The sequence below is a fragment of the Pleurodeles waltl genome, chromosome 5 (assembly GCF_031143425.1).
Source record: "Pleurodeles waltl isolate 20211129_DDA chromosome 5, aPleWal1.hap1.20221129, whole genome shotgun sequence".
In the NCBI taxonomy this organism is placed as follows: domain Eukaryota; kingdom Metazoa; phylum Chordata; class Amphibia; order Caudata; family Salamandridae; genus Pleurodeles; species Pleurodeles waltl.
Window position 1 is genome coordinate 796,401,657 of NC_090444.1, and position 72,089 is coordinate 796,473,745.

A 72,089-nucleotide genomic window follows, 5' to 3' on the forward strand; every position below is an offset into this window, starting at 1 on the left:
GTGGGGCTTAGGTGGCGAGTCGACAAGGAAATACTGGAAACAGTACTTACATACCCCAGGATGATGCAGAATACCAAGTTCAGTAGATCCTGCATAATATATTTCATATAGCTTACCTCACTCCTGCAACTCTGTCCTAAATGTTTGGGTCCTCCTCTGTTTGCCCGAGATGCCAACATGCAGGTGCTGACACGATGCACGTATTCTGGAGTTGCTCAGTCTGTAACCTTATGGGTGTCAGTGTCCAACTTGCTGAGAGGTGACTGGATGTGTTCACAATGGAAGTTGCACTGTTGGGATTGTTCAGGTGCTCAAAAACAGATAAAGCTGCGAACCGGTTTATAAACCAAACATTGCTGATAGCATGCAGACTAATTGCCATGCACTGGAAAGCCCAGGTATTGTTAGATATAGCCCACTGGTGTGCGGCAATACTGAAGTGGGGACAGGGAGAGGAGCTCAGGAGGCAAGAAATATGAGGACTACGCAAATACCCCAGAAATGTGGAATGGGAAGCACTATTACTTGACTTGCACACATTCAAGAGTTGGTGGCCCATACTTAAACCTACCCTGGCGGGGACATAACCCCCCCCCCATCCCCTTTTATCCACATTCCCACACCTCCATCATAACCCCTTCCAGCCTGTCCATGGGTGAGTGACAACATCCTTCTGTTACACCCTTTGATGTCCCTGAATAGCTTCCTAGTGGCCATTATAGCTTCATGGATGTCACTGTTGATTTTCAATGTTTGCAGTACCTGCTTGATATAGCAAGATTGAATAGCACTTATGGTAATGGCAGAATGTGAGTTAACATCGACACATGACTTGTTTTTACCAATGTTGCTGTTTAAGGACTGAACCAAGGGCTCCTGCTGATACTGATGTGAAACTATTTTATTAATGACGATGTAGCTGGATTGCGGATTTTACTAATGATAATGTAACTTTCATAGATGTAATTTATTCAAGATTGTGATATTGAAAATGCAATTTAAAACTGGTTAAAAAAAAAGTTATTGGAGATGCAGTTGGGTAGTTAGCTTTCACTAAAAAATACTAATGGTAGGTCAGCACTAATGAGGGACACATTAGCAAAGCACATTTACTTTTGATAATTATTGAAATTATGAACTATGATTCAATCTCAAGACCGGAGCCATGGATTATGCATTTCCTTTGTCCATTTTATTAATCAGCAGCCTTTACAATTAGAAAAAAAACCTTTATTTCACAGAAATCTTAGGGAAGGGGTATTCCACATAACCTATCAAACTCTAAATTCATAACATAGTCCATGTTTATGTCCCCTCTTTCTTCGTGAGATAAAAATGGTCAGTTCCTTCTTGTTCATTCCCGTTTGGAGCCGTCATTCCCTAGAAGAGAAAATACACCTTGTAACTATTCCATGCAGAACCAATATGACGTTCAAGTGGAGGGCACGCAAATAGCAATGTCACCTTAAATCTCAAATACAGTATTCAAAAGCATGATAATGGCAAAATAGTCATACTACTACCACCATAGGAAAGTCCCAAATGTATCATGCATCAACTTTGTCACTGGGTCAACAGAAACCTCTTGCTAAAGCGGGTGTTGTCTTCATGTCCTTAACCCCTTCGCTGCCATGGACATAATGCTATTAAAGAACGAGTTACTTACCTTCGGTAGCGACTTTTCTGGTGGATACATTAGCTTCCTGTGTATTCCTCACCTAATGAATACTCCCATTGCGCCAGGATTCGACGGAAATCTTCTTCCTAGGTTCTGCACGTTGACGAGGACGTCACAGTTGCCCATGCGATGCCGTCTGACGTCATACAGGCAATAAGAGGTCCTCGCCGACATCAGTACCAACATTTTTTACGTGCCTGAGAATATTAGGCCATTGAGATGAAAGAACAATAGTAATATTTAATGATATTCCAAACACATAATTCTGAGAATTCAACCTACCATTTGTTTTTTTTAAACAAGTAAATAAATATATGAACTATATAGATATATATATATATATATATATATATATATATATATCTATATATATATATATATATATATAGATATAAACATATATACATAATATATACAAATCCTCAAAACCAAGAGGAGCACACTCAAGAATTACTTGTTTAGACCAAACAGGCAACGGGGAGGCGGGTGGGACCGTGAGGAATCCACAGGTAGCTAATGTATCCACCAGAAAAGTCACTACCGAAGGTAAGTAACTCGTTCTTCTGATGGATACAACTACCTGTGGATTCCTCACCTAATGAATAGAGTCCCAAAGCAGTACCGCACTCTGTGGTGGGTGCCGTAATGGTCAAACCAAGAAATCCTGCAGCACTGACCGTGCAAAATGGCCATCCCTTCTGACCTCAGAGTCCAAGCAGTAATGCTTCGCAAAAGTATGAAGGGATGACCAAGTTGCGGCCTTGCAGATGTCGACCACAGGAACACCCCTAGCCAAGGCCGAAGAGGCCGACTTAGCTCTGGTGGAATGAGCTCTTATACCATCAGGAGGATCCTTCTTTGCTAAAGAGCAACACATTTTAATGCAAAGAGCAACCCTCCTGGAGAGTGTTCTCTTGTGGACTGCCTTTCCTCTCCTCTTTCCCACGTATCCGATGAAAAGCTGATCCTCCAGCCTGAAATCCTTTGTCCTGTCTATATAAAAGCTTAGTGCCCTCTTTGGGTCCAAGCGGTGTAGTCTCTCTTCTTCCTTTGATGGATGAGGCGGAGGATAAAACGTGGATAGAGTAATTGTCTGGGCCAAATGAAAGGGTGAAACAACCTTCGGAAGGAAAGCAGCCTTCGTCCTCAACACCACCTTATCCCCATAAAAAGATGTATAAGGGGGTTTTACCGATAGAGCCTGCAACTCACTCACTCTCCTTGCAGAGGTAATTGCAACCAGGAAAACCGTTTTAAGAACCAATAATCTTATGGGGCAAGAATGCATAGGCTCAAAAGGGGACCCCCATAAGGAAAGTTAGAACCAAGGTCAAATCCCATTGAGGCATAATGAAAGGAGTTGGAGGGATTTTATTCATAAGGCCCTTCAAGAATCTAAGTACTATTGGGGATTTAAATAAAGAAGGCTGGTCTGGAAGACAAAGAAAGGCTGACAAGGCAGACAAGTAACCCTTGCACAACCCCTCTGTGCTAAAGACAAAGCAAAAGATAAAACATCTGACAAATGAGCACGTAAGGGATCAATCTGCCTCTCTCCACACCAAACCACAAATTTAGACCACCTATTAGCGTAGATAGATTTAGTGGAGTGTCGCCTGGCCGATGAGATAACATCCATTACATCAGGCAGGAGAGAGAAAGAACTCAGGTTGCCCCGTTCAATCTCCAGGCATGAAGGTGCAGGTTCTGGACGTGGGGGTGTAAAACCTGCCCCTGCGACTGCGAGAGGAGGTCTGCCCTGAGAGGGAGACGGAGCGGAGGGCACAGTGAGAGTTGGAGAAGGTCCGAGTACCACACCCTCCTTGGCCAATCCGGAGCAATTAAGATGACTTGAGCCCAGTCTTGGCAAATTTTACTCAACACACAAGGAATCAAGGGTATGGGGGGGGGGAACGCGTAAAGCAACTGGTCGCACCAGGTCATCTGAAACGCATCCCCCAAAGCTCCTTGTACCGGATACTGGAGGCTGCAGAATAACGGGCAGTGTGAGTTCTCCCGGGTGGCAAACAGATCTATCCGAGGAAACCCCCACATCTGGAAGATTAACCGGACTTGATCTGGATGGAGACGCCACTCGTGATCGCCCGAGAAATGGCGACTGAGATTGTCCGCACGTACGTTCAAGACTCCGGCCAGATGATTTGCTACCAAGCAAATCTGATGGTCCTTTGCCCAGGACCATAGCCGTAGAGCTTCTCTGCAGAGAAGGTACGACCCTACCCCTCCCTGTTTGTTTATATACCACATCGCAGTAGTGTTGTCCGTCAGGACCTGAACCGACTGACCACGAAGGGATGGGAGGAAGGCCTTGAGAGCCAGACGTACAGCCCGTAACTCCAACAGATTTATATGAAACACCTGTTCTACTAGAGACCAAAGTCCCTTGATCTCCACGTCCCACAGATGAGCTCCCCACCCTAGAGTGGAAGCATCCGTTATTACTGTGGCCACAGGCGTAGCTTGCGACAACGGCCTTCCTCTGGAAAGATTGCCGTCCGCAATCCACCATTTCAAATCCATGGCAGCATCTCTGGAGATTCTCACCGAGCCTTCGAGATCCCCTTTGTGTTGAGACCACTGCCTTCGGAGGCACCACTGAAGAGCCCTCATGTGCCAGCGAGCATGCATGACCAACAGTATGCAAGAAGCAAACAGACCGAGCAGACGTAGGACCTTGAGGACTGGAATGACTGCTCCACTTTTAAACATTGGAATCAACGCCTGAATGTCCTGAATCCGCTGAGGCGGAGGAAAGGCTCGGTTCAATGTTGTATCCAGTACTGCCCCTATGAACAGGAGGCGCTGAGAGGGCTCTAGGTGAGATTTGGGCATGTTCACCCAAAAGCCCAGGTCGAACAACAACTGGGTTGTCGACTGCAGGTGATGCAACACGAGCTCCGGAGACCTGGCTTTGATCAACCAGTCGTCTAGATAAGGAAATACTGCTATCCCATTCCTTCTGAGCTCTGCCGCAACCACCGACATCACCTTCGTGAAGACTCGAGGTGCTGAAGTAAGACCAAACGGGAGGATCGCAAACTGATAGTGCTGCGACCCCACCACAAAACAGAGATACTTCCTGTGCAACCTGAGTATCGGGATATGAAAGTAAGCATCCTGCAAGTCGACAGACACCATCCAATCTCCATTGTTCAGCGCCAAAAGCACCTGAGCTAGGGTCAGCATCTTGAACTTTTCCTGTTTGAGGAACCAATTCAAGATCCTTAGGTCCAGGATTGGTCTCAACCGACCATCCTCCTTGGGAATCAGGAAGTACCTTGAATAACAACCTTGACCACTTTCCTGCTCTGGGACCAACTCCACCGAGCCCTTTGAAAGGAGGACTTGAACCTCCTGTTCCAACAACAGGAGGTGTTCTTCTGAACAATAAGATGGGCGGGGCGCGATGGGGGGCGGAAACTCCCAAAAGGGAAGGGTGTAGCCTTTTCTCACAATGCTGGTAACCCAGGAGTCTGAAGTTATGACCTCCCACTTGTGGAGAAAATTCAGTAACCTCCCCGCTACGAGAGTGGAGTGAGTGGGAATTGGTGAAAGCCTAAGGCTGCTTCCCCTGCTGCACCCCTCCAGAGGAAGAGGAAAAGGCAGAGTGCTGCTGAGAGGCTCCCCTGGTACGGACCCTACCCCTCCCTCTAAAAGATCTATAGGAGAGAGCAGAGGTAGGCTGCTGGAATTTCCCTCGAAAGGAGGAGCCACGACCAAATCCTCGAAACCTCCTAAAAAATCTGAAGGAGGCAGAAGAAGTGGCTTGCAAGCCCAGCGACTTGGCCGTGGCCTTGCTCTCCTTGAACCTCTCTAAGGCCGAATCCGCCTTGGCACCAAAGAGCTTGTCCCCATCAAAAGGAAGGTCCAGTAGGGTCGACTGCACATCAGAGGAAAATCATGAGTTACGAAGCCAAGCCTGCCTCCTCGTAACTACAGCAGTGCCCATTGCCCTAGCAATGGAGTCAGTTGTAGCCAACCCAGATTGGATAACCAGAGTTTCAGCTGCCTGAGCGTCCAATACTAGATTTAACAGCCCCTGAGGGACCTCCGTATGCGTTGATGCAATCTCGTCCATCAGGGCATAAATGTACCTTCCTAAAATACATGTAGCATTGGTGGACTTCAATGCCATGCTACACGAAGAGAACACCTTTTTGGATGCCATGTCCATCTTCTTGGAGTCTCTATCTGAGGGCACAGATGGAAAAGAGCCAGGAGCAGACCCTGCCGAGCAGGAAGCCTGGACCACCAAGCTTTCAGGTGTTGGATGTCTGGTAAGAAAACCAGGGTCAGCCGGTGCAGCCCGATACCTCCTAGCCACAGATCTATTGACAGCTGAAAAAGACCCCGGCTTCTTCCAGACTTCCAAAACAGGGTCCAGCAAAGCCTCATTGAACGGCAAAAGTGGTTCTGCCGATGTAGAGGCCGGGTGCAACACCTCTGTCAACAAATTCTGCTTGGCTTCAGTTACCGGCAAAGGAAGATCCAAGAAGCTAGCTGCCTTCCTGATAACAGAATGGAAAGTGGCCGCCTCTTCTGTATACTCCCCAGGAGATGACAAGTCCCACTCGGGGGAAGTATCTAGGCCACTAGCAGTGTCCAGCCCATGGAGACCCTCACGAGAGTCCTCAATCTCTCCTTCCTCCATGTTTTGTCTCTGGTACTCCTGCTCTTCAAGGAGGCGGAGAGCAAGCCTCCTCGAGTGCAGCCTCTCCTCTATCCTTGGCGTCAACATGGCGTCAGCGGATGATGAAGAACGACGCCGATCGAGGAGTCGCATGGAGAGAAGACTGCTTCGGAGTTGCAGGAGGTCTAGACGGCGCCACTGGTTGAAACATCGAAGCTGCCGGAGCCGAAGTCTCAGGAGCCACCGGAGCCGATACCGGCGCCGAGCCCACGTTCCCCAGGGGGAGAAAGGGCATAAAGGGTGCCGGTCGAAGCGGAGCCGGAGCACCCATGTTGAAGGCCAAAGGGCCCGAAGGACCAGCCGGTCCACCACCTGGAGCCATCTGCTGGAAGATGGAAAACATCGCATTTAAAAATGCGGTACTATCAGCTCCAGGGGCCGGGAAAGCCGGGTACTGGGGTGCCTGGTTCGAACGCGACACCGACCTCGACGTCTGCAACAACGGAGAAAATATTTGAGGCTGCGGAACCTCAAACACTGAAAGTGGTTGGCCCGATGACCCGGGCGAAGTCGGTGAGGCTGGAGAAGGCAACGGCGTCGACGGATGGGGAGTGATTGTGGGACTGACCTCCCAAGTCTTCCGACGTCGAGTTGATAGTGACCTCGACCTCTCTTTACTCGACCGGCGCCTTGATTCTCGATGACGCCGGGAGTCCCGATGACGCCGATGAGACTTCGGTGACGAGGATTTTCGATGAGGTCTCTTTTCCTTCCTTTTCGACTTCGCCAGAAAAAGCTTAGTCTCGCGCTCTTTCAGGGCCTTAGGATTCATATGTTGACAAGAATCGCACTTGTCAACATCATGATCGGAACTAAGACACCACAAACAGTCTTAGTTAGTTACCGACATTTTGCCCCCACACCTGACTTTCTTTGCGACATTGTAATCTCAAAGAAAAAAATAGATCCAAAAAACACACTGTAACTGTCGAACAGCAACAGTAGCTCCCTCGAAGATAACCGTTTCGAATGGCACAGAAAAAAGTGAACTGACGTCGGCGAGGACCTCTTATTGCCTGTATGACGTCAGACGGCGTCGCATGGGCAACTGTGACTTCCTCGTCGATGTGCAGAAGCTAGGAAGAAGATTTCCGTCGAACGCTGGCGCAATGGGAGTATTAATTAGGTGAGGAATCCACAGGTAGTTGTATCCATCAGAAATAGGCTGATCTGCCCCCAGGGAGGGCAGAAGCCATTAGGCACCAGGGATGCTTTTATTTATATTGAGAACAGGAGTGACCCCTTAGGCAAGGGTTGTTCCCCCCCTCAAGCAATTTTTTTAAAAGGTCATTTCTGCCCCCCCAGGGGGCAGATTAGCCTTTATTAATTAGGCCGATCTGCCCCTTTTGGCAGGGGGTGGGGTGCAGAAGCCACTAGAAACCAGGGTTTTTTTTTTTTTTTTTTTTTTTTAAACCTTTATACTGATAAGGGGTGCGACCCCTTATGCAAGCTCCCAAATGGCCTAAAGTACAAATTACTTACCTTCGGTAATGAAATATCTAGTAGAGACATATTCTAGTTGCAGATTCCTTACCTTAGAATTTCCCCCCAGGCGTTAGACTGTATCTGGAGATTTTTCCTCGAGCAATATCCTTGGGCATCTGTAGGTGGCGTTCGACTCCGCAGGCATCGACTGATGCCTTGGTGACGTCTGGAGTAGTACATTGACGCCGCCCTCGCGCAGTGATGTCAGTTTCTTTTAACGACTTTCCACGCCAGAGCGCAGAGCCGCTAAGAACACTGAGATTGGTGCGACAGAGCTAAGGACCTGAAAGGGTGGAACACCTGTCCCCAGAAATAATTTCGCAAAGAGGGGAGGATGGGTGGGCGGTAAGGAAGCTGCAACTAGAATGTGTCTCCCACCAGATATTTCAAATACCGAAGGTAACTAACCTGTACATCTGATAGAGACTTCTAGTTGCAGATTCCTTACCTTAGAATTGATACCCAAGCAATGCCATCCTATGTGGTGGGCTGCGAACAAAGATCATACTAGAAAGTCTTGCAGGACTGAACGACCAAAGTAGCCGCCTCGACGGACCTGACTATCCAGGCAGTAATGCTTATCAAACGTGTGCAGGGATGCCCATGTAGCTGCCCGACAGATATCCAGGACAGGAACTCCGCGTGCTAACGCAGTGGAAGCCGCAATTTCTCTGGTGGAATGAGCACGCAAGCCTTCAGGAGGTTGCTTTTTAGCCAAAGTGTAGCACATTTTGATGCAAAGAAGCACCCATCGAGAGATGATATGCTTTTGCACTGCCTTCCCTTTCTTAGCATCCACATAGCCAAAGAGTTGATTGTCCACCTGGAAATCTTTAGTACAATGGAGGTAGAACACCAACACTCTTTTTGGGTCCAGACAGTGGAGTCTCTCCCCTTCTCATGGGAAGGGTGTGGGAGTGTGTAGAAGGTAGGCAAAGTGATGGACTGGCCTACATAAAATGGTGTAAATACCTTAGGAAGGAATGAAGCTCTAATGCGTAACACCACTTTGTCAGGGTGTACAGACAAGTTTGGAGGCATTGAAGAAAGCACCTGGAGCTCACTCACCCTGCAAGCAGAGGTGATAGCGACAAAGAAAGACAGTTTGAATGCGAGGATCCGCAAGGGACAATTATGCATTGGCTCAAAGGGGGTACACATTAAATAAGTAAGTGCAAGATTAAGATCCCACTGAGGCATAATAAATGGAGTGGGAGATAATAAGTGGGTGAGCCCTTTTAAGAACCTACTGACAATAGGAGATTTAAAAGGGCTCACCCACTTATTATCTCCCACTCCATTTATTATGCCTGATCAGGGCTGATCAGGTAACCTTTAAGGGTGCCCAAAGCAGAGCCCTGCTGGGCTAAATAATGAACAGAAGAACCTCTGACAGAGGGGCACAAATGTGATCAACAGATTTGTTGGTACACCATGCCACAAGATTTATTCCAACGACAGGCATATACAGTTTTAGTTGATGGTTGCCTGGCTACCAAGAAACATTGCAGACTTTGGGTGGAAGGACAAATGCATTCAACTGTTGCAGCTCAATCTCCACGCATGAAGGTGGAGGTTGGACAGGTGCCGATGGAGAATCGTCCCCTGCTGCTGTGACAGAAGATTCGCCCAAAGAGGCAGTCTGAGTGGAGGATGGATGGACATGCTCAATAGCTCTGGATACCACACTCTTCAAGCCCAGTCCGGAGCCACCAAGATAACTTGGGCCCGGTCGTACTTGATTTTCTTGAGAACTCTGGGTAGAAGAGGGCTAGACGGGAAGGCGTACAGGAGGCTGGAGCTCCACTCGAGATGAAAAGCGTCTCCGAGCGAGTGCCGTCTTAGAAAATTCCAACGTGCAAAACAGCTGACATTGCGTGTTCTCTGCGGAGGCAAACAGATCTAACCAAGGCTCTCCCCACTTGAGACGTTGCGTCACCTCCAGATAGAGACGCCATTCGTGATCGACTGTGCGTCAGCGGCTGAGTTTGTCTGCTCTGGCGTTGAGAGCTTGCCAGATGTTCAACCATCAGCGTAATGCCCTGATATTCCAGCCATGTCCAGAGGCGTAGTGCTTCCTGACAAAGGGTCCAGGACCCTACCCCGCGTTGTCTGTTGGAGTACCACATGGCGGTAGTGTTGTCTGTGAACACCTGCACCACTTTCCCTTTGAGAGAGGGAAGGAATGTTTTTGACCTAAGCCTGATTGCCCGGAGCTCCAGCATTTTTATGTGGAGCCCGACTCCGCCGGAAACCAGAGGCCTCTGATCTCTGCTTCTCCCATGTGTCCACACCAACCCACAAGTGACACATCTGTCACTATAGAGAGATCTGGTTGGGGAATGGAGAGGGATCTGCTGTTGACACAATTTGGATTCTAAAGCCATCACTGCAGGTCTTTCGCAGTCCCCTCCGAGATCTGGACCATGTCTGAGCGATTTCCCTGATGCTGCGCCCACTGGAACTTTAGGTCCCACTGCAGAGTGTGCATATGCCATCTGGCATGTGTACTAGCAGGAGACAGGAGGCCATGAGGCCCAGCAGGCTCACACTCACCGAAACCCAAGACCGAGGCTGAAAGAAAGATCTGAATCATAGCCTGAAGGTCTTGGACTCGCTTGTCTGGAGAATAAGCGAGATATTGCACTGTATCCAGAACAGCTCCAATGAAAGTGAGCGTCTGAGAGGAAGTCAGGTGTGACTTCGGCACGCTTATAGTGAACCCCAGCTTGTGCAGGAGGTTCGCCATAGTCTGAAGGTGAGAGACGACTGTCTGGGGAGAAGGCGCCTTCAACAGCCAGTCATTGAGGTAGGGGAAAACTGAGACCCCTAACCTGCACAGATGAGCTGCAACCACCGCCATCATTTTTGTGAACACCAGAGGGGCGCTGGTAAGGCCGAAAAGGAGCATGGTAAACTGAAAGTGCTCGTGACCTACCATGAATCGTAGGTAACGTCTGTGGGCAGGCAGGATGGGGATGTGAAAATAAGCGTCCTGCAAGTCCAACGCTACCATCCAGTCTCATGGGTCTAAGGCAGAAAGAACATGAGCCAGGGTGACCATTTTTAATTTCTCCTTCTTGAAGAAGTAGTTCAGGACCCGAAAGTCTAGGATTAGATATAAGCCCTTGTCCTTCGTTGGTATAAGAAAGTAGCAGGAATAACAACCGCAACCCACTTCTGGCACAGGGACTCTTTCTATAGCTCCCTTGGCCAAGAGAGCCATGACTTCCTGGTGGAGAAGCACAAAATGATCCTCCGGAAGATGATGGAAGGATGGTGGCATGTGTGGTGCTGCAGATTCCAAAGGAGGGTGGGGAGGAGTAGCCCTTCCGAATGATCTGCAAAACCCACCCATCAGTGGTGATAAGTTCCCAGTGGGGCAGGTGATGGCGGATCCTGCCCCTAACTGGGTAGGAGTGACGGGACGGACTAGGAGGGTTTGGAGACTGCAGGGGGGGGCAGAGGTGGAATGGACAGACCTATGGTTCCCTGTCTCACAGCCACGTGGAATTCCGCGACCTCGGCCATGCATAGGCTGCCCAGCGTGCGTGGCACGATGGCTGGGTTGAGGACATGACAGGGTGCCCCTTCCGTGTTCCACGAAATGGATGAAAAGCTGAATGCGGTGGACGAGTGGCGGAGGAAAGACCAAGGGTCCGAGCCGTAGACTGGGAATCATTGAATCTCTCCAAGGCAGAGTCCGCTTTGTCTCCAAAGAGACGGGTGCCATCAAAGGGCATGTCCATGAGTGACTGTTTGACATCCCCCAAGAAGCCACAAGTGCGTAACCAGGCATGGCACCGTAAGACCACTGTTGTTGCAACCGATCTGCCCAGAAAGTCTCTCGTATCCCGCCCACAACGGATAGTGAACTTTTCTGCATCTCTCCCATCTTTCACTGCTTGGGAGACGATAGCACGGGCCTCCTCCGGTATCTGCGGCAGGACTTGCGCAACTGTAACCCACAGGGAGTGGGTATAACGTCACAAAAAACATGCAGTGTTCACAGACCGCAGTGCGAGGCTGCAGGAAGAAAACAACTTCTTGGCAAATTGTTCTAGCTTTTTGGATTCACTATCCTGGGGTACGGAAGGGAATGCGCCTGGATAACACGACTCTCAGGAGTGGGGTGTTGGGACAGGAATTTTGGGTCGGTCGGTGCAGGCCAAAGGCGGCTAGCAATAGTCCTGTTCACAGGAGCCCCTGTGTTGGGTTTGGACCATGTACCCAAAAGGACATCTGTGAGGGCCTCATTGAATGAGAGAAGGGGTTCTGAAGTAGAAGCCCCAGGCTGAAGCACCTCAGTCAGGAGATTAGACCTGACTTCCACAGTAGGTAGCTCAAGGCTGAGGACCTCAGCTGCCCTACTGACCACCATACTGTAAGTTGCTTCCTCCGCCGTAGCCACAGTAGGAGGAGACAGCATGCCAGCATCAGGAGAAGTATCCAGACCACTGGCTTCTCCCAAATCCTGTTCCCAGTCCACAGCATGGTCATCCTGGTATTCATAATGGTCCAGGGATCCATCCAATTCCTCCCCATAGGAAAAAGGTTCTGAATCAGACCTTGGGTGAATAGGCCCCACTGAAGCCGATGGTGCAGTCGACCAATGCCTCTCCGAGTCGTCTGGGATAAATTCTTGTTCTCCTCCAGGGGAACCCACAAACTATGGGTACCTCTCAAATCCCTATAAAGTTGGCAAAAATATAAATAAAAATAAATACGTATTTTTTTTAAAAAAACTTCTTAGCCAAAGCGTAGCACTTTTTGATGCAAAGAAGCACCCATCGTGAGATGTTACACTTCTGCACCGCCTTCCCTTTCTTCGTACCCCCCCCCCAAAAAAAAGAGTTCATCATCCAACCCGAAATCTTTGGTAAGATTGAGGTAGTATGCCTAGGCTCTTTTTGCATCCAGACGGTGGAGTCTCTCCTCTTCGTGAGAAGAATGTGGGAGTGAATAAAAAGGGAAAGTGATGGATTGGGCTTCATGAATGGGCGTGACCACTTTGTGAAGGAATGAGGCCCTCGTATGGAGCCCCACCTTGTCAGGGAAAACAGACAACAACGGGGGTTTAGAAGAAAGAGCCTGAAGCTCACTCACCCAGCGAGCACAGATCACGGCAACCAGAAGAGCAAGTTACTTACCTTTGGTAATGCTTTTTCTGGTGGATACATTAGCTGCCTGTGGATTCCCCACCTAATGAATTCTCCCCATGCGCAGCATTAGACGGAAACTTCTCTCTCTAGCTCTGCACGTCAGGCGAGGACATCACAATTGCCCGACTCCACGCGGCTCCGCTTGACGTTATCGTGGCAATAAGAGGTCCTCGCCGTCGTGCTGACGTCAGTTCATGCAATGTTTTAGGTGCCTTTGAAACATATAAAGAACATCGACAATCTACAACCTTTAAGATTAACAAGAATAAACTTTATAGAGAATCTTCATCTAAAAACTTTTGCACAGTTCTTTAAATAAGGGCACATACCAACATGAATGGTTTGCAAACTTGAAAATAACTTGAATGTGAACTATAAACATATATACATATGTAGAAACATTGAAACTGAAGTGCACACCCAAGCCGATCCTGGTATGACCAGACAGACAACGGGGAGGCAGGAGGGACCGTGAGGAATCCACAGGTAGCTAATATATCCACCAGAAAAAGCGTTACCGAAGGTAAGTAACTTGCTCTTCTGATGGATACAACTACCTTTGGATTCCTCACCTAATGAATAGAGTCCCAAAGCAGTACCACCTCGGAGGGTGTCCGTCTGGTCAAACTAGGAAATCCTGCAGCACCGACCGCGCAAAATTGCCATCCATTTGCACCTCTGCATCCAAACAATAATGCTTCACAAAGGTGTAGAGGGAAGACCAAGTCACAGTCTTGCAGATGTCCACCATCGGAACACCTCTGGCCAAAGCTGATGAGGTTGACTTGGCCCTGGTGGAATGAGCCCTGATCCCCTCAGGAGGATCCTTCTTTGCCAATGAGTAACATATTTTAATACAAAGAACGGCCCACCTGGAGATCGCTCTCTTGTGGACAGCCTTCCCCTTCCTCACGTATCCAATAAAGAGTTGTTCATCCAACCGGAACTCTCGTGTCCTGTCGACATAAAAACTGAGAGCCCTCTTAGGGTCCAGACGACGGAGTCTTTCCTCCTCCTTAGATGGATGCGGAGGAGGGTAGAACGTCAAGAGAGTTATTGATTGTCCCAAGTGAAATGGAGACACCACCTTGGGGAGGAAAGCCACCCTGGTCCTCAAAACCACCTAATCCTTATAAAAAGTGGTGAAAGGCGGGTGAGCAGAAAGAGCCTGCAGTTTGCTAACACGTCTAGCCGAAGTGATGGCCACCGTTTTGAAAAACAAATATCCTAATGGGCAGCAAGGAAGTCAACACCAAATTCAAGTCCCACTGCGGCATGATAAAAGGCCTGGGAGGAAATTTATTAGTAAGCCCCCTCAAAAATCGAACAACCAAAGGAGATCTAAATAGGGAGGGCTGATCTGGAAGATATAAAAAAAGTTGAAAGGGCCGAAAGATAGCCCTTAACCGTGGGCAAAGCACAACCACGCTGAGCCAATGACAACGCGAACAACAAAACATCAGAAAGATGGGCACTTAAGGGATACATGTTCTTCTCCCCACACAAACAAACAAAATTAGCCCACCTACTTGCATAGACCAACTTGGTGGAGTGTCGTCTGGCTGATAAAAGAACGTCCACCACCTTCGGTGGGAGAGAAAAGGAACTCCGGTTGCCCCGTTCGAGCGCCAGGCATGAAGCTGCAGGCTTTGGAGGTGGTGTGTCGAACCTGCCCCTGCGAAAGGAGGTCTGCCCTGAGAGGGAGACGGAGCGGCGGGTACAGTGAGTCGGAGAAGGTCTGCATACCACACCCTTCATGGCCAATCCAGAGCTTTCAGAATGACTTGGGCCCGGTCTTGCCGAATCTTCCTCAAAACCCAAGGAATCAAGGGTATGGGAGGAAACGCGTAAAGCAACTGGTCGCACCAGGACATCTGAAACGCGCCCGCCCAACGCTCCTTTCATCGGATACTGGAGGCTGCATAACGACCGACAGTGCGCATTCTCGAGTGGCAAAGAGGTCTATTCAGGGAAAAAACCCCATCCGAAAGATGTAAAGAACTAGATCCGGATGCAGACACCACTCGTGGTTGTCCGAGAAGAAGCGACTGAGCTTGTCCGCATGTACGTTTTAGACCCCGGCCAAATGGTTTGCCACTACACAAAGCTGATGGTCCCGCACCCGGGACCAGAGTCGCAGAGCCTCTCTGCAAAGAAGGTACGACCCTACACCCCCCCTGTTTGTTGATATACCAAATCGCAGTTGTGTTGTCCATCAGAATCTGAACTGACTGACCGCAAAGGGAAGGGATCTCCTCTGTGCTGAAGCCACTGCTTGCGGAGGCACCACTGAAGAGCCCTCATATGTCAGTGTGCATGCGTGACCAACAGAATGCAAGAAGCGAACAGACCGAGGAAACAAAGGACCTTGAGGACCGGAACTACTGCTCCTTCTTGAAACATTGGAACCAGCGCCTGAATGTCCCGTATCCGCTGTGGCGGAGGAAAGGCTCGATTCAATGTTGTGTCCAGTACTGCCCCTATGAACAGGAGACGTTGAGAGGGCTCTAGGTGAGACTTGGGCACATTTATTGAAAAACCCAGACTGAACAACAACTGGGTTGTCAGCTGCAGATGACGCAGCACAAGCCCCGGAGACTCAGCTTTGATCAACCAATCGTCCAGGTAAGGGAATACTGCTACTCCCTTTCTCCTGAGGTGTGCTGCAACAACTGCAATCACCTTCGTGAAGACCCGTGGTGCGGAAGTAAGACCAAAAGGAAGGACCGCAAACTGGTAGTGCTGCGATCCTACCACAAACCGGAGATACTTCCTGTGCGACTTGAGAATGTGAAAATAAGCATCCTGCAAGCCGACCAACACCATCCAATCCTCCTTGTCCAACACCAAAAGCACCTGTGATAGAGTCAGCATTTTTAATTTCTCCTGTTTGAGGAACCAATTCAAAATCCTCAGGTCCAAAATAGGCCTCAGATGACCATCCTTCTTGGGGATCAGGAAGTACCTGGAATAACACCCCTGGCCCCTTTCTTACTCTGGAACCAACTCCACTGCACCTTTCAATAATAGGGAGAGAACCTCCTGTTGTAACAGCAAGAGATGATCTTCAGAACAAAAAGGAAAGACGGGGAGGGAAGTGAGGCGGAATCTCCAGAAAGGGAAGGGCATAACCTCTTCTCACCAAACTGATGAAGTCTGTTGTTATGGACTCCCATATGGGAAAAAAGAGTGAAAGCCTCCCCCCTACCGGAGAGGTATAAGAAACAATGGTGAGAGGACTAGGGCTTATTTCCTTGAGGTAACCCTCCAGGCGGAAGAGGAAGGGTGCTGCTGCTGGGTGGCACCTCTTGTGCCGACCCTACCCCGCCCCCTGTATGAGCGATAAGGGAGGCTGGAGGACTGCTGCGATCTCCCACGAAAGGAAGAACCTCTTCCAAAAACATGTAGCCGTCTAAGAGATCGAAATGGGGTAGCAGCAGCCTGCAGACCCAAAGATCTAGCTGTGGCCCTACATTCTTTAAAGCGCTGTAGCGAAGAGTCCGCTTTTGAACCAAACAGTTTTGCCCCATCAAAGGGCAGATCCAGCAACATAGACTGGACGTCTGTCGAAAATCCGGAAGTGCGTAACCACACATGCCGTCTGGAGGCAACGGAAGTCCCCATGGCTCTTGCAATAGAGTCCGTGGTATCCAGCCCTGTCTGAATAACCTGTGTAGCCGCCACCCGAGCGTCCGAAAGAAGACTACACAAGTCCTGGCACATGTCCGGAAGTACAGTCTTCGTCGCATCCATTATGGCATGGATATACCTGCCCAGAATACATGTTGCATTGGCAATTTTAGAGTCATGCTGCAAAAAGAAAACACCTTCCTGGCCGATTGGTCCATCTATTTGGATTCCCGGTCCGAGGGTACTCCCGGAAACGAACCAGGGGCCGACCTCGAAGAGCAGGATGCTTGCACCACCAAGCTCTCTGGTGAAGGGTACACATAGGTGCCTATGGAGAACAGGGGTGCTCCGGTTCCAGTCTGCCAGCAATTTAGTACCTGCGTCCTTAGGGGCAGACTGGGGGGGGGGGTGGAGGGGGGGCAGGGAGGGAGGATTGGGCGCACAAGTAGGCATACAAAATACACCCTCTGCAGCACAGGGCCAGCCGGGTGCAGTGTGCAAATCAGGCGTCTGGTTTCAATGGAGGGACCTGGGGGTCACTCTAGTGGTGCAGGCAGGCACAGGGGGTGGTTCTTGGGACAACCACCACCTGGACAAGGCAGAGGGTCACCTGGGGGTCACTCCTGCGCTGAAGTTCGGTTCCTTCAGGTCCTGGGGGCTGAGGGTGCAGTGTTGGTTCCAGGCGCCGGACCCTTGTTGGAGGTCCTTCTTTGTCGACTTCTTTCTCTGACCTGAATGACACGAATATTATGATGAGTGATGGTGACTTCGAACAGTCTCAAGACACTCCCCATGAGTGACACCATGAACGATGCAGAGTCGAGCGTCGGGCCTTCATGAGCTTTATGGACCTCTCCCTCAAAGCCTTCTGGTGCATGGCCTGGCACTCAAAGCACAACTTCGGGTTGCACTACAAACACAAACGGACCGGATGCCGATCTGTCCCCAACATCATATGCTGACAGGCCTCGCAAGGCTTGAACCCGTTCTTCGGGGACATCATGATGCGCCAAGGGTCAACACAAAAAACCGACAAAAGGGTCCAATACACTTAAAAAATTAACAGGGTATCTCTTCTCCACATCAGCGTGTGGCACAGAAAAGAACGGACGTCACTACGCCGATTTCCTCAAGTAGTGGAACTAAAATGTTGTGGATGATTGCATGGCAAAGTAGTGGCTTATGGAAGGTAGGTATCCATACACAGACTTTTGAAAGGTTTCTCTAATGGAAGGTAAACCTCAGTCAATTTCGAAGTACTTAACTTTTGTATGATACAACAAGATACAAGTATGAAAATACAGGTCTGGTTGAGATGGGAACTGAGGGCAGCAAACAACACTCTACAGCCTTTTCCCCTGCTTAGGTCAGACTTTAGAATGCCAACATGGTTGAGCCTTTTTTGGGCATTTCAGGTATGAAATCAGAGTGTCCTTTTCACCCTTGCTATGTTCTCCAGAACATATGAAGTGGAGGCTGCCGCTTTTGTAACAGTAAGACTTTCAATGACAGGCAGAAGAAAGTGAAGGAAAAACACAAGACTTCATGTGGTTGTCTGATGAGGAACAAAATACGCAATGTACTTTACCCTCTGGATTTGGAGGATAAACAATTTCTAGTACCAAGAAGTTTTATGACTCACATTGTATGGATGAAAAAACTGGTTCTTATCCAGTCAGCCCAATGAAATCAGGTGATCAGAAGATGAGCTGGAATCCAAAGGCACCTAACAGTGAGCTGTAGCCTCGGAGTTCTGAGCAGTATCCACCAACTGATAGGGAGTAAGAACCGCAAGTCCTTAGGATTCACAAAACCTATCGGTCCTTGAGGTGGGCAGAAGACTTTAGTAGGAGTGTGAACCTCTGGGGCCATGTGTAGGAAGTTGGCTCTGTGTATACTATTTCAAAGTATGAAATAGTCTGCACAAATTCCAAGGTTTCCCCTTACAGGTAAGATGGTGGCAAAATCTGATAATACTAATGCACTATTTGTGGTAGTGTGGTGGAGCAGTAGGCTTATCAGAGAGTAGTGTTAAGCATTTGTTGTACACACACAGGCAATAAACGAGGAACAAAGACTTACTCCAGTACAATAGGTTTTTATATTGAAAAATATTTTCTTATTTTATTTTAAGAACCACAGGTTCAAGATTTACAGTTAACACTTTAAATGTAAGGTACTTCACTTAGATACTTTAGGAACTTTGAATAAAAGCACTATCATATACAGTGTTTGTAAAAATGGCAATAAGCTATTTTCAAAATGGACAGTGCAAAAATCAACAGTTCCTGGGGGAGGTAAGTAAAGGTTAGATTAGGAGGTAATTAAAACACTTTCAAGTCTCAGTTCTGGGGCATAGGCAGCCCACCGTTAGGGGTTCAAGACAACCCCAAAGTTACCACACCAGCAGCTCAGGGCCAGTCAGGTGCAGAGGTCAAAGTGGTGCCCAAAACACATAGGTGCCTATGGAGAACAGGGGTGCTCCGGTTCCAGTCTGCCAGCAATTTAGTACCTGCGTCCTTAGGGGCAGACTGGGGGGGGGGGGTGGAGGGGGGGCAGGGAGGGAGGATTGGGCGCACAAGTAGGCATACAAAATACACCCTCTGCAGCACAGGGCCAGCCGGGTGCAGTGTGCAAATCAGGCGTCTGGTTTCAATGGAGGGACCTGGGGGTCACTCTAGTGGTGCAGGCAGGCACAGGGGGTGGTTCTTGGGACAACCACCACCTGGACAAGGCAGAGGGTCACCTGGGGGTCACTCCTGCGCTGAAGTTCGGTTCCTTCAGGTCCTGGGGGCTGAGGGTGCAGTGTTGGTTCCAGGCGCCGGACCCTTGTTGGAGGTCACGGTCAGGGGGCCCTTCTGGATTCTCTGCAGGCATCGCTGTGGGGGCTCAGGGAGGGGTTGTCTCTTGTCACTCACTGGCTCGCAGACACCGGGTAGTCCTCCCTGTAGTGTTTGTTCTCTGGATCTTGAGCCGGGGGTGTCGGGTGCAGAGTGTGAAGTCTCACACTGCCGGCGGGAAACGTGAAGTCTTTGAAAGTTGCTTCTTTGTTGCAAAGAAGTAGCTGGTTTTGAACAGGGCCGTTGTTCAAGGGAGTTTCTTGGTCCTTTAGTCCAGGGCAGTCCTTTGAGGCTTCAGAGGTCGCTGGTCCCTGATGGATGCGCCGCTGGTTGTAGGTTTTCGAAGTTGGAGACAGGCCGGTAGGGCTGGGGATAAAGCAGTTGTGGTCGCCAGTCTTCTCTGCAGGCCTGTAGGTCAGCAGTCCTCCTCGTTTCTTCAGGTTGCAGGAATCTGATTCCTGGGATCTGGAGTGCCCCTAAATACTGAATTTAGGGGTGTGTTTAGGTCTGGGAGGGCAGTAGCCGATGGCTACTGTCCTGGAGGGTGGCTACACCCTCTTTGTGCCTCCTCCCTGTGGGGAGGAGGGCACATCCCTAATCCTATTGCCCCTAATGCCCATTGCTTCACAGCTTGTGTGCTGGTGGGGAGAAATGGCACTCCCCTCAGAGTGCCATGCCTACCTCCCACTGCCTGTGGCATAGGTAAGTCACCCCTCTAGCAGGCCTTACAGCCCTAAGGCAGGGTGCACTCTACCACAGGTGAGGGCATAAGTACTATGCCCATACAGTGGCCAAGCAAAACCTTAGACATTGTAAGTGCAGGGTAGCCATAAGAGTATATGGTCTGGGAGTTGGTCAAACATGAACTCCACAGTTCCATAATGGTTACACTGAAATCTGGGAAGTTTGGTATCAAACTTATCAGCACAATAAATGCACACTGATGCCAGTGTGCAATTTATTGTAACATACACCCAGAGGGCATCGTAGAGATGCCCCCTGAATGCCAACCAGAATTCTAGTGTAGGCGGACTAGTTTTTGCCAGCCTGCCACAGACCAGACATGTTGCTGGCCAGGAACAAAGCCTGTACTGGGTGGAAGTGCTTCTCACCTCCCCCTGCAGGAACTGTTAACACCTGGAGGTGAGCCTCAATGGCTCACCCCTTTTGTTACAGCACCACAGGGCATCCCAACTAGTGGAGATGCCCGCCCCTCCGGCCACTGTCCCTACTTTTGGCGGCAAGGCTGAAGGAGATAATTAGGAAAACAAGGAGGAGCCACCCACCAGTCAGGACAGCCCCTAAGGTGTCCTGAGCTGAGGTGACCCCTCCCTTTAGAAATCCTCCATCTTGAGTTTGGAGGATTCCCCAATAGGATTAGGGATGTGCCCTCCTCCCCACTGCGAGGAGGCACAAAGAGGGTGTAGCCACCCTCCAGGACAGTAGCCATTGGCTACTGCCCTCCCAGACCTAAACACACCCCTAAATTCAGTATTTAGGGGCTCCCCAGAACCTAGGAAACTAGAATCCGGCAACCTAAACCAAGAAGGACTGCTGACCTGAAGCCCTGCAGACAAGATGGAGACGACAACTGCGTTCGACCCAGCCCTACCGGCCTGTCGCCTGACTCAAAGAAAACTGCAACAGCGACGCATCCGACAGGGACCAGCGACCTCTGAAGCTTCAGAGGACTGCCCTGAACCTAAGGACCAAGAACCTCCTGTGAACAGGAGCCCTGTTCAAAACCAGCTACTTATTTGCAACAAAGAAACAATTTCCAAAGATTGCACATTTCCTGCCGGAAGCGTGAGACACTACACTCTGCACCAGACGTCCCCGGCTCGAGATGCAGAGAACCAACACCACAGAGAGGACTCCCCGGCGACTGCAAGCCTGTGAGTAGCCAGAGACGACCCCCCTGGGCCCCCACAGTGACCCCTGCAGAGAGAATACAGAGGCTCCCTCTGACCGCGACTGCATGTAACAAGGGACCAGACGCCTGGAACCAACACTGCACGCGCAGCCCCCAGGACCTGAAGGAATCGAACCTCAGTGCAGGAGCGACCCCCAGGTGACCCTCTGCCGAGCCCACCCAGGTGGTGGCTGTCCCGAGAAGCCCCCGCTGTGCCTGCCTGCAACGCTAGAGTGACACCCCCACCCCCCAGTTCCTCCATTGTTTTCAACCTAAAACCCGATGCCTGCTTTACTCACTGCACCCGGCCGCCCCTGTGCCGCTGAGGGTGTACCTTGTGTGCCTTCTCGTGTTCCCCCCCCCCGGTGCGCTACAAAACCCCTGTGGTCTGCCCCCCTAGAGGACGCAGGTACTTACCTGCTGGCAGACTGGAACCGGAGCACCCCTGTTCCCCATAGACGCCTATGTGTTTTGGATACCTATTTCCTGTGCACGTGACCAGCCCTGAGCTGCTGGTATGGTAACTTTGGGGTTGCCTTGAAACCCCAATGGTGGGCTGCCTATGCCCCAAACTTGAGACTTGTAAGTGTCTGTCTTATCTCCAAAACTAACCTTTACTTACCTCCCCCAGGAACTGTTGATTTTTGCACTGTGTCCACTTAAAATAGCTTATTGCCATTTCTACAAAGACTGTACATGATATTGTGTTTATTCAAAGTTCCTAAAGTATCTATGTGAAGTACCTTGCATTTAAAGTGTTTGATGTAAATCTTGAACCTGTGGTTCTTAAAATAAACTAAGAAAAGCTATTTTTCAATATAAAAACCTATTGGCCTGGAGTAAGTCTGAGTGTGTGTTCCTCATTTATTGCCTGTGTGTGTACAACAAATGCTTAACACTACCCTCTGATAAGCCTACTGCTCAACCACACTACTACAAAATAGAGCATTAGAATTATCTCTTTTTGCCACTATCTTACCTCTAAGGGGAACCCTTGCACTCTGTGCACACTACTTCTCAATTTGAAATAGTATATACAGAGTCAAGGTCCTACATATATGTACTCCCTTAAACATACACTGCAACCTGCCCATGAGGCTACCAAGGGCCTACCTTCGGGGTGCCTGACAAGTAGTAAAAAGTGAAGGTTTAGGCCTGGCAAGTGGGTAAGCTTGCCAAGTCGAATTGGCAGTTTAAAACTGCACACACTAACACTGTAGTGGCAGGTCCGAGCCATGGTTACAGGGCTACTAATGTGCTGCAGGCCCACTAGTATCATTTGATTTACAGTCCCTGGGCAACTCTAGTGCACTTTACTAGGGACTTACCAGTAAATCAAATATGACACTCATGGATAAACCAAACGGTACAAGCTCTATAGGGAGCACTTGCGCACTGATTAGAAGTGGTGAAGTGCACAGACAATAAACCATCAAAAACGGACCAGAAAAATATTGTAGTAAGGCAGCAAAACGTTTGGGGATAACCCTGCAAAAAGGGCCATTTCCAATATCACACCTGCAGGAGCTGATGGTGAGCCTCAAAGGCTGAAGCCTCTTGTTACAGTGCCATGGGGCACTCCAGCTAGTGGAGTTGTCCGCACACGGACAAAGCCCCACTTTTGGCAGCAAGGTGATCAGGAAAATTATGGAAAGCAGGGAGGAGTGACCCCCCTCAAAACTCAACCCTCCCCCTGCCATCTAAAGCTATGGCCATCCCTAGGGTGTCCAGAGCGGAGGATGCCCCCCCCCCTCCTGCAGAATCATCCATCTTAGTTTGGAGAACAGAAACCAATAGGGTTAGGTTTGCGTCCCCCTGCCCAAAGGGAGTGGACACAAGAACGGGGTGTAGCCACCCTCTGGGACAGTAGCCATTGGCTACTGCCCTCTGACCCCTGTAACCCTCCTAAATCCAGGATTTAAGGGCTTACCTGAACCCAGCTCATGAGATTCAGGCTGACCTGACAAGAAAGAAGAAGGACTGCTGAGCTGAACCCCCAGCAGAGAAGACAACGACAACTGACTGCCTCAAAAAACCTGCACAAAAACAGTGAGGCATCCAGCGGGGCCAGCCACCTCGACCAAGTTATAGAAGTCTGTCCTGCACCCAAAAGGACCAAGAACTGCAGTGGACAGTGGCCCTGTCCAAGAAGGAAACATCCAGGGACTCTGGCACACCTCCAGACACGCGAGTCCTGACCACCCTGCACCAGACACCCAACGGCCGGTGACCACGTGGCCCAACCAGCTAAAGAATCATCAGGTGATTGTGATCAATTGCCCACCCTGGGTTGACCTTTCGACCCCCCCACAAAGATGCCTGCAGAGGGAAGACAGAGGACCCCGACCCCTGAACGCGAAAGCACTGGATGAATATACCCGCACTGTGAGAGACTGGCACCTTATTGCAGTACACCCCCACATTTTTGCCTGGTTTCCGAATGCAACTTGGACTGGAGTGCACTGGGATCCTGCTAACTAGGTTCCCGGTACCAGTGTTCTTTACATAAAACATTTTAAAAGTGATTGGATACATGTTTAGCTATCACTACAAGTCCCTAGTAAAAAGGTACTTAGGTACCCAGGGCATGCAGTACTTTGGATAAGCCCCTGGTGGCAGTGGCACTGATTGTGACAACCTCAAGGGACATGCATCAAGATGTGCACAGCACTGCCATAGCAGACATTCTCCTGCTGCAAACCTAAAATACAAACTCTACTTGGCACACTACCTGTGTGCCCGGTCCACCGTACACTGCATTAACTATGGGTAAGACACCCCTGTAGCAGGCCTTACAGACCTAAGGCAGGATACTCCATACTATATGTGAGGGCACAGCTGAATGAGCAGTATGTTCCCACCGTGTCCCTGGCAAACCTGGGATATAGTGAGTGAATAGAGCTGCCATTTTAATGTATGTGCTGGACACTGGCCAACACGAGATTCCCAGCAAAATAATGGCTACTCTGAACCCTGGGTTGTTTGGTATCAAACCACTCCGAATGATAAATTCAAACTGGTACCAGTACTGGATTTATAATAAAATGTACCCAGGGATCACCTTAGAGGTGTCCCCTGCAAAAGCCAACTATCCTGGCATATTTTCTGACTGGTTTCATCCAGCCTGCCACACCCACACAGTCCATATACAAACCTTGGTGGAGAGCCCAGTCCCCCTGGTTCGTAAATCAATGCCCTCCCTTGGTGGAGGAGCTAACCACCCACTCCCCCAGGAACGTGCAAAACCCCAGTAGTGAGCTTCAAAGGGCTACAGCCCCTGAAACTCGAGCCTCCAGGCCTGCTGCTAGCATCTGAGGGGTTGCCACTTTGCAAAACACCCACTTTTTGAGTGAGCAAAGGTGGGAAACCACACAAAGATTAGGAGTGGCGGCCTAGCATGCACCACCTCTAAGGTGTTGTCTGCGAAGTGGACCCTCAAATTCAGTTTCCTCCATCTTGAAATGAAGGAAACTAGCCAATCAAGTTTAGGGAAGTCACCCTTCCCAAAGGAAGTGGACACTAAAGTGGGTGGAGCCACCCATAGGTAAGTGTCCCATTGGACATTACCAGGTTTCCCCTAGAACGCCCACTAAATTCTGTATTTATTGGACATCCCTAGAACAAGAAATCAGATTTCAAAATACAAAGAAGACCTGCACCAAAGAAGATCCAAAGCAAAGGAAATACAGACCTGTTGCACAAGAAAAGGCGCCAAACCCTGCCTGCTGCACCCAGGACCTGCAAATTGCTGCTGTGGAGGAGCTGGACACTGGACCGAAGCCAAGAAACCCAGGTAATATCCAGGCTTAAAGAATCACCCCAGATATCCCTTTTGAGTGGAGGCACCACTCAAAAACCAAGCAAGATCCAATAAGCCAGTGAAGGTCGCTTCACTGGCTGGCCGATATGTCCACAACCGGAATTTGCAGCCGGACCCCACAACACACTAACTACCGTCCCGGATGTGACCTACAAGTGTGCCAAGATTGGTGGCACTGTGCCCTCCAGTGGCCGAGTTATGCCAATTCCCTGGGACAACCTCAAACCAGCTCCCCAGGAGCTGAAAGGATCAGGAGGAAGCTCCTGTAGAGGGACTTTAATAACACCCTGGGACCTACCACCAGAATGCTCACAGTGTCCTGTAAGCAGCCAGAGAGACTCACCTCCAAAAAGACTCAGTTGCGCACAGCTCTGGATCTCACCCCGCATCCGGCCGCTCTGCGCCCGCAACAAGGAACCAGCTGTGCTCCACTGATCCCCAAACCCTTGCGACCTCGACAGCCCAAGGGGACCCCCAGAAACCATCTTTTCCAAGTGGCCCCTACAGGTTGCCCTGTGCCAAAAGCGTTTCCTACACTGCTCCCGCCGGAAACGGGAGCCGCAAGAGGCTCTCCGGCTGGTGCAAGGTGCCTACTGACTGCTGCGACCACCCTGCAAAACAAACAAAAAAAAAACACACAAAAGAGACTGGTAACTCAATTGTACGATTTTGAATGGTAACTGTACATTGATTCCAATGATGCGTAATTATGGGCAGAAAGACTAACTTTATTACAACTTTTAAAACTAATATATAAAAAAGTATTTGAAAGATCTTGGTCTTAAAAATTAAATAAAACTGAAGTATTTTTATAAACTCTGGTCTCGAGTTATTTATTGAGTGCATGTGCTGCATGATTGGTTTTGAGAGCACAACAAATGCTTAGTACATCTCCTGGATTAGCCTAACTGCTCGACCAGCTACCTTAAAAATTGTAGCATTAAGTGGTCTAATTTTTGCTCATGGAAACCAAAGTGTGGTCGCTTGGACCCACTGCATAGTGTGCCTAGTTTTGCACACTGCATAGAAGGCCAGCCTCCTACAGATGCCTAAAAGACCACTGCACCCGCAGCCCCCAGAGAACCCGACCTCCAGCACAGGTACATTCCTCCCTGTCTAGCTTAGGGTTTGCTCCAGGGGACCCCCTGGTCCTCACATGCAGCATCTGAGTGACCCCGGGGTCTCCTCACAGAGATCTATTGGAAAACCAATGCCTTGTTTGCATCCTGCACCCAGCTGCCATAGTGCCACTGAGGGTGTGCGTTTGATGCCTCCTTGTGGCCCCAACAGTGCCCCTCTAACCCTCCCCCTTCTACCCCCAGGTCTGCCCACCAAAGAACAGGTACTTTTCTGCTGGGAGATCTGATTCAGAGTGCACCCTGTCTCCGTAGGAGCCCACTTTAAAATGGCTCAAATTTGACCTCTGCACCCGAACGGCCCAGTGTTGCTGGGAGCTTGGGGTTCACTTGAACCCCCAGCTGTGGACTTCCTAAGCCCCAGAGACTGAAACTGTTAAGTCAAGTACTTACCTCTAAAACTGTGCTTTAGTTTCTTCCCCAAGGATGTGTCCTGAAAATTGCAGTGTCAACATTTAAAATAGCTTTATTGGCATTTATTCCAAAACTGTATGCTATATGAATTCCATTCAAAGTATTATTATTGATATATATGTGAAATAATATCTATTGATGTAATTACATGCAAAGAGAATCTTGTGATTCTAGAAATAAACAAAATTAAATTTTCTATATAAAAACCTACTGGTCTGGAGTTTAGTCATTAAGTGTGTGCTTCTTCTATTGTGTCTGTGTGTAGAACAAATGCATTTGTAGTATCTACTTTAGCCTCTGTGGAACACCTGGAGTCTGCATGTCATTTTGATATAGTATATAAAGAGTGAGGGGGACTGACTGAGTTTGCGAAGTAGCATGTTCCAGGTCTGTGCTGCGATGTAGGAAAAGGATCTCCCTCTGGCTGCATTGTTACCAATTCTAGGGGTGGCAGCAAGGGCAACTTGTGCAGAGCGGAGTTACCGGTCTCTGTTTGGGTCTGAGAGACTCAGTTGGTGCACGAGTCGCTGAGTCTGAGTGGCTCTGTGAGTGTGCGCATGAGTACCTCAGTGAGTGTGAGTGCTTGGGGATTATCTGAGCAGGTCTGTGAGAGTTCACAAGTGCCTCTGTGGGTGTATTACTGGGTGCATGAGTATGTGAGTATTGTAGGAAGCAGCATATATAGTGAACCAAAACGAGGTACACTGCGCAAAAAGTCAAAGCAATCAGAGGAACAAATTACATCCCAAATGCTCCTTTTTTCGGTAGTGTGGTCAAGCGACTCCTACGGTAAGTGAGACACACACTGAAAGAAATCACACCAATTTATAGTAATAACATGTACTTTTATATAAAGTCTGATATTTTGATTTATTAATTTTTACAGCTTGCAAAACTTGATACAGTGCATTTTTCAGATGTGGTAAAGTTATTCTATGAAGGAAGAACTAGCACTGCATACAGGTATAGTAAAGCGACTTACGTGATCAATCTCCTGGACTTCGGCCACATGGACCATTCACCTCAGGCAGCAGGGTGCATGGGTACAGCTCAGCGTCAAGTGCCCCATGTAAGTCTATGGGGACCGGTTTGGTCACAAAGTTGCTTGAGGGATGGATTGGGAGTCCACATCAGAGGAACCCACGTGGGTTTCGATCCTTGAGACCCTTAGGCACGTAGGGACACCACCGATCCACTTCACCTCAGGCTGTGGGGTGCAGGTGCAGTGGTGTTTTATCGCATCAGGTCTGGTGCTGGAGTTCCTTGTGGTTGTAAGGAGCCCCGCAGAAACAGTCTATAGGCATCGACTTGGGGTTTAGTCCGAACAAGCCAACAAGTGGCCTCAGGTCTCACGAGGCAGAGAGATGTGGGGACAGCCTTGGTCCTCTTCTCCTAGGCCCAGGGCAGACGGGTGCAGAGGTGTCCTGAGACATGGGGTCTTTGTCACTCACTGTTGCTAGGGGTCTGCAGAATCAGGCTGCAAACGCTGTCAGGAAGTCCACATAGGGCAAGCCCTGGGTAGGCTGTGTCTGAAACGCCTGGGGACCATGGTGACACCACTGGCCCACTTCAACTCGGGCTAGGCAGCTCAGCTGCAGTGATGTTACCCAGTGTTGGGTTTTTGGCAGTCAAGGTCCTCATGGTTCTTTCTTGGGTGCCTGCAGATGCAGGGCAGCAGCTCATGTAATCCAAAAGAGTTCTTCTTGGTGATTTGTGAAGCACGGACAGCGCTCCCTGATTTTTGGAACCTGCAGTGGAAGGACAGGTCAGATGCTCCTCAAGGGCCAGGCGCAGCAGGCTTGGCACCACGTCAGTCGTGCTTCTTAGGTCTATGGTTTTGCAGTCTTGTTGCACACTCCTTTTGTGTCATGGAAGAAAGTCAGAGAATCTGTGTAGGAAAGTGCCCTTGTTGGCATGGTTGCCCCCCACTTTTTGTCTGATATTGGTGATAACTTGACAGAGCGTGATGGGATCCTGCTAACCAGGCCCCAGCACTAGTGTGCGTTCCCAAAACTGTAGCATTGTGTCCACACAACAGCACACCCTTGGTACACAGTTAAGTCCCTTGTAAAAAGTACCCACGGTACCAAGGGCCCTGTTAACTGGAAAGTCCCCAAGTGCTGCAGCATGACTTATGCCACCCTGGGGACCACTCACCTAGCACATGCACATTGCCATTGCAGATTGTGTGCGCTGGTGCTGAGAAAAAGGCAAATTTGACATTGCACCTCTCAGTGTGCCACACCACAAACCACTGCCAATGGTATACGTAAGTCAACACTCAAGCAGGCTTTACAAGGTGAGGAATCCACAGGTAGTTGTATCCATCAGAAATATATTTTAATTAATTTTAGAACCACAAGATTCAACTCAGGTTACTCACGTTATCGCAGTCGCCTGGGAGTCCCCTCTGCGGTATTTGTTTTCTGGAGCTCGAGGTGGGGGCATTGGATGCAGAGTGAGAAGTCTCACGCTTCCGGCGGGAAGGGAGAGTTCTTTCAAAACTTGCAAAAATGTTGCAGTGTCCTCAGAGGTCGCTGTTCCCCGACAGATGCGTCGCTGTGCAGTTTGAGTCTGGGGACAGGCCGGTAGGGCTGGAGCCAAGTCAGCTGGTGTTTCCGTCATCTCTGCGGGGCTTTCAGGTCAGCAGAACTTATTTGTGCAGGTTGCAGGAATCTGATTTCCTGGGTTCAGGGTCACCCCTAAATACTCAATTTAGGGGTGTGTTTAGGTCTTGGGGCAGTAGCAAATGGCTACTGCCCTTGCGGGTGGCTACACCCTCTTGGTGCCTCCACCCTGAGGTGATGGGGGCATCTTCCAATCTCAAGATGGAGGAATTATAAAAGTTAAGAGTCACTTCAGGGCACCTTAGGGGCTTTCCTGACTGGTGGGTGGCTCCTCCTTGTTTCCCTCATCATCTCCTCCAGCCTTGCTGCCTAAAGTGGGGGGGGGGGGAGTCCATCTCCACTAGCTGGGATGCCCTGGGGTGTTGTAACAAAAGGCATGAGCCTTTGAGGCTCCCCGCCAGGTGTTACAGTTCCTGCAGGGGGAGGTGAGAAGCATATCCACCCAGTACAGTCTTTGTTCCTGGCCACAGATTGACAAAGGTACTCTCCCCATGTTGCCAGAAACTCGTCTGGTTGTGTCAGACTGGCAGAAACTGGTCAGCCTAGCACTAGTAGTCGGACTGGTATTCCGGGTCCCTCTCTAAGATGCCCTCTGGGTGTATTTTAAAACAAATACCACACTGGCATCAGTGTGCATTTATTGTGCTGAGAAGTTGGATACCAAACTTCTCATATTTCAGTTTAGCCATTATGGAACTGTGGAGTTCGTGCTTGTTAAACCCCCAGACCTTATACTCTTATGGCTAACCTGCAATTACAATGTCCAAGGTTTTGCTAAGACACCGTAGGGGCATAGTGCTCATGCAGCTATTCCCTCACCTGTGGCACAGTACACCCTGCCTTAGGGCTGTAAGGCCTGCTAGAGGGGTGACTTATCTATGCCATAGGCAGTGTGAGGTTGGCATGGCACCCTGAGGGGAGTGCCATGTCGACTTAGTCATTTTCTCCCAACCAGCACACACAAGCCGGCAAGCAGTGTGTCTGTGCTGAGTGAGGGGTATCCAGGGTGTCATACGGCATGCTGCAGCCCTTAGAGACCTTCCTTGGCAACAGGCCCTTGGTACCAGGTGTACCATTTACAATGGACATAACTGTGTGCCAGGGCCGTGCCAATTGTGGGTACCGGTTAGGGAAAGAACACCAGGCAGATCTTATCCTCCAAACCCACCCTTGCTGCCATCCACAGAATCAGGAAGAGCACATCTGAAGGCAGATGCTTTTCTTACCTTGTAGCCCAGTCAAACACGCTTCCACTCAAACTCAGACATGCAGACTCACTGAACCAGCTCACAAAGGATCTAAAGACATGGATCGCAGAGTGTGCAGCACGTCCGCAACAGCTATTTGAGCCTCTATGGGTGATAAGCCGCCCTTTAAAAGCATCTGATTGCTCAAATGACTGATGTGTGCAAAAATACCTTTATTAGGAATGAAAAACTTGCCTAACAATAGCTTTACAAGTATGTCTCAATAAAAACATAAAAGAAAAGAAATGTTTTACCTAGAAGTTATTTTGAAAGATTAGCAACACATAACTCACCCACTGTTCAATATCAGTCATGTTTGGCCACTAGAAATGGCTTCCAATACTCTTTTTAGTTTTGTTAGTTCCAGAGTGGCCTCCAATTAGTGAAGAATGTAACTTATTAAAAATGTGTTTTGCCAATTCTTCACCAACGATAACTTGTGCCTTCTTCCCCTTTCCTACAAAGAACACCTTTTCACCTAATTAGCCAAAAAAACATGAGAACGTTTAAAGGGCGATTTCTATTTACTGCAGATGTTGCACGAGAGATACATTAAAAGCACGTAATATATATATATATACACACACACACACACACACACACACACGCGCTAACAATCATTTAAAAAAATAAAATATAATGAAATGAAAAAGACTAAACAATATTTGTTAACACATAAGTAGGTAGATAAATATAATTGAAAGGATCACCAATTCATGAAGCTTCATTCAAACAAGTACAGTAAATTGTATGAATGTATAATAATTTTCTAATTCCAAAGTAATTTGAAAAATAACTTACCATCAATGGTGATTTTTTTGGAAAGTCTCCGTAATCCATGCTTCATTATTTTACTGAAATCATCAGGGTACACATTACTGCGTATATAAAATTCAGAATCTGGTTGTACTTTGTAGCATCCATTGTTCTTTACAATAACAAAATAAATATAAACTGAAAAAAATATAAACATCGTAATAGTAAAAAAATAAAATCACATGGATGAATATACGTTAACAAAGGTAAATAATGTGTTCCTCTGATTGACAATTTGCACCCACACATTCGTTTTTTGAAAATGGATACCATAAGAATATCTCTCCACAGTAGCTGCCTCCGCTCTGGTGGGAGGAGCACATAAGCCATCAGAAGTCTGCTTCTTCGCCAAGGCATTGCACCTTTTAATAGGAAGAAAAAGATAGTTGGAGATGGTCCTCTTCTCTCATCAGCTTGCCTAATTTTCACAGCAATTAAGCAAATAAAAAGCTGATCATCCATTTAGCATTGTTTAGTACAATGAATGACTGCTGTGGGTCAAAAATATGTAAGAATGAGGAGGTAGAGAAAAAGTCGTCAGGACAATATTTAGACCAACGTGAAAGAGTGAACACTTTTGGAAAAAGAGAACCAGCTTGCCTCAATAGATGGTAGTTAAATGTGTGGCTACAGAGAGGGTTAGATGCTCGTTAACCCTTATGTAAGAAGTAATTACGGGAAAAAAAGAATATTGTATCGTCAACAAACCTATAGGTCCTCATTACAACCCTGGCGGTCGGTGTTAAAGCGGCGGTAAAACAGCCAACAGGCCGGCGGTAAAAAAAATGTAATCACAACCGTGGCGGAAACCGCCAACATAGACAGCCACTTTAACACTCTGACTGCCACAGTGGTACAAACAAACAGCATGGCAGTCACCACCAACAGACAGGCGGAAGACAATGTATCGCCCACAGAATCATGAGAGGCCAATCCGCCACTTTTTCAGGGGCGGATTCAACGCAAACAAAAATACGGCGGAATAAGAACTTGGAAGGAAAAATGCTCACCTCTACACACCATACGAGGAACCAGGATGCCATGGAGCCGGAACTCCATATTCTACCAGCCATTGTCTTCCTGCTCCTCTACCAGGAGCACAAACGCCAGCAGCGAAGACCACAGTGAGTATTGCACATACGACACAGGGGAGGGGGGAGGGAAAAGAGTGACACACACACGCAACACCCCCACCCACTACAGCACACATACACACACACACAAATACATGTTGATACATTACAGTTACACCCCCCAAGGCCCCCGGAAGAATGCAAGGACAATGGAAATGATTGTAACGATTCTGATCAATAAAAATCCAGTACTCATAAATATATATACACACCATTAACAAATATATACACCAAGAATTAAAGTCCATGTGCTGCACATAGATAGTCCGTGGACCACTGGGCCCAAAATGCATGGGCGAGGCCCACACAAGATATCCAATCAAAACGGAGCGAACACTGCAGGGTCATCAGATCGAAATACAACAGGCACCTCAGGGGGAAGGGAAGGGGGGGCACCTCAGCCGGATGAGTGCACAACACCAGATCTATGAGGGGGCTCCATGCCCATTGATGTATCCTGGGGAGTGCAACGCCACAGTCGCAAGTCTTTTCAGTGGGTGGTTTGCCCACTGCTGCATCCTGGGGAGTGCAAAGCCAAAGTCTCACAAGTGAATAACAGTCTCCACTGGTTCTGGAGGGGGGTTTGTGCCCAGAGTGCTTCATCCTGCCAAGGACTGAGGTAGTGGATGCTTTTCTCCACTGGTTCTGGAGGGTGCTTTGTGCCCAGCGTGCTTCATCCTGCCAAGGACTGAGGTAGTGGATGTGAATCTCCACTGGTTCTGGAGGGGGCTTGGTGCCCAGAGTGCTTCATCCTGCCAAGGACAGAGGTAGTGGATGTGAATCTCCACTCACGGTGGGCCATGGAAGCTGTACAGGCCCCTGAAAATGACCACCAGCTCCGTACGACTGACCACGGAGGATGGCAGCCATATCTGCGGTGGTGCCACTGGCATATGTGGCGTGTCCACTGTCAGTGATTGTGGCAGCCTCAGTAGCGGTGGTGCTTGCGGCGCTCATTGGCCTGCAGTGCTGGTGGGTGGCTCAGTGAGCGTGCTGGTGGCGGTGGTGTCCTGGGACGCGGTGATGGTAGCGCCGGTGTTCTGGGAAGCGGTGCTGGCGGTGTCCTGGGAAGCAGTGCTGGTGGCGGCGGTGTCCTGGGAAGCGGTCTTGTCCGCCGTGCAGGTTGGCGGCGACTTCCCTTTCTTTCTGTGCCCCTTCCCCACCTTGGATGGTGGCGCAGCTGTCTTCACATTCCCAACTGTAGTCCTAGGAGAGCCCTTGGTGGCAGGTGTTTTGCCCTTCTCCCTCCGGGCTGTGGCCAACTTCTTATGTTTTTGAGGTGGGGGACTGTCTGTGGTCTGGCTCCTTGGCACACTGGCTGCCCTGCTGCTTGGTGCACTCCAGAAGCCGGTTACTGCTGGCACCACTTTTCCCGTTGATGTGGTGGCTGAGGTGCTGGGTTGTGACCTGGAAAGCCGTGCCATAGGGGACGGAAGGGGTGGGGGAGGTGAGGGGGAAGAGGTCAAGGTTTGACAGGAAAAATTTTAGACACACTGGGAAGGGTAGATGGAGGGGGTTTGGGAGTGGAGGAAGAGGTAGTGGTTGTAGGAGGTGTACATCTGCTGAATTTGGGTGAAGGTGCATGGGCTGGAGGCTGTTGAGGTGGATGGGTGTTGGGTGGGTGGGTGCCTGCGTTTGTGTACTTTGGGAGGAGGGATCACAGACACACTGGGAGAGGAAACTGGGGATGTGTGACTGGTAGTGGTGTGGTGAGTGCACATGATCGGTGTGTGGTGATGGACGTAGTGGCTGAAGATGTAGTGCATGCAGGTGTGAGTGGAGACGTGACAGGGAGGGATGAGGGAGACGAGGAGGAGGGGGACACAGTGGATGTTGGTATGTCTGCATGGGTATGATGCTTGTGTGAGTGCCTGTGGGATGTGTGGTGCTTATGTTTGCCAGAGCTACCCTTGTGTGTTGAGGTGTGTGCATGCTGGTCTGATGGTGTGCTTGGGATAGGCTGAGGTACAGGGAATTAGGTCTGGGTGGAGGAAGTTGGAGGGGGGAGGCTGGACACCGGGACAATGGCTGCCATCAGTGCTGAGGAGTCCGTGTCGCTGGTCTCAGCTCCTGTCCCCACTGTGGAACTCCCCTCGCCCACCGTCCGCTGTTTCGCCCTCCAGGGCCATGTGGGATGCAGCTCCCTCCTGCTCCGGTGCCACTGCTCCTCTGCCTGATGATGCTAATGCACACAAGAACAGGTAGACCACAAAAAGGTGGGTAAGACAGAAGAAAGACATGTTCAGTGCATGCAATACTGCTACAGTTGGCGGACACTACAGACACAGCAGCCCTCTGCACTACCCCATGCACTTAGAGTTCCCTAATTAATCACAGGGACATGGGGTACAAGGCCTATGCCCGACTGCTGCACACATGAGTCACAGGAGCCTGACTAGGTGTACATGGCTCTTAACACTGGTGGGGTGCCACATAGCCTGCCTTACGGAGGGAACATGCCTACAAAACTCGTTCTGGCCAAGGGGTACCCACAGCCCACCTCCCCCAACCAGACACCTCCAATGTGCGCTGAATCAGCTGAATGAGAGCGTACTCACACCCTTGTGGCTGCTGTGATGCTCTCAAGTGCCCATCCAACTCCGGGGAAGCCACCACCAGGATCTGGAACATCAGGGGTGTCATGGTGCGATGGGCACCCCTCCCCCCACGTTGGGAGGCCATCCCCAGCTGGGCCTCCGCTGTCTTCTTGCTCAAGCGGCGAATGTCCTCCCATCTTTTCCGGCAGTGGGTGCTACGTCTGTGGTGGACACCCAGGGTCCTGACTTCCTTGGCGATGACACGCCAAATATCCTTCTTCTGGTGGGTGCTGACCTACAGGAATAGGACAGGGGAAAAGGAGAAGATATAACCGTCCGCACCGTCACAGTCATTGGCCCGCATTCCTACCCTTGCCATGACACAAATACACTCACCGTCGTTTCATGCACGCCTAATTCTCCCCTTCCATCTTCCATCCACACAGGCATTGCCCATACAGCATGCTCACAGTGTACTTACCTGTTTGTCTGGAGGAACGTAGAGCAGCGTGTACGGGGGGAGGACCCCATCCACTAGTTTCTCAAACTCCTCTGTGGTGAAGGCAGGGGCCCTTTCCCCAGACACATGAGCTATTGTCTCTTCCAGACTGAGGTCACAGCAGCACTTGTAGTGTAGGTCATCTCCTGTTGAACATCAGGTATCAAGTGAGTGAACAGATAGAAAATGGCGGTCATGTCCGCTGCGGTGCGTACCGTCACCGCCAGCGTACATCGTCATTGGCTCCTGGGACCCATAGGGCCCAATGTTAACTAATGCAGGATTGCGCGCGGTCTTCGACCACCTACTGCGACGGTGTACAACGCCAGCGCAGTTACCTCATATCCCATTGTCCCACCTTACAGGACAGGCAGCCGCCATTTCAGGGGGCCACATGGCATTATGTTTAAATGCGTCACACATACCTAGGCCTTGCATACACACTAAGACAGGCACATATCGGACTGAAAAATATGTGCAATAAAGTTGTGTTTTCGTACATCAGTGTTGGCTGACCCTCTGCTCGCTGTTCTCCTCCACAGAGTACGTCCGCTGGGGCAGGTGAGGAGATGGCGGCATCCTCCGGTGTACAGACCGCTGGTGGACCTGTTGACAATGGAAGAGCGACATGTAATTGTCACCTACAGACTGGACCGTGCCACAATCCATGAACTGTGTGCCCAGTTGGAGCCAGACCTGATGTCAGCTATCCGCCATCCCACAGGTATCCCCCCCTATAGTGCAGGTGCTGTTAGTACTCCATTTCCTGGCAAGTGGGTCTTTTCAGACAACAGTGGCCATAGCCTCTGGGATGTCCGAGCCTATGTTCTCCAACGTGTTGTCCAAAGTGTTGTCTGCCCTGCTGAAACACATGCACAGCTACATCGTGCTCCCTCAGATGGAGGATTTGCCTACAGTTAAAGGTGACTTCTATGCCCTGGGACATATCCCCAACATCATAGGTGCCATTGATGGGACACATGTGGCCTTGGCCCCCCCCGCAGGAGTGAACAGGTGTACGGAAACCGGAAGAGCTACCATTCAATGAATGTGCAGATGGTGTGTTTGGCCGACCAGTACATCTCCCATGTGAATGCCAAGTTTCCTGGATCAGTGCATGACCCTTACATTCTGAGGAATAGCAGCATCCCTTATGTGATGGGGCAACTCCAGAGGCACTGTGTGTGGCTATTAGGTGAGGACATGGACCCTATATAGTGTGACTAGGTGTCTGGGAATGGGGTTGCCCCTAAGGGTAAGTGTGTGTCTAACAGTTGTAACAACATTTGCAGATGACTCTGGCTACCCCAACCTGTCATGGCTACTGACCCCAGTGAGGAATCCTAGGACAAGGGCAGAGGAACGCTACAATGAGGCACATGGGCGAACTAGGAGGGTTATAGAGAAAGACCTTCGGCCTCCTGAAGGCCAGGTTTAGGTGCCTACATGACGGGTGTTTCCCTATTCTACGCACCAAAGAAGGTGTGCCAGATCATCGTGGCCTGCTGTATGCTGCACAACTTGGCTTTGCGACGACAGCTGCCTTTTCTGCAGGAGGATGGTCCTGAAGGAGGTCTTGTGGCAGCTGTGGAGCCTGTGGATAGTGAAGACGAGGAAGCAGAACAGGAAATCGACAACAGAAACAAGGTGATTCATCAATACTTCCAGTGAGACACAGGTAAGACAACATCACTGCCTGCTACATCTGATACACTTGTTCTACCTCTCATCTGTCTGTCCCTTTCACCCAGTGTATGGACCCTGATTTGTCACTTTCCCTTTCGATTTCACAGATGTGGGTCCCACTGTGTGACCTCTGCTATGTTTCCTCATGGACTAGAGCTGTGTGACATAGGTATGCTGACAATACAATGGATATTGCTATTTTCCTCAGTTATTGCAAATACACATTTGTGAAAGCACAGACTGACTCCAGATTGTTTTGTGATTTAAGTGTGTTTATTTAAGTGCTAAATAGTGGAGGGGGTTGTAAAATGGTCAGGGGTGATGATGGAGGAATGTCCATGGCAGAGTCCAGTCTATTTGTTTCACAGGTGCATTGTCCAAAGGGACACAGGAAGTGGAGCTGGGGCAGTTGGTGGTTGAACAGGGTGACAAAGTGGGACAGAAGGATGACAATCAAGGTGGTCTTATTTCTTGACGGGGGTCTTGGCATCGTGCTCTGTCTTTGTCCTAGATCTCAGGGACCGCTTGCGGGGTGGTTCTCCATCTGCAGGGGGTGGGGTGCTGGTGTCGAGGTCCTGTGGCGGTGCCTCCTGTCTACTAGCGCCGGCGGTGGGCAGTTCATCGTCCAGGCTAGTGTCAGGGGCCCCTTGTTGTGCCACAGTGTCCCTCCTGGTGTTCACGAGTTCCTTCAGCACCCCCTACAATGGTGCCCAGGGTGGTATTGATGGATCCGAGTTCCTCCCTGAACCCCAAATACTGTTCCTCCTGCAGCCGCTGGATCTCCTGAAACTTGGACAGTACTGTTGCCATCGTCTCCTGGGAATAGTGGTAGGTTCCCATGACGTTGGAGGGCCTCATGGAGAGTGGGTTCCCTAGGCCTGTCCTCCCCTGTTGCCCAGCAGCCCTCCCAGTTCCCCTGTGTTCCTGGGCCTCTGTCCCATGAACCGTGTGCCCACTGCCAATGCCCCCAAGTCCCTGCTGTTCTTGGGGTGGTGGGTTAGCCTGAGTTCCCTGAAGTGGTGGACACACTGCTGCTTGACGTGTCATGGGGACAGAGGTATGGGCCCGGTGGGTGCTGGTGTTTCCAGTGGGGGGAGGCTCTGTTGTGGCTTTTGCCAGTGGGAGGGGAACCGACTGTCCTGAGGTCCCAGATGGGCTGGGCTGGTCATCTAGATCCAGTTGGACAGAGCTGCTATCATCAATGTGGGCCTCTTCTGTGGGTGGAGTGGACATGTCTGGAACATCCTGTCCGGTGACGTTGGTTAGGGGTCCTGCAGGGGGTTTAAAGGCATAGTTTATCTGTGTGTTCCATGGTGTGCAATGGGTGGGTGACCCTGTACCCCAGTGGTTGCATTCCTGTGTAGGAGCTTGTGCGCTTGATGTTTAGGGGTCTGTGTGGGTATGTGCAGTGGACATGCATTTATGATGGGTACCCATGCTTTGTTGTTGCATGAAGGGCCTGGTGTTGGGATGTGTGGTTTGAGATGGTGGGACATCTGTGAAGAGTTGGAGTGATGGGGGGTGAGGGTGAGGGTATGTGATTGCATGCAAGTAGGGTGGGGGATGAAGTAGTGAAAGCTTTGACTTACCAATTCCTCCAGATACTCCTGTGAGGCCCTCAGGGTGCAGTATAGCCAAGACCTGCTCCTCCCATGTTAGTTGTGGGGGAGGAGGTGGGGGTCCGCCGCCAGTCCTCTGAACCGCGATGTGGTGTCTTGAGACCACGGAACACACCTTCCCCCATGGGCCGTTCCACCTCTTACTGATGTTATCCCGTGTTCTTGGGTGCTGTCCCACTGCGCTGACCCTGTCCACGATTCTGCGCCATAGCTCCATCTTCCTAGCTATGGTGGTGTGCTGCACTTGTGATCCGAATAGCTGTGGCTCTACCCGGATGATTTCATCCACCATGAGCCTGAGCTCCTCCTCAGAAAACCTGGGGGGTCTTTGCGGTGAACATGGGGTGGTGTGGGTGATGTCTGAGGTGATGTTTAGGGGTGTGTGGTGTTTTGTGCGTGGATGTGTGTGTGTGATGGTGTTTTGTCCCTCTGTATGGTGTCATCTTTGCTGTGCTGTCTCTCTGGCCTTCGTCAATATATCAGGTAGTAAGGGTTTGTGGGTGATGTGGGAGTGGTGTGTGTATGTGTATAAGGTGCGTGTATTTGGAATTGTCCAATGTGGTTGTGTTTTGTAAGAGAGTGTATTTTGAGCGTGGCGGTGTGTTATCGCAAGTTTATCACTGACCTTTGGTGTTACCACCAATGTTGTAATGAGGGCCATAGTGATTATGCTCAAATGGCGTTCACGAGAAAATCTCAAAAAACAAATGTAAGATTTCAGTGTGCTCTAAAAAAACATTTTTAGGAAGCTATTGAAACAAGCTGCTTGAAATACTATCGACAGCTGGTGACTAACATGGAAGATCGGTCAGGCACCCGCAAACAGGCTGGAAACACTGAAAGATAACCGTTGTTTGTGCTCAAAGATGACGATAGTCCCACGCCAATGAGCTGACACCACCATCATCAGTTTTGTGAAGACACGAAAGAGGATCACAGTAAACTTAAAAAGCTACTTGCTCACTTTGAAACACAGTTAACATGTGTGAAAAATTCAGGATGCGGGTGTGTGAATAAGCATTGTGAAGGTCCAGCACTACTATAAAGTATCCTGTTTGAGGACTGACAACACCTCAGCCAGGGTGTGCATTTAGAAATTGTCTTTGTGGAGGTAGCTGTTGACTGACCACCCAAAAGGACCTTTTAGTTTTTTTTGTGCACAAAGAAATGAAAAAGAAAAAGAACCACAACCTATCTCTGGAGGTAGGACAACCTACTCTGCGCTTGTGCAGAAGAGAGATGGAAACACCCGCTGGAGCAAGGAAGATTAGCTCTCAATTAGACACTGAATGAACATAGCAACAGGTCATGAGCTTCGCAGGTTTCTTAACGTAGATGACCACTGCTGTTGCTTTTGCCATCTCCATTCCTCCCAATGACTCCCTCCCATTTCTGTTAGTCAGCACAAACCTTGGCACTGAAAAAATAAAAAATACCAAGCCAAAGGCACTTTACTGTCAAGTCTGCGAAGATCCACATCCAGAGCCAATCCCACATAGCCTGATCTTCCTTGCCAGCACCAAATGTTGAGGCGTTAGTCACACAAGCACAGAACATTTTGATAGCTGCCTGTGGATCTTCCATGGTGTGTACAAGCTTGAACTTTCTGGTGCAGAGCCTGTGGGTGTCTAAAACTGAAACTTTATAACAGAGGGCACAAAAACGCATAGACCTCAGCCAGATTATGTTGTGACTTTAAAGACTCATATTGACTAGCAGGCTGTATGTCACCACACTAGGCTGAGGAATAATAGTGGGTAAGAGACAAAGAGCCCACACAAACAGTTGTAGACCACAGTTCTAAGAAAGACTATTATTTTGCCACACTATGTTCTATCTTGCGTGTGATGTTTAATTAAAAGACAAGTATTAAATGGAACATTTGTTGTACACACACGGGCAGTAAATATGAACACACACTCAATGACTTAACCCCAGACCAATAGGTTTTTTTATATAGAAAAATATTCTTCTCTTAATTTACTTTAGAACCACAAGATTCTGAATTCAAGTTAGTACATAAATTGTAAGGTACTTGGCATAAGCAAATATAGAACTTGGAATGAAAACAGTAAGGTACACAGTTCTGGCAAATATGCAAATAACCTATTTTAAAAGAGGACACTGCAAAATTCAACAGTTCCTGTAGGAGGTAAGTAGAAGTTAATTTAGCAGGTAAGTAAAGTACTTACAAGTTCGGTCTCCAGGGCATAGACAGCCGACTGTTGGGGGTTCAAGTCAACCACAAACACCCAGTACCAGCAACACAGGGGTGGTCAAGTGCAGAGGTCAAAGTAGCATAGGCGCTTATGGAGAAAAGGGGTGCTCCGGTTCCACTCTGCTAGCAGGTAACTACCTGCGTCCTCTGGGAGCAGACCCGGGGAGTATTGTATAGCACTGGGTTGGGCGGTGTCCCAAACAGGTGCACAGGGCCAGCCAGGTGCAGTGTGCAAAGTAGGTGTCAGGTTTTGAATAGAAATCAATGGAGGGACCCAGGGGCCACTCTGGTGATGCAGGCACGGCTTGGGGTTCTTCTTGGGCCAGCCACCGACTGGGCTAGGATGAGGGACGCCTGCTGGTCACTTCTGGACCGGTAGTTGGTTCCTCTTGGGCCTGGGGGCTGCAGGGGCAGTGCTTCTTCCAGGCGTTGGGATCTCTGTTACCAGGAAGTTGCGGTGAGGGGGAGCCTCTGGATTCTCTCTGCAGGCTTCACAGTGGGGATGCAGGGAGATTGTCTCAGGGTGGCCACGTCGTTGGAGTCACCTGGGGGTCCACGCTGCAGTGTTGGTTTCTCTGGACACAAGCTGGGGGCGTTGGTGCAGAGTGGTGGGGACTCACGCTTCAGGAGTGAGGTGGGTGTCACTTTAAAGATGGTTTCTTCCTTGTTGTTTGACAGAGCCCATAACCACTAGAGTTTTTTGGTCCTTTGGGTTGAAGGGCAGTACCCCGAGTTGGCAGAGGTCGCTGGTCCCGCAGGATGAGTCGCTGTTGCAGGTTCTTTGAGTCTGGAGACAGGCAGGTAGGGCTGGGGCCAAGTCAGTTGTTGTCTCCATCTTCTCCACTGGTGTTTTGAGGTCAGCAGTCCTTTAGGTTTTCAGGAAATCTGAAATCCTGGGTTCAAGGTCGCCCATAAATACTGAGTGTAGGAGGGTGTTAGGGCTGGAGGGCAGTAGCCAATGGCTACTGACCTTGAGGATGGCTACACCCTCCTTGTGCCTCTCTTTGGGGAGGGGGGCACATCCCTATCCTTATTGGGTAAATCCTCCAAAACAAGATGGAGGATTTTCCAAGGAGGGGGAGGGGGTCACTACAGCTCTGGTCAACTTAGGGGTGGAACTGGCTGAGGGGGTGACACATCCTTGTTTTTCTCATTATCTCCGCCGGACTTTCCGCCCAAAGTTGGGGCTGTGTCCAGGGGGCGTGCATCTCCACTAGCCAGAGTGCCCTGTGGCAGTGTAACACGAAGCCTGAGCCTTTGTGGCTCACTGCTAGGTGTTACTGTTCCTGCAGGGGGAGGTGTGAAGCACCTCCACCCAGTGCAGGCTTGGTTTCTGGCCTCAGAGAGCACAAAGGCTCTCACGCCAGGAGGTAAGAAACTAGTCCCTCTGTGGCAGGCTGGCACAGACCAGTCAGTCTTGCATTGAAGGATTGGGTAAAATACAGGGGGCATTTCTAAGATGCCCTGAGTGCTATCGGTCGAAGAGCCATGTCTTGAGGAGTTTCCTGAAGGTGAGGAGGTCCTGGGTCTGGCGCAGGGAGGTCGGCAGTGAGTTCCAGGTCTTGGCGGCGAGGTAGGAGAAGGATCTGCCGCCGGAGGTCTTGCGTTGAATTCGGGGAGTGAGGGAGAGGTTGGCAGAGCAGAGTTGGCGGGAGGGGACATAGAAGTTGAGTCTGTTTTTCAGGTAGGCGGGTCCGGCGTCGTGTAGTGCTTTGTGCGCGTGGGTGAGGAGTCTAAAGGTGATCCTCTTGTCCACGGGGAGCCAGTGGAGGTCCTTCAGGTGGTGGGAGATGTGGCATCGGCGGGGTATGTCGAGGATCAAGCGGGCGGATGCGTTGGAGTCGTTTGATGTCTTTTGCTGGATGCCTGTGTAGAGTGTGTTGCCGTAGTCAAGTCTACTACTGACAAGGGCCTGAGTCACTGTTTTTCTGGTTTCCGTCGGGATCCACTTGTAGATTCTGCAGAGCATGCGGAGGGTGTTGAAGCAGGAGGAGGAGACTGCGTTGACCTGTTTGGACATGGTGAGAGCGGAGTAGAGGATGAAGCTGAGGTTGCGTGCGTGGTTGGCAGGAGTAGGTGGGGGACCCAGTACGGTGGGCCACCAGGAGTCGTCCCAGGCCGAGGGTGAGCGTCCGAGGATGAGGACTTCCGTCTTATCGGAGTTTAATTTCAGGCGGCTGTTTGTCATCCATTCGGCAATGGATTTCAGTCCCTCGTGGAGGTTGGCTTTGGCGGTGTGTGGATCTTTAGTAAGGGAAAGGATGAGCTGGGTGTCGTCGGCGTAGGAGAGGATGGTGAGGTTATGCTGACGGGCCAGCTGTGCGAGGGGTGCCATGTATACGTTGAACAGCGTTGGGCTTAGCGTGGAGCCTTGGGGGACGCCGCAGATGAGGTTGGTGGCTTCGGAGCGGAAGGGTGAGAGTCGGACTCTCTGGGTTCTGCCGGACAGAAAAGAGGAGATCCAGTTGAGGGCTTTGTCTTGAATTCCGGCTTCGTGGAGACGAGTTAGTAGGGTGCGTTGGCAGACCGTATTGAAGGCGGCGGATAGGTCTAGGAGGATGAGGGCTGAAGTTTCGCCGTTGTCCATTTGCTGTCTGATGTCGTCTGTGGTGGCAAGGAGTGCAGTCTTGATGCTGTGATTGCGTCTGAATCCGGATTTAGAGGGGTCTAGGGTGGAGTTGCCTTCGAGGTAGTGGGTGAGCTGTGCGTTGACGATCTTCTCGATGACCTTCGCTGGGAAGGGGAGAAGGGAGATCGGGCGGAAGTTTTTGAGGTCGTTGAGGTCGGCCTTGGGTTTCTTGAGGAGGGCTTGGATATCGGCGTGCTTCCAGCTGTCCGGAAAGGTTGCGGTGTTGAAGGATAGGTTGATGATCTTACGAAGTTGGGGGGCGATGGTGGAGTCGGCTTTGTTGTAGACGTGGTGTGGGCAGGGGTCTGAGGGGGATCCTGAGTGGATGGAGTTCATGGCCTTTCGGGTTTCGGCGTCATCTACGTGGGTCCAGGTGGTGAGGCGGTCGGCGTGGGAGGAGTTGTTGGCGGTGGGGTCTGGCGGAAGTGTGGTGTTGAGGCTGTCATGGATGGCGGCGATTTTCTGGTAGAAAAAGGTGGAGGGTGCGTCGCAGAGTTTCTGGGATGGTGGGACGTCGTTGGCGTTGGGTTTGGAGAGCTCCTTCACAATGCAGAAGAGTTCCTTGCTGTCGTGTGCGTTGTTGTTTCGGCGTTCTGTGAAGTGGGAGCGTTTGGCGAGTCGGATAAGTTGGTGGTGCTTGCGGGTGGCTTCCTTGTGGGTTGCGAGGCTGTCGGGTGTGCGCCCGAGAAGCCATTTTTTCTTGAGTTTCTGGCAGGTGCGTTTGGAGATGATCAGTTAGTCTGTGAACCAGGCTGCTTTTTTCTGTTCTTGGTTGACGGTGGGCCTCTTGAGTGGTGCGAGGGTGTTGGCGCAGTTGAGGATCCACTGTTGGAGGTTGATGGCGGCGGAGTCCGGGTCGGTGGGGTCGGACGGTGGGTTCTTGGCGAGGGTGCTGGTTAGTTGGTCTTCGGTGACTTTTCACCAGCGGCAGTGTGCCGGTAGTGGGGTGCGGTGGTGTTCGGTGTTTTTCTTGAATGTGAAGTGGACGCAGTGGTGGTCGGTCCAGTGGAGTTCGGAGGTGTGGCTGAATGAGATGTGGTTGCTTGCAGTGAAGAGTGGGTCTAGGGTGTGACCGGCGATGTGGGTGGGTGTGTTGACCAGTTGTCTGAGTCTGAGGTTGGTGGTCAGTGATGCGGTGTTGGCGTTGTCGTTGTTCTCCAGGTGGAAGCTGAGATCTCCCAGGAGGATGTAGTCCGTTGAGGCGAGGGCGTGGGTGCTTCCGAGGTCGGAAATGGTGTCAATGAAGGGGGCTCTTGGTCCTGGAGGTCGGTACCAGGGACTTATCTGTGTGCGAGGGGTGTCCCAATTTGGGGAAATAATGGTACATTTTAACTGAAAGAACACTGGTGGTGGGGCCTGGTTAGCAGGATCTCAACACACTTCAGTACTCAGTAGAGTCAGCATCAATAGCAGGAAAAAAGTGTTTGGGGTAGGTGGGGGTTGTGGACTGCAAAAAGGAGGCATTTTCCTACAGAGGGTGTGTAAGCTTGTTGAGGAGACAGCGTTAATTTGTTGTGTTATTGATAGAGAAGCCAAGGGTAAAGGCCAGGTTACGCAATTGGTTAATGTGGGCGGGGGCATTAACATGAGTGGGGGGGCCACCAGGAGTCGTTCCAGGCAGAATGGGGTGTAGGCAATCACAAGCATTTCTTGTCTGAGTTGAGCTTGAGGCAGCTGACGTCCATCCAAGGGCAGACTGCTCTCCTCCCATTGGGAAAATGCATCTTGGCTTGAGCAGAGTCGTCCGACATGGAGAGGATCAGTTGGGTGTCATTGTCGTAGGAGACTATCTTTACCTCGTGTTTGATGATCTTAGCGAGCGAGCCATGTAGAGGTTAAAAAGCTTCTGGCAGTGTGTGGATCCTTGGGCTACTCTGCAGCAAGTGTATAAGTTTTGATGTGAATGGTGGTAGTCTGACCCTCTGTGTTCTTCTGGTGAGGAAGGACCAGATCCAGCTCAGGGCTTTGTCTCAGATGCCAGCGTCGAACAGCCTGTCACAGAGGCTGAAGTGGGAGACTGTCTAGAATGCAGTAGAGAGGTCTAGAAGGTTGAGTGCGGCAGTGCCTACGCTGTGCAGTATGATGCGTATGTTGTTGGTGGTGGCCAAAAGTACAGTTTCGGTGCTGTGATTGCTTCCAGATCAGAAATGGGAAAGTTCTAGGATACGGTGTCTCTCGAGGAACTCTACGAGTTCCTAGTTGATGGCTTTTTCCGTTACCTTGGCTGGGAAAGTGAGCAGAGACATGGGTCAGTAATTCTTCAGCTCCCTAGGGTCGGCTTTGGGTTTCTTGAGTAGCGGGCGGATTTCTGCGTGTTTACAGTCTGAGGGGAATGTGGCAGTCTTAAACGATAGATTGATGGTTCAGCAAAGCTCTGGTGAAATGATGGGAATGACAAGCTTGAGGATGTGATGAGGGCATGGATCTGAGGGTGTTCCCAAGTGGATGGAGTTCATTATTCTTTGGGAGTCCTCTACAGTAATTGTGGTTCAGCAGTTCGTATCTGGTGGGGGAGCAAGGTCCATGGTGCTGAGCGGTGAAGGTGGGCTCTGTATGCTGAAGCCTTTGTAGATGTCCCAGATCTTACAGTGAAAGAAGGTGGGGAAGATCGTTGCGGAGGTCTTGGGAGGGAGGGATGGATGAGGTTTCTGCCCTGCGGTTCGTGAACTCTTTGACAAGGATGAAGAGCTCTTTGATATTGCGAGTGCTGGTGTTGAGGCATGCTTGAAATGCAGCTTTTTGGGTGGCTCGTATGTTCTGGTGGTACGTTGTGTCAGTATTTTTGCAGGCGGTGCGGTTTGGTGGATTTGCGGAGGCTCCATTTGCATTACAATCGTCTGCAGGCACGCTTGGATTGATGTAGGTCTTGCGTAAACCACTTGGGAGTTTTGCTATGTAGATTCCATGCCAATTTCCTTAGGGGGGCTACATTGGCTGCACATTCAGAGTCAGCGCTTTAGTTTGCCTGCGGATTCATTGGAGTGGTTGACAGCGTTTGGTGATCTGTGCTTCCGTGACTATACCCCAATGTTTGCCAGGGGGTTGGGAATGTGGTGGCATGCAGTGTTTGAGTAGGTTAAGTAGATGCACTTGGTCAAGCCAACAGTGTTTGGAGGTGTGGATGAAGGTGAGGTTGTCCCCTGCTGAGAGAATGGCGTAGAGGATGTGAAGGGGTTTGTGGGTAGGGACGATGGCTAGTTGTTTGACGCCGAGAATTGTGGGGTCGTACAGGATGTTTGATGTATTGGGGGCCATTGAGGGTATCAAGCTGTAAATCAAGATCACAGAGTGGGATGTAACAGGAGGAAGTGAGTGCTTGGAGAGGCAATGAGGTTGACAATGTCCTGTAAAGACTGGGGTTGAGGTGCAGGTGGCCTGTAGATGAGGGTGCCACGTAGGAAGGTGTTTCGGTTGGTCAGGATGTGGAAATGTAGATGCTCATGCGTTGACAGAATGTGACTAGATGATGAAAGGCGGAGGTTGTTCTAGTAGATTATGGCAATGACACCTCCAGGAAGGTTGGCTCTGTCCTTGTGTATGATTTTGTAGTTGTGCGTAATGGCCGTGGCAATGTCCGTGGTAGCTGCAGGGGTGATCCAACTCATAGCAAGATGGTGACGTCCAGAGCTGTTGAGTCGAGGTCTCAGACTTGTAGTGCATGCTTGACGAGGGAGCATGTGTTAAGAAGCAGTGAGGAATCATGAGGTGGTACTTGGGAGAATGCTGGAGCAGGTGCAGCAAGAAAATGATCCATGTTTGTACATGTGGTCAGCTTGGTGGCATGCTGATGATCTTATGGGGTTGAGGGCACGTAGAGTGCTTGCGTTAAACCAGCAGAAGGAGTGAGAACCAGGGTCCCTGGTGCTGGGTGGCGTCCATGCACAAACATGCTTCCCTTTGGCGCACTAGCGTGGCGGCCGTCGTTAAGGAAGAGAGGTATGGAGGCGGTGGTCCAGCGATAAGGAGGTGGGAGAAGCGCTTTGCATGGGGCGGGTGGGGATGCTGGGACACCAGCATTGCGGGGTAAACACAAGAGGGAAAAAACGAAAAAAGGACAGAAAAGCAGCAAGTGAAAGGGAAAAAAAAGGTCCAATTATTATGCCCAGTGGTGCCTCTGAAATGGGGGAGACTTAAAAAAGAGGCCTTTGAAGAAAGTGCAAATAGGACAGGAAGTGCAGTGACTAGTTGCAGACTCGCTAAGGGGGATTATGCATCCATGTGTGGAAAGAATAGCCAGCCCATTTAGATGTGCCAGCTGCACCATTTCATCCTGCCCAGGGTGGGCCATCAGGATATTTATGATCCAGTCACACCTGAGCTCCCTTGGCGTGTGCCTGTCTGGAGGGAATGCACAAGAGATGATGCGTCACCCACCCAAACAGGTAGACATGCCAGTAGGCAGTAAATATTTAAGAAAATAAAACGGCAAATTTATTAATGTGACATTTTCAGCCACACAAATTAATGTTAGACTTGACCATAAGTTGTGATTTTGAATTGCGAGTCCATAGACACCAAAGTCCAAATTTTGTTTTTTTCAATTCGAAATTAGACAGGCAGCTTCAAGGTAACCCTGATGTTAGCTTAAGTGAAAGTTGGGCCTTGCGGTGGTGAAAGACAAGTGTAATAGTTTTTGTATTACCACAACAGGTTAAAATTAAAAATACACGTCCAACTTGCCCCTGCCCTTTGATCTGTCCCAGGCCCACTAAAGGGGTTACATATGTTTTAAAAATAAAGGTTTGAACCTGGAAAGATTTAACTTGACAGATCAAAATGGAAGTTTAGAACTGCACACACAGACTCTGGAATGACAAGCAAGTTATGTTGACCTACTACTTGGATGCGCAATCATTACTGTGGGCGCACTAGTAGCCTTTAATTTACAAATCAAGGGCATAGGTAAGTACAATTTATTAGGGACTCGTAAGTAAATGAAATATGCCAACTGTGTTAAGCATACATCACCATATTTTAAGGCAAGAGCGCATGCACTTCAGCACTGGTTAGTAGTGGTAAAGTGCTCAGAGGCCCGACAACAAGAAAAAGTCTGAGAAAGAGTAGGAAGGCCAACATTTCGGGGTGAACCTTAAGAGAAGGACATTTGACAATAAGCAAAATGCAAAATACATACAGATATTGTATTTGATTCTCATTTTTGAACCACTGTAACAATATATCCTGCAGAAAAAAATATAAACTGAGCAGATAGGATAGATGCTCGTACAAAATACCAGTAGACTGGACTAACCAATTAACTGAAAGAAGAAATTGACTGCCCATACACAATTAAGTTCAGCTGCTAACTGTACATCAACTATATTAACAGGGAAGCTATACTATATGTGAGTTATACTAAGTATGATGATGTACCTCAACTAACCAGTACCTCACCTACTTATCTCAAATGTCTGTAATACAAATGAAGGTCACTCTTCTTGCCATGAAAGAAACAGTAATGGGGCAGATGTCAGACAATACAAGATTGTATAGATCCTCTGAAAAATGGCCATTTAATTTTGGAATCTTTGAGAAACACTGCACTGGTCGCCACCGTACTCTACACCACTCTACTCTGTACTAATACATTCTGCACCAATACACTCTATTCCACTGTATTCTATGACACTGCTCTGTCCCATGCCACTGTACTCTACGCCAGTGCACTCTAAACAACTGCACTGTATGCTGCTGCCCTTTAATCTGCACCACTGTACTCTATGCCACTGTTCTCTGTGCCACTCCACTGACACTACAAAACTGCACTCTATCAATCAATCAATCAATCATTCGATTTATAAAGTGCGCTATGTACCCGTTAGGGTTTCAAGGCGCTGGGGGGGGGGGGGCGAGACTGCTATCGTTCGAAGAGCCATGTCTTGAGGAGTCTCCTGAAGGTGAGGAGGTCCTGGGTCTGGCGTAGTGAGGTCGGGAGTGAGTTCCAGGTCTTGGCGGCGAGGTAGGAGAAGGATCTGCCGCCAGAGGTCTTGCGCTGGATTCGGGGGACGATGGCGAGGGCAAGGTTGACAGAGCGGAGTTGGCGTGAGGGAACGTAGAAGTTGAGTCTGGTGTTCAGGTAGGTGGGTCCAGTGTCGTGTAGTGCCTTGTGTGGGTGGGTGAGGAGTTTAAAGGTGATCCTCTTGTCCACGGGGAGCCAGTGGAGGTCCTTCAGGTGGTGGGAGATGTGACATCGGCGCGGTATGTTGAGGATCAGGCGGGCGAATGCGTTCTGGATGCGTTTGAGTCGTTGGATGTCTTTAGTTGGGATGCCTGTGTAGAGTGCGTTGCCGTAGTAGAGTCTGCTACTGACGAGGGGTTGGGTCACCGTCTTTCTTGTTTCTGTTGGAATACACTTGAAGATTCTGCGGAGCATGCGTAGGGTGTTGAAACAGGAGGAGGAGACTGCGTTGACCTGTTTGGACATGGTGAGAGCGGAGTCGAGGATGAAGCTGAGGTTTCGTGCGTGTCTGGCTGGGGTATGTGGGGGGCCCAGGGCGTTGGGCCACCAAGAGTCGTTCCAGGCCGAGGGAGAGCGACCGAGGATGAGGACTTCCGTCTTGTCGGAGTTTAGTTTCAGGCGGCTGTTGCTCATCCACTCGGCAATGGATTTCAGTCCCTCGTGGAGGTTGGCTTTGGCGATGTGAGGATCTTTGGTCAGGGAGAGGACGAGCTAGGTGTCGTCGGCGTAGGAGAGGATGCTGAGGTTGTGCTGACAGGCCAGTTGTGCGAGGGGGGACATGTAGACATTGAACAGCTTTGGGCTTAGCGAGGAGCCTTGGGGGACGCCGCAGATGAGGTTGGTGGCTTCGGAGCGGAAGGGTGAGAGTCGGACTCTCTGTGTTCTGCCGGAGAGAAACGAGGAGATCCAGTTGAGGGCTTTGTCTTGGATACCGGCTTCGTGGAGACGATTTAGTAGGGTGCGGTGGCATACCGTGTCGAAGGCAGCGGAGAGGTCTAGGAGGATGAGGGCTGAAGTTCGCCGTTGTCCATTTGTTGTCTGATGTCATCTGTGGCGGCGAGGAGTGCAGTCTCTGTGCTGTGGTTGCGTCTGAAGCCGGATTGGGAGGGGTCTAGGATGGAGTTGTCTTCGAGGTAGTGGGTGAGCTGGGCGTTGATGATCTTCTCGATGACCTTCGCTGGGAAGGGGAGGAGGGAGATTGGGCGGAAGTTTTTGAGATCGTTGAGGTCAGCCTTAGGTTTCTTGAGGAGGGGTTGGATTTCTGCGTGCTTCCAGCTGTCCAGGAAGGTAGCGGTGTTGAAGGAAAGGTTGATGATCTTGCGGAGCTGGGGGGCGATGGTGACGTCGGCTTTGTTGAAGATGTGATGTGGGCAGGGGTCAGAGGGAGATCCTGAGTGGATGGAGTTCATAGTCTTTAGGGTTTTGGCGACGTCTACGTGGGTCCAGGTGGTGAGGCGGTCGGTGTGGGAGGAGTTGTTGGGGGTGGGGGTCAGGGGGAGGCGAGGTGTTGAAGCTGTTGTGGATGGCTGCGATTTTCTGGTAGAAGAAGGTGGAGAGATCGTCGCAGAGTTTCTGGGATGGTGGGACGTCGTTGACGTTGGGGTTGGAGAGCTCCTTCACGATGCAGAAAAGTTCCTTGCAGTCGTGTGCGTTGTTGTTAAGGCGTTCTGTGAAGTGGGAGTGTTTGGCGAGTCGGATCAGTTGGTGGTGTTCGCGGTTGGCTTCCTTGAGGGTTGCAAGGCTGTCGGGTGTGCGCTTGAGGATCCATTTTTTCTTGAGTTTCTGGCAGTTGCGTTTGGAGGTGATCAGTTCGTCTGTGAACCAGGCTGGTTTTTTCTTTTCTTGGTTGACGGTGGGTCTCTTGAGTGGTGCTAGGATGTTGGCGCAGTTGAGGATCCATTGTTGGAGGTTGATGACGGCGGAGTCCGGGTCGGTGGGGTCGGGTTGTGGGTTTTTGGCGAGGGTGCTGGTTAGTTGTTCTTCTATGGTGACTTTTCCCCAGCGGCGGTGAGGCGGTAGTGGGGTGCGGTGGTGTTCGTTGTTTTTCTTGAAGGTGAAATGGACGCAGTGGTGGTCGGTCCAGTAGAGTTCGGAGGTGTGGCTGAAAGAGATGTGGTTGCTTGCAGAGAAGAGTGGGTCAAGGGTGTAACCGGCGATGTGGGTGGGTGTGTTGACCAGTTGTCTGAGTCCGAGGTTGGTGGTCAGAGATGCGGTGTTGGCGTCATTGTTGTTCTCCAGGTGGAAATTGAGGTCTCCCAGGAGGATGTAGTCTGTTGAGGCGAGGGCGTGGGTGCTTGCGAGGTCGGAGATGGTGTCGCTGAAGGGGGCTCTTGGTCCTGGAGGACGGTATATGAGGGTTCCTCTGAGGGTAGTGTTGGGGTCCGTGTGGATCTGGAAATGAAGGTGTTTGGCTGTCTTGAGGGTGTCTTCCGTGTGGGTGTGGATCTTGAGGGTAGATTTGTGGGCGATGGCTATCCCTCTACCGATTCCGTTGGTGCGGTCTCTTCTGGTGCTCTTGTAACCGTCAGGGATGGCGATGGCGATGTCTGGGGCCGAGGAGTCGTTCCACCAGGTTTCGGTTAGGAAGGCTACGTCTGGGGCGGTGGTGTCGAGCAGGTCCCAGAGCTGGATGGCGTGCTTTCGTGCCGAGCGTGTGTTGAGGAGGATGCAGTTCAGGTGGTTGGTGTTGGTTGTTGGTTGTTGTAGGCTTCGTTGTTCTGTTGCAGGTAAACTTGCCGGTGCGGCAGGAGAAGGGTCCTTTGGTGTGCTTCGGGGTGACCTGGAAGCAGGCTGTGGATGGGCCAGGGTTGAGGGCGAGGAGTTCGCTGGCCAAGTAGCGAAGGCTGGGGATGCGGGGGCGTGAGGACCAGGGGGGGGGGGCGCTGGGCGCAATCCAGGCGCGGACGCGCAGCGCCAGCCATTAGGAAGGGAGGGGGGAGGGAGGAGCAGCTGGGGGGCGGGAGGGAACGGCGAATGGGGGCGGGCCGCAGGGAGGCAGCGGCAAGGGTAGATCGGCAAGGGGGAGCGCCTAAGGGGCGAAAAAAACAGGGAAAAAAGCAAGGCACAAACAGTAAGGATAAGTTCAAAAACAGTCACAAAATACAATTCTGGCACAAATTACAATCGGGGTACAGCAATCAGAAGGGGCACAACGGGGGCAGAAGCGCAAGGAGGCAAGGCGCTGAAAAAAAGGAAAAAACACTTACAGGACGGCGAAAAGCGGCACAAGGGTCAAGTGAAGCTTAAACAGAGCCCACTAGACACCAGGGATGAGGCGCAGGAGGATGCCTGCGGGTGGAGGAGGGCCTCGAACACGCTAGCAGCAGCGTGGGCGAGGGTCAGGGGCACGAAACAGCAGGGTGGTGCTGCGGACGTGGGGGGCGAGCTCGAGACCTAAAGCAGGTCAGAGGTCGCTCACTCGCGACATGCTGCGCCAGCCATTAAGAAGGGAGGCGGGAGGGAGGAGCAGCTGGAGGGCGGGAGGGAGCGGCGAATCGGGGCGCGAGGGGGGCGGGGCCGCAGGGAGGCAGCGGCAAGGGTGGATCGGCAAGGGGGAGCGCCCAAGGGGCAAAAAAAACAGGGAAAAAAGCAAGGCACAAACAGTAAGGAAAAGTTCAAAAACAGTCACAAAATACAATTCTGGCACAAATTACAATCAGGGTACAGCAATCAGAAGGGGCACATCGGGGGCAGAAGCGCAAGGAGGCAAGGCGCTGAAACAAAAGGAAAAAACACTTACAGGACGGCGAAAAGCAGCACACGGGTCCAGTGAAGCTTAAACAGAGCCCACTAGACACCAGGGATGAGGCGCAGGAGGATGCCTGCGGGTGGAGGAGGGCCTCGAACACGCTAGCAGCAGCGTGGGCGGGGGTCAGGGGCTCGGGACAGCAGGGTGGTGCTGCGGACGTGGGGGGTGAGCTCTAGACCTAAAGCAGGTCAGAGGTCTACACCACACTATTCTTTACTACTGCACTCTATGCCACTACACTGCATCACTGCACCCTATGCCACTGCACTCTAGGCACTATACTCTGCACCAGTCTACGCCACTGCACTCTGCAACGAGTCTACTCTGCACTCTATGACACTGCACCACTCTGCATTACTGTACTCTCTGCCACTCTATTGTATGCCACTCTACCACATGCCACTGCACTCTAAACTACACTGTACACCACTACCTTCTACTCTGCAACATTGCACTCTCCGCCACTGTACAGCAATTTACTCTGTACTACTTCATTCTACGCTACTGCACTCTATGCCACTCTACATCAATCCACTCTACGCAACTGCACTCTACAGCACTATAATCAACTCTGCACTGCACCACTCAACACTACGCCACTGCACTCTCTGCCACACAAGTCTACTCTGCACTCTATGCCACTGCACCACTCTACATTACTGCACTCTGCCACTCTATTGTATACCACTCTACTCCACTCTACTTTGTCCCATGCCACTGCACTCTACGCAAATGCACTATAAACAACTGCACAGTACCCCACTGCACTGTACTCTAAATGAACTTCACGCCACTATGCCACTAACTTATAGCCATGCTAAACAGCAGCCACTCTGGTCAAAACACATTGGCAAAGCCAATAACTCTTGCGTAGACAAGACCTATTGGCTTTGCCAATGCCTGTTAGTACTATGAGGTCGGATGTCCCTGAAAGAACTGTGAATGTGTAAGTCCTTGTTTTAAACATGCAACTGATGCCTCGTCGGGGGTAGTAAACGTTATATAAATACAATTACATCATAATATAGGCTGCTACAAAATGTGCAAATACATTCCAGTTAAATTTAAAAAAAAGTATTTTTCAAATACAGATTTGATTAATATATAGTTTATACCTAATACTAACATTATTTATAACAGTCTAATAAAACCACCCACTCCACAGCTCACCTTGGAACACCATTACAGTATCTCTCTGAAAGAAAATATCTTGGCTATTAGAAAACTTCAAGTGACTCCTTTGGTTAAAGTCAATGCAGGTTTTCAAGCCCCTTTATGTTTGCAGATTTACCAGTTGCCCACGTTTGCATTTCTTCAGGGAAGGAGACCCCCTGGCAAGAAGGCAGTGTCTTATCTATCTGCCCCTCCCTGCCTCTGAGCACAAGAGACCCCCTGCCTTTCAGTCCAGTTGGGGAAACTAATCTGCCTGTAATTTGGCCCTGCCTCCGTTGTCCTTTTGGTGAAAGGCTAAAATTATGGACAAATACCGTCCCTTAACCCTTTCATTGCGGACAACGGGAGGCAAGGCCAAATTACAGGCAGTCCGTGGAAATAACCAACAGGTGGTCCCCCTACTCACAGTAACATTCATGCCTGCGCGCCTGGCCCCACCTAAACAGAGGCTCGCATTTCATAATGCTAATCGCTGTAACTGACATTTATTTAGTGCTCACAAAATGCGTGCGGCGTCCCGAGCTGCTTCTAACGGCCCAATGAGGTGCCGTGACACAGCTCGGGAACAGGTAACTAGTAGAAGGGCAGTGACACAAAAGAAAGTCACTGAAAAAGGAAAGCCGAGATTATATATATAGAATATATAATCGGCACGAGTACTGACCTTAAAGAAGGGGTAGCGCCGCTCCGACGACTCTGTAACGCGGTACTGCTGCTCCGACCGCAATCCGTTGTGCCCCTGGCAATGGCGAGCGTTAAAATGCAAAACGCGCATGCGCATGCGCGTCATCCTCGTTAAAAATTGAAAGCGCGCATGCGCTACAGAACTGCCCGTTGAGGGGAGCCGTTCCAGACGGCGAAATTGTCAAAATCGCCGGTGCGCATGCGCACATAACACAGCCGACCCGATTCGGACGGGGTGCGGCTAAATGCAGAACACCGGCCCGAAGTTAAAAAAAAGATAACGGACAAAGTGAGAAACTGAAGAATGGCGAAAAAATATAGGCGCCATATTGGAATGATTCCTAAGGACATAGTACGGATGACGGACAAAAACGAGAAACTGAAGAACAATGAGAAAACATAGTCGCCATATTGAAATGATCCCTGAGGCTATAGTATGGTACGACAATGTGATGAAAACTAGGTAAAGAGGACTAGGTAGAAATCCGTAATTACAAGATATCACTCTTTAATAAGTCTGTAGAGAATGAGTAAACAAAATAATGTAATAATTACTACATGATGTCAACATAGTCTCTTAATATCTTATGTTGTCCACTCCACCTAGTACTACCAATCCGCCATTTTTGATAAGTTCCTCAAAGCGAAAGCTCCATGCTACAATAAAAAGAATAAAAGTATAGAAAAGGGGTATATGTATAAATTAATCCAAAATACCCCAACCCAAAAATATCTGTTTTGGAGACAATAAAACAGTTCTCCATCGACAAAAACAAACAAAACCTATATAACTGAGCACCTCTAAATAAGTGCTATTTGAAAAAACTATGTACAAATGCAAACATCATTATAAAAAGAAAAGTGGACCAGGCCACAATAAATGTAGCAGCGCAAATAAATGAAACATATTTAAATATGCTTAATCTTTTTTGGGCATGTAGAGCACCCGGGAACCTTACAGAGGAAGGCATTCTCCCAGGGTTCTTTTGTCATTTAATCCTTGATGTACTGTATCTAGAAAATATAGCCAAAAGACTTCTCGTCTTTCTATATCTCTCAGTATCTCCTTGGGATACTGTGATCTTTTCTAGTATGGTCCACCTAAGGTGTTCATTTTGATGGCCCATTTCCACACAATAGTCAACTACGGGAGCTTGAAGGCGCCGATTCTTGTTCGCTGATTGTGTTCACTAAAGCGTGTCCTGAATTGTCTTTCTGTCTCATCCACATAGCCTAAATGACAAGGGCACATGATACAGTATACAACATTAGAAACCATGACTTGGGTCCACATCGATGATTACCCAGAACGGAGTTATGTCCTGTGATACTTTTTTGTACAAATGTCCCTCGTAAGCCTCGCTTGTACCAATTTGTCTCGCAGATTGGAATTTCTTTTGTAGGCAAACATAGGTCTAGGAAGAGGGGCAAACTCTTCATTGGTGTTCAAAATATTCCAATGTCTATTGCTAATTCCTTGTATCTTATTATTGATATTGGAATGTCTAATGACACATACCATCCTGGATTGTTTGTTACTTTGATTTTTTTGATGTGGTTCAAGAAGAGTGTTACAATCATAATATTTAGCTCTTTTATACGCATCCCGGATAACCCAATATGGGTAACCTCTCTGGTAAATCACTGCAGTTCCTCCGAATCCTGAGGAACTGGTTGAATGGGATGCTCTGTCGACAATTGGGATGGTAACTGTTGAAATGCAATAGTGTATTTCTAGCAGTAGGTTTTGTATATAAGGTCACTTCAAGATGTCTCTCTACCTCAAAAATTAGGATGTCTAGAAATTCTACCTTTCGATTGTCAATATGAGGGGTAAACTTAAGATTATTATCACATAAGTTAAGACACTCAATGAATTCCTGGAGGTGGTCCACATCCTCCTCCAAGATGAAGAAAATGTCATCGATGTAGTGTCCCCAATGGGTAATATTTTCAAAGAATGGAGCAATTTCGTTATATATGTATTTAGTTTCAAACAGACCCATGTAGATATTTGCCACACTTGGGACACATGCAACTCCCATGCTAACTCCCTTGATGTGTCTATATATATACACATATATATATATCTCCATCAAATTCAAAGAAGTTATCCTCCAACACTATTCTGAGATAATTCAAAATAAAGTCAACAGGGACATTAGTATTTTCCTCCAACAGCAACAGTTGCACCACCTTATACGCTTCCTCTTGGGGGATATCAGTCTACAGTTCTTCAATATCCAATGTTACCAAAAATGCTCTGTCTGGATTGAATTCTAGTCCTTCTATTTTCGTTATCACGTCTCCCGTATCCTTGATGTAAGAGGGAAATTTGGCAATCAAAGGTTTAAGAAAACAATCAATATACTTGGATAGTGGTTCAGTAGCGGAACCGATAGTAGAAACAATAGGCCTGAGGGGAGGGTTATCAACCTGGTTGTGTGTTTTTGGTACCCCATAGATAACAGGGAGTTTAGGTTTGTTAACGTTAAGGAAATCGGCCTCTGATTTGGAAATAGCGCCATTCAACATGCCCCTATCGCATAGTGTCTCAATCTTAGAACAAATGAGTACATTCGGATTAGCTCTTATTTTTTTATACTGTTCTAGAACTAAAAGCATGGTTTTCATTTTTTGTTTATATTGTTCAGTATACAAAAGAACAATGCCCCCTCCTTTGTCACGCGGTTTCACCGTGACTCTTTTGTTCTGTTGGAGCTCCTTCATAGTTTTCCTCTGCTCTAGTGTAAGATTAGGAGTGGGGACTGGAACAAATCTGAGTGCTAGTTTGATTTTATCCAAGACTATTCTTTCAAAGACACCTACTTCCGGGCCTATTTGGTCCAAATTCGGAGTAAACATAGACTGGGGTCTAAAGACATTCCTACTCCGATCATCCATATTTTCTCTATTCTGGAAGAATTTTTTAAGTCTGACTTTGCGAAAAAAGGCTTGTATACCTCTCATTATTTTAAACTTGTTCATCCTCTGACTAGGTACAAAAGTGAGACCTTTACCCAAGAGAGTTACAGCTGCCTATTCCAATTCAGAGTTGGTAAGATTGAAAATCTGAAGGGCCTTATCTGTATTTATGTTTTCCATTACTGTTGTCTCCTTGTCTGTAGAAACTGATGGGATTGATCCCCCTGATATTGGAATCCTTCTCTCCTTCTGTTCTGTGATCGTCCCCAGGAGCCATTCCAGCTCCCTCGATTGTCTAAAAAAGCATTTGTTCTTTTTGCCTTATCATTTCTAAGATCATGTCTTTTAGATCCTCCTTCCCCATCAGATTTGGAGGTGTCTGAAAACGTAACTCTTTGTTTGTTATACAAGGTGTTGTTTGTAGGTCCAATACTAGCCTCTTCTGTGTAGAAATTGTCTTTCTTTTTATCAAATATTCATGGTACGTTTCTATCTCTGTGTCTATCTTGTCTAGAATTCTCTTAGCTTCCTCTAATACTCCTTTCTGTTTAAAGGGCGGTGATTTCATTTTCGAGAAAAAAAAAACATTTCTCTTGCTGTCTCTATAAACAACATCATCCAATCCCTTGAACATCATTTAGCTATAAACGACAATTTTTCTAGAAATTTACGAATATCTGCAAACAGCCCTGGGATGTTTCTAACCCTTAGGCCCATAGGAATATTCCAGCCTTTAAGTATTCTAAAATAAAATTGGCATGTGCTTCAATTCTTGTCATCTTCTTTTTTAGATTAATTAGACTAAATCCATCTTCATCGTATTCCTTCAAAACCACACCTCTATTATCACCATTAGTATCCTTGCCTATTAAGGTCAGGAATTGGTCTTCAGAAAACCCCAAAGTTTGTAACGAATCCATAATGAGTGGAACTAATAAGAAACAAAATAGCCAAAAGAAAAGAAGGACCCAGGATCGAAGAAAGAAGGAAAGAGGGAAGAAGCAAAAGAAAAAGAAAGAAGAAAAAGAAGAAAAAGAACGCCCTAAAAAGCACGGCTGTGGGAAACAATTCAAACACAAAAAGGGCTCCCCAACTGCGGAATACTGAAGTGGGACAGGGGAAAATTGAACACAGACAATATCAAACCCACCTTCAGAAAGGGATTCCTAGGATGCAGAATCCCAAGTTCAAGCAAAATAATAGATGTCAAGTCAGAAAAAAAATAATAATAATAGCCAGCAGACACAAACCCCTAATAACCAAGACCGTGATTCTATAACAACTTTTAATATTTAACACATGATGTGTTCATACATATAATTGTTAAATCAAAATGAATAATACCTAAACAATTCTATTCTATATTCCCTGGGACACAATGTGGTAAGATAAAAAATATACATTCACACAATCTCAATCATACAAATATAAAAAAGACAGACCGGACAAATAGTTCACAACACAAATACATAACACATGTAATGCTTTCCCCTCTGGACAAGGTAGTCCAAAAAAACTGAACCAGATTACAATGTTTCAAAACTTTACAATTCTGAAGGTGGGGTTGATATAGTCTATAGTTAAATTTTCCCCTGTCCCACTTCAGTATTCCGCAGTTGGGGAGCCCTTTTTGTGTTTCAACAGCCAGCACCACCATCACCACACCAAGCAGCACGCATACCTTACTAGCAGACACCTCCACGCGTACCCTATCTCCTCTCCCACCCTGTCTGTCCCCCCCAAGGGACACAAATGTAGGCACTCAGACACCCAACAGCCATCTTCCTCACATCAGCACACTGCCCATGCACCTGCACCCAAGTCCAGCAGACTACTCCTCCAACAACCACTTCCTCAACCTCCACTCCCATCCCTCATCCTGCCCCACAGTCTCTAAGAAGTTTTTCCTTGCCCAACTTGACCTCTTGCGTTCCCCTCTACCCCCCTGTCCTGCCAGTAAGAGCAGGGTCCCAACGGCCCAGCATCTCAGCCAAACAGTCCAATGAGACAGTTGAGGCACCTCCCAGTCATGGAGGCAAGAAAGTGAAGGATCCCACTCCACCTGCCAGGAAAGTGAAGGATCCCATTCCACCAGCCAGGAAAGGGAAGGATCCCACTCCACCAGCCAGGAAAGGGAAGGATCCCACTCCACCAGCCAGGAAAGGGAAGGATCCCACTCCACCAGCCAGAAAAGGGAAGGATCCCACTCCACCAGCCAGGAAGGGAAAGGTTCCTACTCAACCACCAATGACAGGAGCGGTTCCCACTCAACCACCTATGACAGCAGCGGTTCCCAATCAACTACCAATGACAGGAATGGTTCCCACTCAACCACCAAGGAAAGGCAAGAAGCCCTCACCTCCAGCTGAGACACAGCAACCCTCATCTCCAGCAAAGGCTGCCTAGGGGACACCTACCCCAGCAGAATACAGCCCTCACCTCCAGCAGAGGCTGCCCAGGGGGCACCTCTCCCAGCAGAGACAATGCAGCCCTTACCTCCAGCTGTAGCTGCCCAAGGGACACCTCCCCCAGCAGAGACAATGCAGCCCTCACCTCCAGCAGAGGCTGCCCAGGGGACATCTCGCCAGCAGAGACAATGCAGCCCTCACCTCCAGCAGATGGCATGTAGGCCACCCTCCAGGGACTGTTGTACAGGGAGCCCACTCCAGCAGCAGTGGGTGAGTTCCCCACCTCAGAGACTGTGACCTTGCACTCCCCAGCATTGGGAAATGGGCATGTTGCCCCCTCCAGAAGCAGTGGGCGAGTTCTCCACATCAGAGACTGTGACCTTGCACTCCCCAGCAAAGAGAAATGGGCAAGGAGCCCCCTCCAGAACCAGTGAGCAAGTTCCAAACTTCAGCTGAGGTACCCCCCCACCCCCTTCCCCTTGTGGTGCCTGCCCACTTCCAACATGTTGCCCCTGCACAGTTTGGTGCAAAGAATGTCAGGATCAAGTTGGGGCTTGGACGGTGTCCTGTGGCCATGTGGGCCTTTTGTACTTTGTACTTGGCATTGGCCCTTTTTGCACAATTGTTCATGTATAATATTTATCCCTTCGGTACTTATGGTGGCATGCAAATACATTTTCAATTCTGCCTTACTGTTGTCCTTGTATTATTATGAGGTGTGTCCTATGACATTGTTTTTCGTCTGCAGGTGGTTGCGTGTATGGTGTGTGTGTGAATTGTGTGTGTCCTTTTCCTCCCTCCCTCCCTTGTGTGCTAGGTGGCTGTACTCACTGTCGTCGCCTTCGTCAGCGTTGGTGTTCCAGATGGAGCATGGCATCGAAAAGCATCGGGAAGACCTGAAGTTCCAGTTCCATGGCGGCGTTGATCTTCTCTGTGTCTCTGATGGTGAGTCTTTGGTCTTCTGTGTTGTGTTTCCGCCAGGGTTTTGATGGTGTTGGTACCGTCCCGGAAATCGTTGCAGTGTGCTGTATCATAATATGGGGGGCGGTACCTTGTCTTCCGCCTGGCTGTTGATGGCTACCGCCATGGTGAGTTGTGTTAATGCCCTGGCGGATGGTGTGGAACATTGGCTGTCTATGGGAGTTATCACCGCCATGGTCTTAATTTGGCAGTAATTACCGCCAGCCTGTTGGCGGTATTACCGCCACTTTAACAGTCACAGCCAAAGTCATAATGACCACCATTGTACTTTGCACACTATCCTGCTATGCTACTTTTATTATCAATCAAAACTCAGATAAAACAAAACTAAAATCTCTAAAACTGATTATCACCAGAGTTAAACAATACTTTCAGCCTATAAATTGCTGGTATACAAGGAATCTGACATCTGTGCATTTAACTCCGGAAAAAGTACCAAAATACAACTCTTCCACCTCCCCAGAGTTTGGCCCCTGGTGAGCCAGGGGTCACACTTCAGGTTGATGCATGACTCCAGATTGGCCGGTAAACCCTAAAACTATAGGAAAACAGTTTTCTTTTATGGTGGCAGCCGGAAAGTACAGCAGCCAGGTCTGTGACAATAGCATAAACTTGCAATCTGCTTCTATGAGCGTTTTCTTTTTTAGTAGCTTCCAGTTTAAAAAAATGGATTGTCATCACCTATAGGCACTTTGCGATCATTAGCAGTGATGACTCTCAGAGAGTGGAAATGAGTGGACCACCTATCTGCTATTTTAATACCAAAGTGCAGCCATAATTGGAATAGCGCCAGAGACAGACATTGTGTTACCATGGCCCTGAGAGGTTAGCGCTAATGTCAGAGTTCTCATATTTCCCCAGCCCATAGGTAGGCCCAGTGAAAGGAGGGGGTGTTGCTGTACATTTTTGGACTTGTATTCCTGTCATCTCATTAGAAACTCAGGACTACAAGACACAGAATGCAAAGCAAAAACCTGGTGTGGAGGGCTTAATCATGCACCAACTTGGGAGAGTTAAGAGCAATATAAAACATCTATTTACAGATCTAATTCCTTGTAAGGGCAGCCCCACTTTTACATTTCACTTAAAACCTAAGCATCTTCACTTTTCATAGGTGTTTAGTGGGCCATGTCTTGGGTGGCCACTTCTGTCTATGTCATTATCTATGCTCTTTCCGGTTCTGAACCCAGCCCTAGAACAAAAAAGGAATGCCATGTCCTAGGCAATATATCTCTCCAGGTGTCTGCCACCGTTCCTGCTGAGTGGTGGGGGGTGAATTTGTCACCAGGTTTAAAGCTGAAAAGAGGTCTGAAGAATTTATGCACATAAAGGCCATGATATATGTTTTACTTCTCCATAAAAGGTTTGGATTACCATAAACTGTTTCTGTGCCTCTTAGTATGCGCATTTGTGTGGCTGTAGCATCGCATGTTAGTCAGCGTGTTTATTTTTGTATCTTGTTGCCTTTATTTTTATGAGTGAGCCCGTTCACGTGTCTGTGTGCATGCGCCTTTACTGATGTGTGTGAGTGAGTTCATGTTTTCTTATCTCTGTTTCAGCGTGTATTTCTTTTCACATGTGCGTGAGTCTGTCTGACTCGTTGTGTGGTATCGTACACAGGCATGGCTAAAACAATAATAATAATATTATTGTTTTATTGTAAAAAGAGCGGGGCTGTGACATGTACTGATGGGTAGTGCGTATGTATGTTCAGCCAGTTGTCTTGGGCTGGCCAAACACATATGCGCACTAGACTCTCTCTAACCCGGCACTACATTGCTGGGTTGGAGATAGCAGGCAGAGACTACCACTTTGCCTTGGAACACCTGGGCAGGCCGCTCCAACAAATACGAACGCTGCTGTCATGCTGTCAGCAGCATGATAGCAGCATTCAGATTGGCCACAGGGAAGGGTGGGAGCCTGTGCCTGCAGCTGCAGCAAAAGCAAAATTAATTTCTCCCTCCATCCCCTGCCACACACCGACCTGCCCCCTCCACACACCCTCCTGCCACACGCTGCAAGCTATTCCTGAGTGTACGTGCAGGTGTTAATGTTTGTGTGTCTGTTTTTCCTTGTTGTGTTCACGCTTTTGCTTGAGGGATGCACAGGCAGTTAAACTGAGGTGGATGATGTGTTTTGGTAGATTTTTGAGCGTTTCTTTTGCAGGCAGACAATAGACACACATGCTTCGGGCTTCTTTGGGAGGCCTCTCACTTGCCTCCTTTACTCTGCCTGTAGCTCCCATGCTTGGTGATTAGATTTCATTATCTTGTGAACGCAGCCCTTACATGTGTCGCTAGGATACAATACTCATGTTCATCCGTACTGTTTTTCTGCCCCTACTGGTGACCCTTGAAATCGCACACCAGGTAACTCTGCTATCACAGTGACAGCCCATGAGGTGCATTATCTTCTGTTTAGTTCTCTGATTCACTTATTGCTCGTAAAGGGTGAATAACAGCTGCAGTGACATCATCAGACTTTACAGGTCTCCTGTATCTTTACACTAATGTTCATTTGAATGTGTTTAACAGGAATATAGTGCAACGTGACTCAAATGAAATATCTAAGTTTGAAAATAAATAAGATGCTCATGTTTCAGAGAATTTCAATCAAGTAAATCTTTCTTGCTGCCCCATTAACTTCGCGAACAGGGCACAGTGCCCGCTGACTCTGCTGGTGACAGGTCAGGCAGTGCATACATTAACACTAAAACCCCAGGGGGCAGTGGTCTCTGTGGCAAATATAAGCACTGGAGGAGGGCCCTTACGTCACCCTTCTTATATCTTCTATGCCTACGGGTCCTGGCCCACCTGGGGGCTTGAAAAAATCAAGCTTGTTTTTTTTAAAAAAACATTCAGTGAATTTTGCACATTTGTGGCAAACTTTTTAAAAAACTGCTTTTTTGCCTTGCTGGGTTCCTGTTGAGTCCCCAAGCACAAGGCTGGGGGTTCAGGGCATTCCTAACCTGTCCCTTTTTCTTTTTTCCACTTTTTTTTTAGGGACTCAGCTGAAGCTGAGTCCCAGGATGGCTACCAACACTTCCTGGTTTGAAATGTTGGCACCCTGCATGAGCTCATCTTTTTTGGTGGCAAGAGATATACAAATTTGGATTTCCCTAAATTGCTCAAAAACTACTGAACGGATTTACACCAAATAAGCAAAAGCATAATCTGTGTTCCAAAGTAGATTTCTGACAAATTTGGTATAACTCCGTCCAGTGGTTTGGGCTGTAGATGTGTCCAAAGGCCTTATGGGAATCAACATGGGAAACACAACTTATTTGACCCCCCCTTTTTCTCGGCTCCACTTAAGGGATCACCCTGAAACTTTTCATGTGCAGCAAGAATCACTGCAACACTTTTCTTGGAAAATTTCATGACGATTCATCAAACAGTCCCAAAGGTATAGGCAAGTCAAAAAACGCTTTTTATATGCAAACATGGTCCTAACTATAACTACCTAGTGGCGACGGCCACTAGGTAATATAAATATAGACATTTCTACATCACATAATCATCAACTTTAAAATCACTCTCTAAACTGATAAATACCTCTCTGACTGAGTTTGTCACTGCGTGTAACAGACTTTGAGTGGGCTTCTCATTCACTACATAAATGTCCAAGTGGACTTCTCAGTAAGTACATGAATGTCTCATTGGGTCTGTGAGTTGCTGCATAAGTGTTTCAGTGAGTCTGTGAGTGGGTGCATGAAAGTCTGAGCGGGTCTGTAAGTGAGTGGGCCAGTGTCTGAGTGGGTCTGTGAGTGGATGCATGAGTGTCTGAGTGGGTCTGTGAGTTGGTGCATGAGGGTCTGAGTAGCTCTGTGAGTGGGTGCATGAGAGTCTGAGTGGGTCTTTGAGTGGGTGTATAAGTGTCTGTATGGGCCTGTGAGTGAGTGCCCAAGTCTCTGAGTGGGTCTTGAGTAAGTGTATGAGTCTCTCAAGGGGTCTGTTAGTGTGTGCATGAATGTCTGAGTGGGTCTGTGAGTGGGTGGGTCAGGGTTTGAATGGGTCTGAAAATGGGCGTACGACTCTCTTAGCAGGTCTCTGAGTGGCTGCATGAGGGTCTGATTGGCTCTGTGTGGGGGTGCAGGAGGGTGTGTGAGTAAGCGTGTGAGTCTCTGAAGGGGTCTGTGAGTGGATGTGTAAATATCTGAGTGGGTCTGTGATTGGTTGTATGAATGTCTCAGTGGGTCTGAAAGTTGGTGTATGCCTCTCTGAGTGGGTCTCTGAGTGGTTGCATGAGGGTCTGACTGGCTCTGTCACTGGCTGTGTGAGTGTCAGAGTGTGTCTGTGAGTGGGTGCATGAGTGTCTGAGTAGGTCTGTGAGTGGGTGCATGAGGATCTGAGTAGGTCTGTGAGTGCCTGCATAAGTGTCTGTATAGGGCTGTGACTGAGTGCCTGAGTGGGTATGTAAGTAAGTGTGTGAGTCTCTGTGGGTCTGTGAACTTGTGCATGAGGGTCTGAGTGAATCTATGAGTGGGTGCATGAGGGTCTGAGTGGGTCTGTGAGCGGTTGCATGAGTGTCTGAGTGGGTCTTTGAGTCTCCGAGCTGGTCTCTGAGTCACTGCGTTAGTGTGTGAGTGAGTCTCTGACTGGCTGCATGAGGGTCGGACTAGCTCTGTGACTGAGTGCATGAGTGTCTGAGTGGGTCTGTGAGTGAGTGTGTGAGTCTGAGTGGCTCTGTGAGTGGTGCGTTAGTGTCTAAGTGGGTCTGTGAGTGGGTTCATGAGTGTCTGAGTGGGCCTGTGAGTGGGTGGGTTAGTGTCTGTATGAGTCTGTGAGTGAGTGACTGAGTAGGTCTGTAAGTAAGTGCTTGACTCTTTCATTGTGTCTCTGAGTGGGTGCATGTGAATCCCAGTGGGTCTGTGAGTGGGTGCATAAGGGTCTGTGAATGGGTGTGTCAGTCTCTGAGTGAGTTTCTGAGTAGGTGCATAAGGGTCAGAGTGGCTCAGTAAGTAGGTACATAAATGTTTAAGAGGGTCTGTGAGTGGGTGCATCAGTCTCTGAGTTTGTCTTTCAGTGGGTGTGTGAGTGTCTGAGTGCATCAGCGAATGGGAGCATCAGTGTCTGAGTGAGTCTTAAAGTGGGTGTATGACCCTCTGAGTGGGTCTGTAAGTGGGTGCACATATATATATATACATATATTCATATATATACATATATTCATATTTATATATATATTAGGAGCATTAGATGAAGCTAGATTTATGAACAGGTTCTAAACTGTAGCATAGATGTCTTATATATATATATATATATATATATATATATATATATATATACTCCTATTTTAGAAATAAAATTTACTCTCCTAATATTAAGAAAGAAATTGACAATGCACACACTTGCAGAATTATGAAGAAAACATAATACATGCTGCTTAGGGTTTAAAACCAACAGCATTTTGATTTAGAAAGTGTACAATTATGATAATGTCACATTATGCATTAACATTTTTAGTTTTTTCATGTTTCTGTACTATGCCCTGGTCACCCCCCATCAGAAGTTGAAAATCTGGCAGACCACTGAAAGAAAATTGCAGACCGTGGGATCCTAAGTGTCATATGGTGGTGGGAGGATCTGCAATGCTGGATCAAAATAACTGCTGAGGTCTGACTCCATAAATCCTCTCGGGGAAGGAAACAGGTGCGGCACACCATGACCCTCCTAAAGGCCTGCATCGTAGTGCACACAGAGCTAGCATGGGGAGCATAAGACCAGGAAGGAACAACAAAGGGAGGGTGAGAAGGCCCTTTGAGCCCAAAACTTGTCTGGTGAGTTCCCTTCTCCTTCCTAGGAGGAGGTTTGATAGAGTTTCATCAGTCATACCCCTGACATCTAAATTGGGCAGGTGGAGAGTTACAAGATCTGTTTGGCTCCAGTCTGTCTAGTGAGGCAATACTGAAGAGAGGCATAGTTTGAGGTTGCAAGTGGGGCATAGAATCGCTCCGCCCCACCCATCATGCCAGGCTAGCCTTTTTGGATGGTCACCCCAAATCTTTTGCTGTCAGATGCTGTTGTATTTGACCTGTCATGAAGAACTTGGCCAGTGCTTTTTGGAGGACAGGGTCTCCATGGCTCCTCTACTGCTCTGGATTAGATGCTGGTTAAACCCTGCCGCAAAACTTGTTCAAGACTGCATTTCTGATTGCCTACAATTGGATAATTCAAATAGGATTCCCTGTCTTATGTTTCTGCGAAACTCTTTTGAGAAGCTAGGGCTTAGGTACATGTTTGATGAACCCCATTTGTTAACTACAAACTCTAGGTCTGTTTTGAAGTCTACTTATTCTGAGCATGTATCAGAGCTGAGATTTTATAGTTCCCTGAAATTGAAATCCTTCGATCCCTACACTCGGATTGTGACTGCTCCATGCCTTGAACCCTATTTGACCTGGTTTTCAAGTTTTAGAATAATTTCTCTTTTAACACTTTTTAGACTTAATCTAATTCACTTTAAGGTAGCCTTTCCCGAACCATGTTTTGGAAAAATAATTTACCACTTTGTCCCTGTGATTCCAAATCAATTCAGAGTACCTCGCATTTTCTTCTTTTTGCCCTCTATATGCTGCTCCCAGAGGGGCTTTTATCCTACCCATTTTACGTCACCTTAGACCTATTCACTACAAGGAAGCTCTATTATATCTCCAGAGATTGCCAGATATCCAAACTTGTCATCACGTACTAGATTGTGTTACAGCTTCTTTAAGTATTAGGAAAAGGCCTACTCTATTTTAAATTCTTATATGTTTGTATAGTTTACTATTTTGAGATAATATCTGTATTTTTCTGATCTTGTGATTTTAATCATGTTTAGTATACCTATCTGCTATATGTCAAAGGGTTTCAGATTGGATGCTTATGTGGTGTTTTTAGAAATTGTTTTATAAGTTCTAATTGTGTTTTATATTGTTTATAGATCGGTAAAATGTGTTCTGGTTCGCACTTTTATGGCATTTGCCGAATAAAGTTATTTGACTGACTGACTGACCTGTCAGTGTACCGAGGCCTGCTAACTAGGCCCCAGTACCAGTGCTCTTTCCCTTAAATTGTATGTCAAATTGCATAGGCCAATTGGCAAGGACCTTACCATCCCTGTAAATGGGACCCAGGGCAAGATTGGTAAAGGCGGTCACCAGGGCTGCAGCACTGATTGTGCCACCCTGAATACCCCAAGTAAAAGAAAGACTGCAGAGTTGCCATGTCAGCCTGCATAAGCAGCCTGCTGCTAGAGTGAGACTCTGCCCACACCAGGTGCAGGCAGAGTCCCTATTACTGCCCATTGGCAGGCCAGTCACCTCTAAGGCAGGCCCCCTCTAGTCCAGGAGGCAGGGTGCACTGTTCCATGAGTGAGGACGTATGTGCAGGAGCACATATGCCCCTGTGCTGGCACTTAAAACGCAATGCTGGCCCAAGTAACCAGCTGTCCATTGGATAACATGGGCTGGCATCTGACCACTGCTCAGCAGTACAGCTCTGCAATGGTTTGGCTGACTTCCATCATGGAAGGTATCAAACATTATGCTTTTTAACCCTGAACATGATGCCAATATTTAGGATTATAAAGCAGATGCCGAGGTGGCACCCTTAGAGGGTGCCCACCAAGTTATCAAGTCCTGTATAGTTTGGACGGGCTCTCCTGAGCTTCTGCCTCCACAGACAAGAGTCTGATCTCCTGCTGGTGGTGCTAGCACCTTGGCAGGATGAAAGACAAAGGGCCTGAGCAGGAATTAGGTCACACGTCCTCCCTTGCAGGCTGGTTAGTGAGAAAAGCATCAAGGCAGTGAGCCTCAAAGGCTCTGCCCGTCTTTGACGTGTAAGTAGCTGTCCCTCCCAGTGGAGGGAAATCCCTTCCCACCCTTTCCGGCGAGGCAGGTGGCAAATTAGCTATGCAGGAGGAGTGCACCTCCAAGGGACTAGCCATAAGTTGAGGGTGGGCTAGGAGGTCAGCAGAGCTGAGGGAGGGTTATGCCATCTTGGCAGACTGTAAAAATAGTGAGTTCTGGGTAGAGAAGTGATGTCCTCCTGCAGGAAGTCATCACTTCAGGGGCAGATTAGCTACAGGGACTAGCAGCCCATTGGCCACTGTCCCTCGCACCCCTAAACGCCCCCTAAACCAGGATTTAGAGGGCTCCCCTGGAACCAGAATACAGATCCTACCTGAAAAAGAAGAAAGAAGCACAAAGAGATGTCTGTTCCAACAACAGGATCTGGACTCCAGCCTCAGCGCAAAGAAGAGGACATAGAGTGACCTAAGGAGACCAGAACTGGAACCGAGTGCCCAACGTGAAGATTCGTTGGTCCCAGTAAGAGGGACCCTAGTGGACACCAAGAATCTCAAGAAGACTTCCCTGACTGGTGGTACCAGTCCTCTGTAAATGGCAGGAGAAAATGTGGGCTGAAATCTAAGAACTGTGACGCAACAGGCTCTGTGTGTGTGAGCCTAAAGAAACTTAGTGCCCAGTATCTAAAGAGTAGGAGAAAGGCCTGTATCAAGTTTCAAGCTTCTACTCCCCGCCAAATGACATCCAGCCGCCAGGGAGCCAGTGGACCACCTTTGCAGCTACCAAGGCTTGTCTGCCACCTGCCTGGAATTTGAAGGCCTCACAACGCTCTCCGACTCCAGGGCAACCCACCAGCATGGAGAATGATGTCAACAGTGACCCTTCTCCTGTGGTTTTACAGCCTGAAGGAAGTGACTTCGACTGGAGCAGCGTATCATATTTGGCAGAACCAGCCCCATGATTGACAGCTAGAAGCCACCTCTGTACCCGGAGCCGCCGGACGAGGGGGTGAAGATCCAACTGTTGATTCCTGATCCTGCCCCCCCCCCACAAAGACATCTACATCTGAAGGGTAGAGTGTACGTCTGTAGGAAAGTACCATCTTGCCTGGCATGTTACCCCCATATTTCACTGTATATATGTTGTTTTAGTTGTATGTGTCACTGGGACCCTGCCAGCCAGGCTCATAAGTGTGCCCTGTATGTGTTACCTGTGTTATGACTAACTGTCTCACTGAGGCTCTGCTAATCAGAACCTCAGTGGTTATCCTCTCTCATTCCTTTCCAAATTGTCACTAACAGGCTAGTGACCAATTTTACCAATTTACATTGGCATACTGGAACACCCTTATAATTCCCTAGTATATGGTACTGAGGTACCCAGGGTACTGGGTTTCCAGGAGATCCCTATGGGCTGCAGCATTTATTTTGCCACCCATAGGGAGCTCTGACAATTCTTACACAGGCCTGCCACTGCTGCCTGAGTGAAATAACGTCCACGTTATTTCACAGCCATTTTACAATGCACTAAAGTAACTTATAAGTCACCTATATGTCTAACCTTTACCTGGTAAAGGTTGGGTGCTAAGTTAATTAGTGTGTGGGCACCCTGGCACTAGCCAAGGTGCCCCCACATTGTTCAGGGCCAATTCCCCAGACTTTCTGAGTGCGGGGACACCATTACACGCGTGCACTATACATAGGTCACTGCCTATGTATAGCTTCACAATGGTAACTCCGAATATGGCCATGTAACATGTCTAAGATCATGGAATTGCCCCACCAATGCCATCCTGGTATTGGGGAGACAATCCCATGATTCCCCGCGTCTCTAGCAGAGACCCGGGTACTGCCAAACTGCCTTTCCCGGGGTTTCACTGCAGCTGCTGCTGCTGCCAACCCCTCAGACAGGTTTCTGCCCTCCTGGGGTCCAGCCAGGCTTGGCCCAGGAAGGCAGAACAAAGGACTTCCTCAGAGAGAGGGTGTTACACCCTCTCCCTTTGAAATAAGGTGTCAGGGCTGGGGAGTAGTAGCCTCCCCCAGCCTCTGGAAATGCTTTGATGGGCACAGATGGTGCCCATCTCTGCATAAGCCAGTCTACACCGGTTCAGGGATCCCTCAGCCCTGCTCTGGCACGAAACTGGACAAAGGAAAGGGGAGTGACCACTCCCCTGACCTGCACCTCCCCTGGGAGGTGCCCAGAGCTCCTCCAGTGTGCTCCAGACCTCTGCCATCTTGGAAACAGAGGTGCTGCTGGCACACTGGACTGCTCTGAGTGGCCAGGGCCAGCAGGTGACGTCAGAGACTCCTTCTGATAGGCTCCTTCAGGTGTTGCTAGCCTATCCTCTCTCCTAAGTAGCCAAACCTCCTTTTCTGGCTATTTAGGGTCTCTGCTTTGGGGAATTCCTTAGATAACGAATGCAAGAGCTCATCAGAGCTCCTCTGCATCTCTCTCTTCACCTTCTGCCAAGGAATCGACTGCTGACCGCGCTGGAAGCCTGCAAAACTGCAACAAAGTAGCAAAGACGACTACTGCGACATTGTAACGCTGATCCTGCCGCCTTCTCGACTGTTTTCCTGGTGGTGCATGCTGTGGGGGTAGTCTGCCTCCTCTCTGCACTAGA

The 72,089-nt window shown here is 49.0% G+C and overlaps 1 long non-coding RNA gene across 1 annotated transcript; it reads right to left on the reverse strand.

Moving 5' to 3' along the window:
• Positions 1-1,170: 1,170 nt before the first annotated feature.
• LOC138297316 (uncharacterized) lies at positions 1,171-55,373 on the reverse strand. Its single transcript, XR_011204020.1, has 3 exons — positions 55,344-55,373; positions 31,464-31,540; positions 1,171-1,380 (listed from the first exon to the last, which is right to left on the reverse strand). It is a non-coding gene; the product is annotated as an uncharacterized lncRNA (long non-coding RNA).
• Between the last annotated feature and the right edge of the window lie 16,716 nt (positions 55,374-72,089).